The following is a 72,089-nucleotide window of genomic DNA, read 5'->3' on the forward strand; positions in this document are numbered from 1 at the left end:
CCATTGCATTTGGTGGTATGGAGGAAGAGTAAGGGGGAGGAAATAAGTTTGGAAGCAAGCGCGCACACGCTTGAGTCCAAGGACTACCACATGCTAATGGTCTGACTGCGGACACGCTGACCTCTCTGAGCCCGTTTTCCCAGCAACATGGTAACTGCCTCTTTCCCCAAATGGGGAAAGAGACATTTTTAAAAACCAACAACAAAGAGGAGAAAGTTGCTGCTCTTGGGAGTACAGCTAGAAAAGGAGGTGTGGAGCACTAATTTTTTTTCTAAAGAATGGCCAGATAAAATACAAGGTATCCAATTAAACTTGAGTTTCAGATACGCAATGGATAATTTTTAGGTAAGTATGTCATAAATGTTGCAAGGGACATACTTATACTAAAAAGTATGTGTTGTTGATCTAAAATTTAAATATTCATCATAATTTTGTTGTTTTGTTGGATTTTGCTAAATATGGCAACCTTATCTGAAGGAGAGAAGAAAAGTAGATGCCCTTGAACTGGCTTGAGCCATAACTGATATAGTAAGAAATAGCTGTAGTAAGATATAGTAAGAGGTAGACAGAGATGGGTGATGTGGATAGATGTAGTAAGAAATGAGCCATTCCCAGCTCGGGGCCTGGGGGATCACCCATCTGACACCTGCAGCAGTGAAAGTGGCCACTCTAATCAAACGGACAAGAAAGGGCTCAGCGTCAGAAGCCCACAGGTCTGGTAACAGTAATGCACAGATTTGCAGCCAGAAAGCTAGCACATCATCTTAGGGAAAATGGAAAACTGGACATTGGGTAGACTTTTCCAAAATCCCTCCACCAGCTTCAGAACATCTTCTCCATTTGACAGATGAAGAGGATGGGTGAGGAGGAAAGAGTAAAATATTTCATTTGTTATGGTCAAGCGTCTCACCTAAGTACTTCTGCTATAGGCTGAAGGGAGGAGGTGGGGAGAGAATATTTCTGGGGGCCAAATGGAGATAATAATGTTCCTCTCTTAAGGTTGTTGGGAGAATTACGGTAAGGGGAACCATGTATAGTCTTAGCGTAATGTCAGACCCACAGTAAAGACTCAGGCAGTAATGTTGGTTCTCTCCATCTCTTCTGTTTTCTGTTCTCCTCACCCTTCCTTCCTGAGGCTCACAGTGCCCTGAAGTGGTCCTGGCTTCTGATTTCAACCTCGCCTCCTAAAGTCAGACTCACAGGCAGTGGCTGAGATTCTTGCCCCTATGCACCTGAAGCAGTACTACCTCTTCCTTGCATTGGGCGGATCTTTATTGAAATCACATTGCATATTACGTGCTTTCCTGTAGATGTGATCATGCAGTGAATAAGCCAAGTAGGCCATTAAATTAGAAAAGTGTGGCCCTGCAACTGCCTAGCAAAGAATAATCTGAAGACGAGGTGAAAACGCAGATTTTTGAGTCATAGCCTCCAAATGGATTCCAAAGGACAAGGAATGACTAATCTCCATTTTACAAATTATTCACATTATTATTCGTATGTTCTTCCGAATTTGGGAATTGCTGACCTAATGTCTTCTTATGCCCGTGCTGATCATGGTATCATTATATTACTTAACCCAAATGAAGAAATTATAAATGGTGGTACTTCCGATGTCAGTGATAAGCTGATTGGGAGAGATTTCAAGAGGAGCCCACAGAGAGCCCTCAACACTGCATCACAGAACCAGATGCCCACTCTGCCGAATGTCAGAACAGGGAGCATGGGAGTCACGACCTACAGCAACGTTTCCCACTTTCTGCTCTCAAGACCTCTTTATACTCAAAAAATCTATTGTAGACCCAAAAGCTTCCATTTATGTGATATACAATATTAGATATTAAAGCTGAGACATTTTAAAAATTTACTTAAAACTAACAATAATAAGCACATTCAATGTGTTCATAAAAGTAACATATTTTTATGAGAAAGTAACTAAATTTACCAAAGCAAAATATATTTTTTTTGAGAAGGGAAACATGGTTTTACATTTTTGCAAATAATAAATGCCTTCATAGAAAGCAGCCAAATTCTCATTATCTGTTTCTGTATGCAATCTGCTACCATAACGCATTGCACACTAATGAGAAAATGAGATGGGAAAGGGGGAAATAATATCTTAGTATTTTTAGGAGTAGTTTTGAGCTTGTGAGATTCCTGAAAGGGTTCAGGATTCTTCAGGGTCCTGGGACCTCATTTTAAGAACCATTTATCTAAAAGGCAGGAAATGCCTGTGGATACCCGCCTATCTCATCCCCCACCTCCACCTAAGGGACTTACTGCTTGGGAGTAAAGAAAAAGATGGGAGAATGACTTTGACAAAAACCCCATTTCACATTTTTCCCATAGCTTATCTTGGCTGTGAGTCTCTGCCAGCTTTTAATGACCCTGGGTGTCCGCAAGCACAGTTAGCTTACAGGAGCTTCCAAGGTAAGACTGTAAGCTGGAATTAGCATCCTGTCCTACACTCTGCTCTTAAGCATATCTCAAGCTTAAGTCACAATAAAGGAGAAGCTAATCTGCCCAGTGCACTTAGAAGCTCCCTCACCCACCCAAAGTGGCCATGGACACCCTGCACAGTGGAGCCTCGCTCTCTCTACCACCCACTCTCAAAAACTCACGTGCTCTGTCTCCAACCACAGTCGTTTCTCTGCTGTTCCCTCTTCTCCTTCAGACCAATGTCTTGCTCAATCTAGTTGTTTGGTTCTAGATTTTACTGACTTATACTCTAGCACCAAATTCTTCCCACTTATGCCATTTCCTAGAAGTAGTTACCAACCCAAAGAGTTTCAAAAGCCCAGCTCAGGTCAGAGTCCTGCTCTTCTCCTCTCCACCTATCTAAGGAATATATATATATATATATATATATATATATATATATATATATATGCTTAAGCAACCATCTGACCATTTGCTGTGATGCACACTGACCACCAGGGGGCAGACGTTCAATGCACAGGCATGGAAACATGGAACAGACTGATGAATCTCAGTGGGAACAGGGAGGCGGGGGGGGGGGCAGGAAGAGATTAATCAAATATCTTATATGCATACTAGAGGCCTGGTGCATGGATTCATGCATCAGTGGGGTCCCTCAGCCTGGCCTGCGGGTTTCGGGCCGAAACTGGCAGTCCGACATGTCCCCCAAGGTGTCCCGAATTGCAAGAGGGTGCAGGCCAGGCTGAGGAACCCCACTTGTGCACGAATCCGTGCATGGGGCCTCTAGTATATATAAAAGCCTAAGTGACTGTTATGGTAGAACAACTGGAATGACCAGTCACTATGACATGCACTGACCACTAAGGGGTAGATGTTCAATGCAGGAACTGCCCTCTGGTAGTCAGTGCACTCCCACAGTGGGTGCCCCACTCAACCAGAAGCTGGGCTCATGGCTGGTGAGTGCAGCGATGGTGGCGAGAGCCTCTCCTGCCACAGCGGCAGCATTAAGGAGTGGTAAGCCAAGTGCTAAGGAGCAAGCAAGCAGGTGGTTAGGAGTGAGGGATCCCAGATTGCAAGAGGGATGTCCAACTGCCAGTTTAGGCCCGATTCCCCCAGGGAATGTCCTAAACCGGCAGTAGGACATCCCCCGATGGGTCCCGGACTGCGAGAGGGCGCAAGCCGGGCTAAGGGACCCCTCCCTCCCAGTGCATGAATTTTGTGTACCAGGCCTCTAGTTTAAATATAATGGTCATGAATATAGGGCACTCTGAGTTTCAGATAGCCTATCAGGAAACCATTTCACCCTAAAAAAAAATAAGGTGATTGAGTCCTGTTTTTAAACATTCATAACTTTTACAAAGTATTTCTCTATTTGAAAAATAGGCTTTCACATAACTACTTTATTTTAAGTGTGCTCATTTCTTCTCTTTAAGCATAAGGTAGTTTTTGATGTATTCAGAAGCCTCTTTCTAATTGGCTGAAACTCTACTTTTTTGTAATTGTATGTGAACAAGTGAGTGATGACTGACTGCTCAAGTAATCTGACTGTGACAGCATACCTTGACCTTGACAGTATAAGAAAGCTGCTTTAGAATCTCAGAGGGTCAGATGGAATGAAACGATATGAGGAAGACAAGGTGAAACAATTGCTGTGGAGGCTGATTTTAATTAGGCTGCACAAGATAGGGAAGACAGTGTTCTGATTAATGGAAAGTACTAGTATTATGGCACTGAGGCATCACTGTCATATATTTAACCAGTCATGACAGGTAGTTATTATATTTAAGTTTCAAATTTCTTCAATTCCTGTTATTGCTAAATCAGACCTTAATGAAGTCTCTCGGGGTGGGTTAGACAAGTGCGTTCCAAAGAAATATTCGTCAAAATGAAAGAAGTGAAACAGCTTTAGTCTTTGCCTTCCCCTGAAAAATAGCAAAATAAGAAAAAGAGCCATATGATAACCTTACCTTACCTGCTCTTAGATCCCACTGGGCCATGATACTTAAGGAACTTGGAAGACAAAAAGGGAGCCACTGGAGGTGGTTGCTGGGTAACTTGGAAAGATCTTAAACAGATTCCTAAGCAAAATGGTGACATAGGAACCCCAAGTAAGTGATCAGAAGAGCCACCAAAGTCCCAAGGGAAGCCATCTCACAAGGGAGCCTTTCTCATGTAACTGACATCATGGGGCACAGGTAAGTTACAGATTTGTTTACCTCAGCAAGCCGAGAGTCACTTGGAGTCCAACAGTCGATGGCAATTAGAATTTAGTTGGATTTATAAGATTAAAAAAAAAAACTCCAGAGACAGGTTACCAATCCGCCACAAACTACCAGAACATATTCAAACTTGATAATAATTGCTTCTAAGTGAGCTGTGCTATGAAGCTAATTGAAAAGATTGGTAAATTTAGAAGGGTAAAAAGATATGGAATTTTCATTCATTTTAATGACTTGGGACCTCATGGTTTAAGCCCTTTTTTCCCTGCTAAAGAGGAAATCACACAATGATGCCCCTTGTGCTAAAGCCAAGGATATCAAACCTAGAGTTAATACCTGACCTAATTTCTGCTTCAACTTTACCCAGAAGCATAATCTTAATCAACGATTCTGGAATTTTCTGGTCAAAACTAATGAAGTAACCTGTCATGTGTACCCTTACCATTCCGCATAGAAGGAAGAGGCAATCTGTATGATAAAAACGCTTGGTGTTCTCTTGCCCCCCAAAGAAAAATAGTCTCCTTGCCCAACCTTTCTTCCTATAAAACTGTCCATTTTGAAAAACTTCTCAGAATACCCTTTTAGTTGCTATGCAGGATGCTGCCTGATTCATGAATCACTTAATAAAGCCAATTAGATCTTCAAACTTACTCAGCTAAATTTTGTTCTTTAACATCCCTGTGAATTTATGTTCATAGATCAGCAGGTAAGTCCCTCTATGAATAAATAACTTAGGTGATCAAATAACGGTTGCTCTCTATTTCTCCCCACACATCTAAGCAAAGGCAAAGCCTATCAAAGGATATTGCTGGGAGGAGACAGTTGCCATACCTGCTGAATGCTAGCTATCTGGGAAGGGTATCCCTGTGAGTCACTGAATGGGAATGTGGTGACAGGGGAGGGGGACAGAGAGAGGACAGGGAGAGATAAAAGGAAGTGAAAAGGCACATTCATAGAGCCCAGGAATTCAAAAGGAATTCACATCAGGAATGGGAAAGAGAATCAATATTAGGAAAGGTACTCATATGTAGTGGTGACAGTATTGCAATAACCTGGTTATTAATTAACTGGGGAGGAGCAAGAGGAAGGCCAAATAGACACATGCTCAGTAAAGTCTGGGTAACATAGGGAAGGTACTTGTCTGTCAGTAACACCTGGGAACAGGCCACTGGTCAGAGTAAGCGTGGCCACTGCAAGCCCAGAACGATTTGAGACACTTAAGATCCTAAACAAAGGAGTTCTCTCTTTTTGCTCTCTTGGGACTCTTTCTGCAGGGGGCATACTCTTTCGGCTCACCTGCATTTGCTCACAAGGTCCACAGCCATGGGGACCCCCCGCCACACACTGGACTAATGGACTATGACTAGCCTAATCCTGTGTAGGACTCAGCTCCACCATAGAATGGAAATGTGGAATCATGGCTTTGCTTTAGGCCTGCTGAATTCCAAGCTGCACCTCTTCTAAGACTGGTTTAAGGGAAATGGGACTTTGGAAACCCAGGAATATAATTTTATGCAAATAAAACTTCCTGTCACATCTCATCCTCCTGTGGAGGCCTCCAGAAATGCTTATTCACATGGCACCCCATTCCCACTAGCAACAGACAAAGGCATTTCTCCAATCACAGTCGGACCAGACCAGAGGGGTTAAGTCAGGAGGTCACGAGAAGGTTTTGAAGTTCTGAAAGAGGTAATTTGCAAGAGAAGGAATGAGGACCCAGAGACAGGTGCCCCAGGTTGGAGATGATTAAGGCAGAATGTGTAGGATAATTACACTGAGTGGCCAAATTATTATGACCGGTCAGATTATTATGACCACCCCATCAGTACAATGAAATGAATTAGTTATGCAAATAATAATAATAATAAAACCTTGAGAGTATTTGCTTAGGAAGTTTTCAATATTCAGTATTTTTGGAAGTGTCAATGAAGTACTGATGGGGTGGTCATAATAATCTGGCCACTCAGTGTATATGATTGTAGCCACTTGTTTTCTCTCCAACCCAGACTCATTTTATAACATAGTACTGCTTCATTTCCACCTAACAAAGAATTATTTTAAAATATATAAAAAGATCTCATAAGAAATATTAATCTTAGAAAACAGGAGACAGATTTTATCCTAAAGTCTTTTATAGGAACCACTATGAGTGGCCAAATAAGAAAATGAGGACCCTCCCCATTCAGATCCACAGAGACACGTGGTGAATGTCGGGCTCAAAGAACATTGACCATGCTATTTCTTCTAAGAGAAGGTCTCACCCTCTGTGAAATGAAGGGATGGAGGGGCAAAAGGAGCTAGCTGCACAGCACAGAGGGAGGGCTGTAAAAAATTCTTGTGGATAGGGTTTCATAAACACAACTTTCTAAAATTTTAACTTTCCTCTCCTTATTCTGCTCAGATTGTTTTATTAGATTTCTTAACACTTTTATAGTGTTTTTTTTTTTAGCACTAGATCCCTTTGCTGTCTAGCATTCTCTACATTCAAAGACCCAAGGGGCCCTGCAGAGCAAGTGAGAGAGAAATTGGTTTCATTACTTTTTTCTCAGCCATCCTGTAAATCACCAGGGTAGGTAATTGCAGTAATTTCCAGCTTAGCATGTGCCTTCTTCCCATGTAACAGGATTAAAACTCAGCCTGTCATGGTGTCCTGTTATGGTTTATAGATTGAATTTATCCCTTCACTATCGGTATTTGATTAAAAGCTATTTCTATTTCAGTTTAACTAGATATGTTTTCCTTTGCTATCTCGCAAGGTTGCAGCACAACCCTTTTTTATTGTATGAGAAGTACAGGTTTATTTCTGGAATGTACTATGCAGTAGAACTCACCATATTTCCAAGTGTTATATATTTCTAACACTTTTTAAAATTAGATATCTTTCTTGTTTTTATGATGAATACAAAGAATGATTTTCAGAAAGAAAACATAAATGAGAAAAGGTTTATTTGTTCTCTTTAAATGACTTGAAAAGTTTTTAAATTATGTCACTAAATTCTCCTTTCCTTGCTGTTTGGTATCAATCAACCTAAAAAACAATGTTGTGATTCACAAACAGGAATTTTCACATTGATCCCTGAGTGCAGGTTAGTGAATTTACTTGTTAGTATGTTACATTCCATCCTTAACACTTAAACATATGTATACTAGAGACCCAGTGGATGGATTTGTGCACGGGTGGGGTCCCTTGGTCTGGCCTGCAGGGATTGGGCTGAAACCAGCTCTCCAACATCCCCCGAGGGGTCCCGGATTGTGAGAGGGCAGTTCTCTTGTAATGTACCCCGGAATCCGGCTCCCTCCTTTCTGGTTCTGGGTGCGGCACCTGAGAACCACAACTGCCAAGTCACCACAGCTTGGTATCTCCTGTGTTGAGCGTCTGCCCCCAGTGGTCATTGTGCAACATAGCTACCAGTCAGACAATCAAACAGTCAGATGGTTGCTTAGGCTTTTATATATATAGACTAGAATCCCGGTGCACAAAAATTTGTGCACTCCAGGGGGTCCCTCAGCCCTGTCTGTGCCCTCTCGCAGCCTGGGACCCTTTGGAGGATGTCCACCTGCTGGCTTAGGCCCGCTCCCTGGGGGATCGGGCCCAAGATGGCAGTCAGACATCCCTCTGGCAGCCCAGCAGCCCTCGGGGAATGTCCACTTACCAGCAGGGAGCAGGCCTAAGCTGCAGTCTGACATCCTTAGTGCTGCTGAGGAGGTGGGAGAGGCTTCCACCACCACCGCTATGCTGGCAGCCATTAGCGTGGCTTGTGGTTGAGCAGAGCTCCCCCTGTGGGAGCGCACTGACCACCAAGGGACAGCTCCTACATTGAGCATCTGCCCCCTGGTGGTCAGTGTGTGTCATAGTGACCAGTTATTCCCAGTTGTTCTGCTGTTAGGGTCAATTTGCATATTACCCTTTTATTATATAGGATAGAGGCCTGGTGCATGGGTGGGGGCTGGCTGGTTTGCCCTGAAGGGTGTCCCGGATCAGGGTGGGGGTCCCGCTGGGGTGCCTGGCCAGCCTGGGGTGGGGGCCACAACATTAGTAACAAAGAAACAGAATTTCCAAAGGATGAGGCCCAGAAATCAGGATTTTAAAGATTCCCAGGTGATTCTAATGTGCATCCAAGGTTGAAAACCACTGCTCTAGTGGGTTGATTTTTAAAACAGATGGATTAAAATTTAATATTAATTTCTATTCATTAGATTTCAATTAATTAATACAATTTTATCTATTGAAAATAGCAATTACCTTTACCTCTAGTAGCTACCTAGAGCATTTAAAACATCATGTAGCTCTAGCCAGTGGGTAAAGCATAATCCCTCAGACTAAAGGGTCCTGGTTTAAATTACAGTCAAGGGCACATACCTTGGTTGCAGGCTCAGTACCCGACCCTGGTCAGGGTGCGTGCAGGAGGCAAACAATAGATGTGTCTCTCTCACAGCGATGTTTCGCTCTGTGTGTGTCTCTCCCCCTCCCTTCACTCTCTCTTAAAATCAATGGAAAAAATATCTTCAGATGAGGATTAACAACAATAAAAAACTCCATGTATATGATGCTTGATGTCTGAAGTTATCTAAATATCAAGAAAAAGAGCCATGTGGAAAAAAATGGTAATGTCTTGTCTGTATTACATTGATTCTATCCACTATTCATTTAGCCCAGTACTCACTCTGTGTTCTTCAGCTCTTAACTCTGAAAGAAGCCTTGCTGGGAAAGGAAAAAATGTGACTACTGTCTCTGCTAACTCTAACAGCCTAAAGAGGCTCAGACACTCTGACCTAAGTCACCCCAGAGAGTCTCAACATCCAGAGAGTCTCAACTTTCCTATGTAAATATTATGCTGCGGCACAGTATCGGGCTGGCCTTTCTCAAGTCAGGATGGACTTAATAAGATAGGAAATTAGAGAACTGTACAACATAAAAGATGTGTGTCAATGTTCCAGAATGTATTCCTTCCTTCTATCTGCAGGTCCTAGTACGGAGTTGCTCAAGAAGTCACTATCTATCCATCATGAAACATTGGTCCTCCAGATGGAATGCACATTCCCTATCCAATTTAAACAAGAGCGGGGCTCAAGATGGGGGGATAGGGAGTTCCGCTGCCATTGTGTAGCTGCGGCAACCTCTGCGTATTAGGAGTCTAACATAGTCTGGCTTTTTTCTTCATTTTCTTCCCATGAAAAATGGGAGACAGTCCTTCCCATATTGGCTCTTATCCTCAACTATTGTTCAGTTGGTGTCAAGCAATTGAATATCAGTATCTACATGGATTTAAAGGTCAGGTATACTATAGGTAATTAAGTAATTCTATATTCTGTTATTGCAACTGCTTTCCTGCATGTCACTAAATAAGAGAAGACAATCTAGCTGTGCTCATGCATTCTTGCCTTGAATCAAGAAGGGATGTCATTCACCACATATAGTGTAAGATTCCACTCTGTGAGGCACTGTGCTAGTAAACAGGACAGGCATACTCCCTGCCTTCGTGGAGGACGCAGACTAGTGATCATGAAAATGAAATTTTAGGAAAAGGGGTACAAGGAGAGCCTACCCCCCTCCCCCTGAACCCAGAGGGACATGTGCCACATTTTCCTAAGCGCAGCAATAAAGTTCAGGGCTATATGTGTTCTTAATCAAAGGTAATGTGGTCTCATTTAAGATCTTTCTTGGCAAAAGAGTAACAGTGGATTTATTTTCAGGCAGAAGAAAATCTTTCCATAATTCATAAGTCAAGAAGTCAAAGGAAATGACAAGAAATTGTATTTGTGAAAGAGAATAAATAAGAATGCATTTTACTTAATCAAGAAGGCAACATATTTGGCATGAGAAGTGAAGCTACTGAGTGTCCAAAGCGTTCCTCCTGAAAGCACACATTTGTTCTTTTTTATTATCACGAACATCTCTGCATTTAGTAAAAAGATGCGGGAACCAGAAGAAAACTGGTGGAACACATCACTATGGGCAAGATGCCTGAATCTTTCAGCTCAAAGCAATTTTGGCTTCAGAGAATGCAGAGAATACCAATGACATCTTCATGTGCTCAGTCAAACAGAATTAGATAATATAAGTGACTAGATTTTTCTCTCTCCTAAAATTCTTCTCTGTAGGCACAGATAGATGCACAAAGCATTTATCTGTATTAATTATTTATCTATAATAACATATTCCTCTTCTGATCATTGTAATATTCCTTAGGCCAAAATACAGTCAGAATATATATTTTCTAATAAGTATCATTTTAAAAAAACATTATGAATAAACATATTTTATACTTTAAACTAGATTAGTATTTTCAATAAGAAGTAATAATTTATGATTTAAAAGTGCACTTATTTTTTTCCCTCTGGAAATGATTTATTACAAAAGAATGTCATAAAGCTTATATTTCTTATAGAATACAATAAAGAGCACAATGAAATGGTATTTGTTATTCCTATAATGTAGCCCAGGAAAGTGAAATTGAAAAAAAAAATCATAACACTGATTCTCAAAAATTACAGGGAAAATGAAACTGACACAATACCTCTAGAGAAATATTTGTTCCATGCTAAGTTACTTTTATTTGCTACTGTTCATTTAAGATTTTTAAAAAATAAAAAGCTTTAAATGTTGTTTCTCTCCTTTACTACTGAATTTACATACAAGTAACAAAACAGCCTTTTCAATGCTGCTCTCTCTGATACACTAGATCAGATGGATCTAACTGATCTTTACAGAACATTTTACCCCAAAGCTTCAGAACATACACTTTTCTCAAGCACACATGGAACATTCTTAAAAATAGACAATGTGTTAGGATATAAAACAAGCCTATACAAATTCAAGAAGAATGATATCATACCAAGCATCTCTTCAGATCATATGGCATGAAATTATAAATCAACTACAATAATAATTTTAAAAAACCTAAAAACACTCAAATACATGGATACTAACTAGCATATTATTAAACAACTAGGGGCCTGTTGCACAAAGTTTATGCACGGGGGGAGGGGAGGTTCCCTCAGCCCAGCCTGCACCCTCTCCAATCAGGGACCCCTTGGAAGATGTGCAACCACCGGTTTAGGCCCAATTCTGGCGATTGGACATTCCTTTTGCAATCTGGGACTGCTGGCTTCTAACCACTCACCTGCCTGCCTGCCTGATCGCCCCTAACTGCCTCTTCCTGCCTGCCTGATGACCCCTAACTGCCCTCCCCTGCCAGCCTGATCTTGCCTCTAACTGCCTCTGCTTGCCTGATCACACCTAACTGCCTTCCCGTACAGGCATGATCTCACCCCCAAGTGCCCTCCCCTGTTGGCTTGGTTTCCCTCAACTGCCCTTCCCTGCTGGCCTGATCTTGCACCCAACGACCCTTCCCTGCCAGCCTGATGTCACCCCTAACTGCCTGTGCCTACCTCATCGCCCCTAACTGCCCTCCCCTGCCAGCCTGATCTCGCCCCCAACTGCCCTCCCCTGACAGCCTGATCTTGCCCCCAACTGCCCTCCCCTGCCGGCCTGATTGCCCCTAACTGCCTCTGCCTCAGCCCCCACCACCATGGCTTTGTCTGGAAGGCAGTTGGATGTCTGGAAGATCACCGGTCGACCCAGTCTAATTAGCATATTACCCTTTTAATAGTGTAGATAGATTATATAGGATAGGATTGCTAAAATGGTGGGGGAGCCTTTTTCAGCAGGAGGAGATGCTCTTGGCAGACAAAAACACATCATCCCTATATCTGGACTGATAGCCAGCCATATGCACTATACTACCAAACTGGTCACGAAAAAATTGAACCACTTTTTTATACCTTATACCAAATAGCTGTTGCCCTTAAAACCCCTCCTCAGCCCCCACCTTAGGTTCTGCCCTCGCAGTTCACCCAGATTAGGTTCTGATTTGTTGGTTTCTATGCCAGTCAGCATCTCTGGGCCTATCTCTGGGCCTGATCAAAGAGGCGGGGCTGATTAGTAGACCCCAAGGAGGCCGGGAGAGAAACAGAGGCTTGGCTGCTGGTGAAGGTGGGAGAGGAAAAGAGAGGCAACAGTTGATCAACAGCTGCCACAGAGGCTGGGGATTAGACCCTGCCTCTCTCTTTCTGCAGGCCTCTCTCTAGGCCTGATCCACAGCCCCCTCGCAGTCAGTGCTGGGTCACTGCACCGGCACCCACTGCAGTCAGTGCTGGGTAGCCACAGCAACCCAGCACTGAATTCCGGTGTTCTGGTCAAGCCTTGGTCATTAGGGACTCTGGCTTTATATATTTATAGATGAATGGGTTACCAATAAGACCAAGGAAGACATAAAGAACTTCCTGGAAACAAAAGAAACTAAACACACAACAACCCAAAATTTAGGACACAGTGAAAGCAGTCCTGAAAGGAAAGTTCATAGCACTACAGGCCTAACTCAAGAAATAAGAAAAAGCCCTAATAAACTACCTATCCTATAACTAAAAGAATTAGAAAGAGAACAGCAAGAAGAGCCCAGAGGAAGTAGAAGTAAGAAAATAAAAAAGATCAGAGCAGAAATAAATGATACAGAGACTAAAAAAAACAATACAAAAAATAATAAATAAACAATTAATCCAAGAGCCAGTTCTTTGAAAAGATAAATGAGATTGATGAACCCTTAACCAGACTCATCTAGAAACAAGGAGAGAGGATCCAAATAAGTAAAATCAGAAGTGAAAGATGCAATATAACAACAAACATTGCAGAAATACAAAGAATTGTCAGCAAATATTATGAACAACTATATGCCAACAAACTAGACAATCTGAGAGAAATGGAAAACTTCCTAAAAACATATAATCATCCAAAACTCAACCAGAAAGAATAAAAAACTTGAATAGGCCAAAAACAATTAATGAAATTGAAGCAATAATTTAAAAACACCAAGCAAATAAAAGTCCTGTGCCAGATGGATTTACAGGACAATTTTGCCAAATATTCAAAGAAGAATAAACACTTATCCTCCTCAAACTATTCTAAAAATTTCAAGAGGAAGGAGCACTCCCATGCTCTTTTTAAATGGCCAGCATTATCCTAATTCCAAAACCAGATTACAACACTAGAAGGAAAAAGATTATAGGTCAATATCCCTAATGAACACAGATGCTAAAATCCTCAACAAAATATTAGCAAATCAGATCCAGAAATATATTAAAGAGATCATACACAATGATAAAATGGGATTTATTCTGGAGATGCAAGGCTGGTACAATATTTGCAAATAAATAGATGTGATCCATCACATAAACAAGGTGAAAGATGAAAATCACATATCAATAGATGCAGAAAAAGCATTCAACAAAATCCAGCACCTTATTTTGACAGAAGTTCTCAGCAAAGGAGAAATATAGGAATCATACAGCAACATAATAAAGGCCATATGTGAGAAACCTTACATCCAACATCATACTCAACAGGCAAAAACTAAAAGTGTTTCCCTTAAGAACAGGAACAAGATAAGGATGGCCACTTTCACCATTCTTATTACACGTAGTACTGGAGGTCCTAGCAACAGTGATGAGACAGGAAGCAAAGATAAAAGGCATCCAAATAGGAAAGGAGGAACTAAAATAATCATTATTCACAGATGACATAAAGACTCCACCAGAAAACTACTAGATTTAATAAATTAATTCGGCAAGTAGCAGAATACAAAAATTAACACCCAGAAAGCAGGGCCATTTTTATTTTCTTACATATGTTTTTATTAATTTTGGTAGAGAGGAGAAGGGAGAGGGAGAGACAGAAACATCAATGAGAGAGAAATATCTTCAATCATCTGCCTTTTGCATATTCCCCCACTGGGAATCAAGCCTGAAACCTGGGAATGTACCCTGACTGGGAATTGAACCAGTGTCCTCCTGATTCATCGGTCGACACTGAACCACTGAGCCATACTGGCCAGGAAGCAGTGGTATTTTTATATATTAACTAGAGGCCCAGTGCACGAATTCGTGCATGGGTGAGATCCCTCGGCCTGACCAGCAACTGGGGCTTATTGGGGCCTGCCAGCTGGAGGAGGGACCGCGGGAGGTTGGCCGGCTGTGGAAGGTTGGCTGTGACAGCTCACTGACCACCAGGGGGCAGCTCCTATGTTGAGTGTCTGCCCCCTGGTGGTCAGTGCATCATCATAGCTACTGGTCAACTGGTCATAACAGTCGCTTAGGCTTTTATACATATAGATAATAAACTCTCAGAAAGAGAAACTAAAGAAAAAACACACAAAACAATCCCATTTACCTTTGCAACAATAAAAAAAAAAGATATGTAAAAATAAACTCAACAAAGGAGGTAAAAAACATCTACTCAGAAAACTATAACCATTGAAAAAAAGGAATAGAGGAACATACAAATAGCCATGTTCAAGAATTGGAAGAATTAACATCATTAAAATGTCCATACTACCCAAAGCAATCTATCGATTCAATGCAATCCCTATTAAAATAATAATGGCATATTTCACAGAGCTAGAACAAATACTCCAACAATTTATATGGAACCCAAAAGATCCCAAATAGCTGAAATAATCTTGAGAAATAAGAACAAAATTGGAGGGATTGCAATACTTGATATCAAACTATACTACAAAGCCATTGTAATCAAAACAGTCTGGTACTGGCACAAGAACAAGCATATAGACCAATGAAATAGAACAGCAACCCAGAAATTGACCCAAGCCATTGGCTGGGGGGGAGGGAAGGGTTAATTGGGGAAAAAGGAGACATATGTAAAACTTAAGACAATTAAAAAAAGTATTTGACAAAGGAGGCAAGAGCATACAATGTAGTCAAGACAGTCCCTTTGAGAAATTGTGTTGGGAAAACTGCACAGACACATGCAAAAAGATGAAACTAGACCACCAACTTACACCATACACAAAAATAAACTCAAAATGGATAAAAGAATTAAGCGTAAGTTGTGAAACCATAAAAAAACCTAGAAGAAAACTTAAGCAGCAAAATCTCAGATATTTCATGTAGCAGAATTTTTTCCAATACATCTCCTAAGGCAAAAGAAACAAAAGAAAACATAAACAAATGTGACTACATCAAAATAAAAAAAGCTCTGAACAGCAAGAGAACCCACCATCAAAATGAAAAGGGAGCCCACTGTATGGGAGAACATCTTTGCCAATGATTCAGCTGATAAAGGTTTAATCTCCAAAACATATAAAGAACTCACACAACTCAACAAAAGGAAGACAAACAACCCAATTAAAAAATGGGCAAAGGACCTAAATAGATACTTCTCCAAAGAGGACAAACAGATGGCCAAGTGACATATGAAAAAATGCTCAAAGTCACTGATCATCAGAAAAATGCAAAATAAAATCACAATGAGATAACACCTCATACCTGTCAGAATGGCTATCATCAATAAATCAATAAACAAGTGCTGGCGATGATGTGGAGAAAAAGGAACCCCTGTGCAGTGCTGGTGGGCATGAAGACTGGTGCAGGCACATTGGAAAACAGTATGGAGTTTTCTCAAAAAATTAAAAATGGAACTGCCTTTTGATTCAGTGATCCCACTTCTGAGAATATGTCCTAATAATCCCAAAACACCAATCAGAAAGAATATATGCACCCCTATGTTCACAGCAGCACTATTTACAATAGCTAAGACTTGGACACAGCCCAAGTGCCCATCAGTAGATTAATAGGATTGTTTTTTTTAGTGGTACATTTACACAATGGAATATTATGCAGCAGTGAAAAAAGGATCTTTTACCCTTTGAGACAGCCACTTTCTCACTGGGTCTTGCATGGAAAAATGGGCTATCTGCGGTCTCTTTTATACGACAGGAATCCCATTCATGAAGTCTCCATCCTCAGGACCGAATCATCTGCCGAAGCCTCACTTTCAAATAGCATGGCACTGGGGGTGGGGTTTCATCCTAGGAGTGTGGGAGGAGAGGACACAAACGATCCATAGCAAGAACTCATTAAGGAGATTTCACAGGTCACCTTCGGTCAGCCTGTGTTGCACACTTTGACAGTTAACCACAAGAAAAAATAAAATTGTATGAGTGTTTTCAATGTAGTGAAGGCATCATTCCCTGTTCCCTTTCCTTTGACATTTTTGGTAATACCAGCCCTTGTTTAGCACAGTTAAATTACTTCCTATGAAAAGATTGGCTCACTAGGCATCTAATTTCATCACAGTACTATGATCCAAACTTAAAGTTCTCCAGAAACTCCTGTCCAGTTGAGATTAACTTTCCAGAGGCACAGATGAAGTTAGAGTTGATTTTTCAGGTATTCACACCACCCACTTCATTTGCTGATGTGAAGTCTCCATTCTCTCCTTGTAGGATTCAGGGAGGAGGGTAGGAATGAATGGTTGGCAAAGCAGGGTGTGTGTGTAGAATAATTTAACTTATTACTTTAGACTTTAAACTTTTAACATTTTGGGTACATTGTCTTATTTTGTTCAACAGGACAATACCGGCATTTCAATTTTGCAAATGAAGAAACTGAGGCATGGAGTAGATAAGAGACTTTCCCAAGGTACCAACATTTATTCATGCTGTACTGGAGAGTAGATATCAGGCATTCTAACTCTTACTCTAGCATCTATATTTTTGCTATTGAGTCCTTTGCATACATTCTCTTTAATTCCTCCAGAAACACCATGTTTTTCATGGATAACATATATTCTAAAATATCTTATTTTAATAGAGAATTGGGGGAAGGGAAGCCCTTTTTTTGAAAAAGAATAAAACCTTCCAACCCTTTCCCCCTCATTATCCTTGTGGCATGGTGGTCAACAGTACAAATTTATTCACATCTTGTCTCTGTCGCTTACCAGCTGAATGAACTAGAGCTGATTGCTGGAGCTCCTGCAGCCCAGGGCTGCTGAGAAGACCAACTTTGGTAATGTATGTGAAGTGTGTAGTGCAGTGCATGGCACGTCATGAGTACTCAGTGAGAGGGGCTGCTGCTGCCCCTCAATCTGCATCCTAGATGCTCAGATCTGCAACCGGCCCCAGACACACAAGTGCGGACATCAAGTACCACCCACAGAGGAGATGTGCTTTCCCAAGGGTACACGGGACTTTAATCTCTTTGCCTGCAGGAGAACCTGTCAGGACGCCTAGTCCAGTGTTTGTTTCTTTGTGTTCAATAAACCAGGACCCTCTTTAAAACAACAAGATAAATAGTCATAGAGAAACAACGTTTGTGAAAGTTAATGCAACGTAAAATCATTCTACTAACAAGCTTCCTCTTCTTTCCTTCCAGTAGCCTGAGAGTTTTCTATGTAAACAGTATCTACTTTAAAATAATTTTACTCTTGCTGTTGGCCTTTCTAATGTCATGTCGTGCTTGAAGTATCGTCTTTGAAGAAGCATCATAAAGAATGTCATTTGATTCAGTTTGGGGTTTCCTTTACTGAATACGCATTAGCTTCATAAGAAGTATTTCTTTTCATGGGAAGAAATGTCAGATGAGTAAAACAATATGATATAAAATTATCTACTACATCAATGTGCTTTTCTTTAAAGTCCACTGGTTCCTGGCAGTAAGCGTTATACAGTGTGTTAAGTTCAGAATATCAGACTTTTGAGTCTCTGAGTTATGTATACATAGTATTCAATGCTTCTTAAAACTGCAACATTAGGTTTAATAGTACCTTTCAAAATGCTGAATTCCAGATAAGACAGTGGTGTAGGTAAAAACATCCTCCCACAACCACATCCAAATTACAACAACTAAAGGACAGAACAACCACCCTTCAGAACTGCCTGAAATCTAGCTGAATGAAAGTCCTCAAGTAGGGACTTAAAGAAGAAGCTACATCAAGCCTGGAAGGAGCTGCAGGGAGGCTGAGCAGGCTGGTGGATAAAAAGCAGAAGGGATGTCATAGCTGCAGAGGTCTCCCCTGAGGATTGAGGGGGTCCACGTCCCACATCACCCCCCTCCAGCCCAGGGTCCCAGTGCCAGGAAGAGAAGTCCCCACAACTTTAGGCTGTAAAAACCATCAGGAATTGTGGCTGAGTGACCAGGAGGCTGCTGGAGTCCCAGGGAGTTCCTCTTAAAGAGGCAGCCCACAGACTTCCTAGGACTCAGTCTGTGGGAACCACGCCAGGGTCCCCGGATAGTCCATCAAGGCCAATGGGAGCACAGGGGCCTTGTTATCAATACACCAGAATGGCCAAGGCTGCTCTGAGAATCATTATCAGACTCTGAGCCTGGGAACCATGAACAGCTTCTGAGCCTGGGAATCCTAACTGAATTGCACAGGCATGCCTTTCTGTAGCAAAGGCTGATGGCAAAGTGCCTCTTTTGTTAGAGCTTGTTTGAGCTGTCACTGACCAGAAGTCTGAGAGAGAGAGAGAGAGAGAGAGAGAGAGAGAGAGAGCAGCTGGGCAGAGCAGAGGCCAGAGAGAGCTCAGAGAAGCAGAGGCAGGAGACACAGAGAATGTAGCTCCTGTGTGTGCAGGACAGAGGAGAGCTCAGAGGGAGCTGAGAGCTGGTACTGCCACACGTAAGCCTAAGAGGTCCTAGAGAGCTCAGATATAGCTACCATGTTACCCAGCCAGTGTGCTGGGCAGGGGAGCCGGAGAAGCCGCTGGGCCAGAGAGGCTACTGAGGCTGTAGCTCCGAGAGAGAGCTCAGGTGCTGCTATAATGTGAGGCGGTGAGTCTGGGGCAGCGTGTGGCTGCTCGGATCATAGCTGTGGGTACGGAGACTGATGCTGCTTTTGTGGGAAAGAGGTATCTGTTCACCAGCAGGTGCACAGCTGCCTGCCTGTATGGACTTTGCTGTGAAGAGCCGTTTTGCCTGTACAGGACTGTTGTGCCACTGACTTCTGCAATAAAGACGCTTCCTTATACACCCACAACCTCTCATGGCTTCTCCATCTAAGACCCCGCATCCTAGGAGGTCCAGCCCCAGGCAGAGGGGCTCAGACCTGACACCTGTTACTAGTGAGCAGAGGATAAAGGAGGAACTTGGACTAAGTTCCCAACAGTTAGCACAGTGGGCAGGGCAGAGGAAGAACCAGCCCTGGTGTAGTCGGGAAGAATTTAGAAGAATATATGCTGTCAGAGCCACTCAGAGCAGCAGAGCTTGTGCAGAGCACTTGCTGGCTCTGGCACACCCCCTCTGGGCTCCAGCACTGGGGCAGCGGATGGAAAGAAGCCAGGGACGGCCCTAACCGGTTTGGCTCAGTGGATAGAGCGTCAGCCTGCGGACTCAAGGGTTCCAGGTTCGATTCTGATCAAGGGCATGTACCTTGGTTGTGGGCACATCCCCAGTGGGGAGTGTGCAGGAGGCAGCTGATCAATGTTTCTTTCTCATCGATGTTTCTAACTCTCTATCCTTCTCCCTTCTTGTCTGTAAAAAATCAATAAAATATATTTATTTAAAAAAAATAAGAAGAAGAAGCCAGGGACATGCAGGGAGAAACTGAATTGTCTGGCATCAGGGCAAGGGCTGGGGGCAGTTTTCTGCCAGACAAAAGTGCTGGCAGAGGATATTGCTCCTTTTCTGCGCCTTTCACCCACAGAACCAGCAGCGGGCACCGTATCTGAGCCTCCATCAACCTGGCTATCATGTTGGCTCCACCTTTGTGGTTCCCTGAGAACCTGCCCCTCCTGCTTGCAAGCCACCCAGTAGCTTTTCCATATAAATGGCCTATCTTGCCGCATGTTTTGGATTTTCCTGAAATCTCTCAAACAAGCAGCATCAGGCTGCTACATACCCTGTACTTGGTGCTGACTGGCCCCAGGTCTGGCACTAGAGGCAGCAAGCCTTGGAGGCCCCAGAACTGGTGCACCCGGTGGACAGCTTCAGACCAACCCTGATTACCACCCTACCACCTCCATAAGCAACACACTCAAGAGGCAGATTTTGCAGGCACCAAAGCCACACTGAAGGAAGTCCTGCTCCATAGGGTCGGCTCCTGTACAGCAGCTCCTCCACTGTAGTCGCAGCAGGTCTTCACAGCCTAAAAGTGTTGATAAGTTATTCTTCAAGAATATTTGGTTTTCAACCAAAAGATGAAGCTGACACACAATAAGTGGGGGGATGTGAAAGAATTGTATGAGATGGTCCAAAATCAAGAGTAGCTGTTTAAAAAAATATTCGGTCTCCCACTAAGCACACTCTCAGTTCATTAAATGCACTGAAGGCTGATCCTTTGTAAGGCCTGTGTGTTGTCCAACAATTTGACATAAGCACAGAGTTTCCCAAGAATCTATACTAATAATAGAGGAATATGCAAATTGTCCAGGATGCCAACAAGTAATGACCAATCAGGACAGAGGCAAGGCCACGGCGGAGAGCTCTCAGCATGCCTGTGCCAGGAGTCTGAAGGGCGCGGAGAGGAAGGAAGAGCAGATAGGCAGTTAGAGGGATCAGGCCAGGAGGGTAGAGCAGTTAGGGGGATCAGGCTGGCAGGGGAGCAGTTAGGAGCCAGTGATTACGGATCACGAGAGGGATCCTGGATTGGAGAGGGTGCAGGTTGGGCTGAGGGATGCCCCGCCCCCCCCACCAGTGCACGAATTTCATGCACAAGCCTCTAGTATTTAATAAACACAATGTATGCCTATTGTCTCAAATAGTAACATACTTTACTATTAAGAGAGCCCTGCTTAATAAATTTTATTGTGATATTTGGAAACAAGAAGATTAGGTGTTCAGAAGGGTTTGTTTGGGGGGAATATTTATATTGGAAAAAAATATTTATATTGGAAAAAAAGTTTACTCTTAGTAGAGAGGAGGAATAATCAGAATTAAATAATTAGAGCTATGATCTTTTTTAAAATATATATATTTTTATTGATTTCAGAGAGGAAGGGAGAGGGAGAGAGAGGTGTAAACATCAATGATGAGAGAGAATCATTGATCAGCTGCCTCCTGCACATCCCCCACCAGTAATCTAGCCTGCAACCCAGACATATGCCCTTGACCGGAATTGAACCCAGGACCCTTCAGTCCACAGGCTGACGCTCTATACACTAACCCAAACCAGCTTGGGTGAGCTGTGATCCTTTTTAACTGATGATGCTTTCATTTGAAATAGGCACTAATTCATTTAAATGATATTTATTGAGATTCTGCTATGTTCAAGGCTCTGAGTTAAATGCTATATTAGTTAAATCATGTCCTTGCATTCAGTGAGCCTACAGTGTGCAAGAGTGCACAAGACATGCAGGGAACGTAAAATGGAAACAATGTTGATAAGAACCAGAGGAGGTGTCAGTTTTTAAGTTGTGGGTAATGAAGCAGAGAACTATTTAGCTAGAGAGGTATTAGAAGAAGAAAACACTAAGGTATAAAAAGCTAGACAAATATTAAAAATGCTATTGAGTTAGCTAAGTAGTGTATATAAAAGAGATCAGGAGGAAATGTGTTAAAAGGGGGTTGAGACCGATCAGGGAGGACCTTAACATTAATTTCTATTTTATTTTTAAGACAGTGATGAGGCATTGAAGTTATTTAAGCAAGGGAGTAATGCAATAAGAGCTGTAATGCAGCATAATTTTCCAAGAATGTGTACTAAGTGTGAGAGACGCACAGAAGTGAAACCATTAGCCCAATGAAGGGGGCAATAAAAAGCAAAGAATGAGCTGACATGTACTATGGCTCATAAGGGCTGGAAAACCAACTGCATCTGTGGAATGGGAGTGGATCACAGGGGTGAAAGAAGACGAAGGAATCAAGATCAACCCTTCCACTTTAACTCAGAGTAACTGGAAGGAGGCTGAAACCACAAACAGAAATTAGCAACTCAGGTGCAATTTTAACAGTAAAGTGATGCATTCCATATATTGAATATGATGCCCCAGCGAGAAATCTACTAGTAGGTGAAGATGTTAAGAAGAGAGTTAGAGATGTGGATAAATCATGATTCAGAAGTTATGAATCATAATGGAGATACAAGAAGAATTCGTAAGACAGGATTAGACTGCCAAGGAAGGGAAGTGAGGAGGAGAAGAGCTGTTCAAGGCAGGTTACTGGCATAAGAGTCTCCTAGGACTACCACAAACTGCATGAGTTAGGCTAGAAATCTGAAATCAAGGAGTGGGGAAGAATCCATCCTTGCCTCTTCTAGATTCTGGTGGTTGCTGATAATACTTAACATAGTAGGCATGGAGCAACATAATTCCAAGCCCACTCCAATCCTCATCTTAACTTGATTGTCTCTGCAAAGACCCTACTTGCAAAAAAAGCCATTCACAGACAGTTGTGGTTCCCGCCACTGCAATATAACACAGTGATGTCTTATCACCAGTAAGTACCTCATGGAAATGGCTGATTTTAATGTTGCTTGCATCATTTTGATTTTCTATTTGTACTGTCCTCACTAAACAAAGTTGAAAGCATCATATGAAACTTCCTAAGAAAAAAATACACCTAATTTAGTAGTATCAATATTTTTATAAGTAAAGCATATAAAGTAATACAGGAAGTGCCTCCAAACCATCCTTATGTTGTAAATAATCCTCATAGAAGTGGGCTTATGAATTTTTAAAAGTTTTTTAAAGAAGGTAGGGCAAATGTCATTATTTTCGTTTTTGACATAAGCTTCATCAGCTTTAAAAAACTTTCAGTATAATTTGGAAGAAGATCCCTTAGGCATTGAAATTGGATGGCACAATTCAATACTTTCTTATCAGGATGGTATTTCATACAGGTTTCCCTTAAAAAGTCAATTATAATTGTTCTTAATGTAAAACTACCCAGACACGGAAATGCAAATTTAAAATAACCTTTCCGACCACATCTAAAATGTAAAACACATGGAAGGAAATGGAATTTATATTAGACTTTTTATAATTGCTAAGACTCGTGAGGAATTATCACGATTCTCAATTATTCTACATATTCTGTCCCAGCAAAATGAAAAAGATACCAAAGCTGTGATTTTCTATCTTCAAAACACATTATCCCCTGAGACAGACACACTCACTAATAAGGCTTATAATTTTGGGTAGGTAGGTAATGGGAAAGAAAAGTAAGACCTAGATTCCAACTCTATTGCAAAAATAATAGTACGACAACACACCACAATTTCTCAGCCACACAAAACCAAGTAAACTCAGGAAATTAGCATGACAAAAGAGGTGAAACAGATAAAATAGCTGTCACTACACCTATTTGCTAAAGGTGATACACTTTTATCTAAGAAGAGGTTTTTTTTGCTCTTTCTTTAAACCTCTCTATTTCTGTTTGACAGATTATCCAAATATATTTTCTCCCATATGCTGCCTTAGCTCTTGACATGCACTTCTAAAATCACTTAATACGGCATCTTAATTTTCTATTATGAGTAGAAAATACTCACTAGACTGCCTCTAGAATCAATGAACACACCATACGTTAAATCAGCATTACAAGTCTGCTCCCCCAAGTCTCTGGGTGCCAGGAGAAAGCAATGTTCCCTGGTGCTTCACTGCACCATCAGCCCCGGGCACAGCCCGTGCCCGCAGCAGGCACTCAACAATATGCTGAAGAAGGAAAAAAGTGAGGAAGGGGAGGAAAGAAACAAGCAGTAAATTAGGAAAGGAACGGCATCAGGACAAGAAGCAAATGGCTTAGTAGAAGCAAAACGTGATAATTTACAGCCTTATATTAAAAGAGCAGTCAGAAAAAAATAGTGAAAGCGAAAGTAATAATTCTAAAATCAGCATAGCATTGGGATTGTTTGGGATTTGGGTTTGCTTGATTGTTTTAGCGTAGGGGAAAACGACCGAGCATAGCACAACTGTCCCTATCAGAAATCATGCTTAGAATGTGGGGGAAGGATTTTTGACCCAGGGGATATGAAAACTCCACATGCATTCGGGTTTACTATGGTTTTCCTCCATAAACTGGCCTCCAAAATGCTTCACTTCAGACACATAAAAAATATTATTTATAATGCAGCATATTTTCTGACGTCTCCAGGGAACTAGAGTAGCACTCTACTAATAAAGTAGGAAGAATGTCTTTTCAGATTAAAAAGCCTCCAGTAAGAATTGAAGCATTAATGAGACACTGCAGAGAGACAGAAGAGTAGGTCTTATCTCCACAAACGTATACAAGCCGCTTCCTTTGTCTTAAATGCCCTTAGTTCTTAGAAATAAATAAACCTGTGGAATAGGTAGAACCTTATCCTTGTCCTAACAACTGTGTAAAATGACAAGTGAGTTCATGTGAATGACATTCTACTCAACAACACCCGGACATGAATAAATAATGGCACTTATGACTAAGGGGACTGTGCAGAGCCACAGGACGGCCCTGTCCTGCGTGCGTGGTGCTAAATCACCAGACTCCGGCCTGTAAATGCGTGAGCTGCAAAGATAGCTGGTAGCTCCCTGCTCCTAAGGAGCTTCATAAAAGATGACTGAACTAAATCCAAATAGCCAGCAGATGACACCAGACCGTCAGTGGCTTGCACCTTCTAGTCATTATCTTAGTTTTTGAAATGTTGAGCTTGGGAACAACATTTGTAGCATAAAGTACATGATTTCACTGTCACTTGAAAAGGATTGTGTGGAATATGGATTGCTAGACCTGCGGAGAAACATTATCGTATTTCAAAGGTGCCAGGTGGCAACTATGAGGAAGAACACCCTGCATTGCACAGCACCTCTTCCACAAGCGCTAGCCCTCAGCGGCTGCGAGCTCCTCATGGGCTGGGTGCTGTGCACAGGCTAGTGGCATGCCCACCACGGTGTAGTTTGTAGGATCTGATCCAAGTCTGTTGGATAATAAATGGACATCATTTCATATGAACCCAATTTTAATTTCAGATTTTCCTTATTACAGCTCTGGAATGAAACAGAGCAATCACAGTTGCATTTATACATACATACATACATTTATACATATTCATTTAAGAAATGTTTACTGAGTGGCTACTTCGTGTCTGACATACTTCAGTGGATAAAAAGATGGAGTTCCAGAGAAGTTAGTCTTCAGAATCACCCCTTCTTCTTCTGTCGGTCCTCCCTTCCCGTTTCCCTTTCCCTGGGTAACAGCTCTATAACCACCTCCTTCCTGCCTCAGATGATCCAAGTTCACCTACTTGAAGGGCACAGACCAGAAATCACAGAATCAGTCTGTTGGTTCAGTGCACATGTGCCTTTGTCGTTCACGAAGGAGTTCCTTACATTTGAGTCAACATTACAAATTAGGAGATTTTACGTTTAGAATTCATTATCATTGCCTTCCATTAATAAGCCAGAAGATCTCACAAGTTGGGCTCACATTTAGATTGGGGCACATACTCTCCAGTTTTCCAAAGTCCTCACCACCCCTGTTGTTTTACACTCAGCTCTCTTTGCTCACTTATGACACCTGGTTGGCCACTACAGTCATTAGATTTTTTCAAGCCCTGGCCTGGACCTTACCGGGAAAGACTGTATGGCAAAGTTGTCTTTAGTATCTTGCAACACCTGGCAATTGTCAACTGTGAAAGAAAAAGATGCTTAATGTTTCTCTGGGGTAAGAGCACTCAGAAATTCAGAACACGGGCCCTCGGTGCCCCATCCCCTGGGTGAGGAAGCGGGAAATTATCTTTTCATTATGTGGCTGCTGAGTTCAAAGTACCATACTTTGCACACCAAATTACTCAATATGACTTTCCCCCATCTGCATTTCTCTTGCACTTCTCTAATAGGCACGGTTAGGTCCTCCCCTGATACCAATATACTGTCCACTAACAGGCATCACTTTGCATGTGAACCAACTCATGCCAAACACAGGCCTGCCCCCCTTGCCTTCCAAAACCTCAACCTGTGCCTTCATCAGCCTGATCCCAGCAGTGGGTGCTTGGCTCCAGCAGTAATAATAACAATGCCCACTTCTCAGAGATACTGTGAGAATTAGATGAAATCTTATCCCTGGAGGGCCCTGCAGGTTCTGCCTAAACTCCCCATTGCTTACTCCCATTTCAGTTGCTACAGCCCATCTGTTCAGATTTTTCAGGGCATAATTGTCTAAAAACCAGATGGATCATTAAGGCTGAAGAAGAGGATAGGTGCTTTTAAGCATCCCCTGGACACATTTCCCTAACTCTGTCCTTGGAAAACTGAAGACGAAAGGGTATACATTTGCTGGCTGAGTCAGTCCCTTGGAAATCTGAAAAGTAAATGCAAGTTACAAGCCTGAGTTTGGAGGGCATTGCCTAGCAGAGCTCAAAAAGATTTGCAACAAACTTCAATCTTTGCTGACTGACACCAACAAAGATACAACCCACCTCTTCAGATTGTATAACTGAGGAGAAAACAGTAGGAGTTGTCAAAGAAATAGCATTATGGAAGAAATTAATCACCTCAATTGCATTTTTGAAAAAGAAAGGTGAAAAGGTGAGCCTATCTCTAGCCACCTTCAAATTTTCCCCAACAGATAGCAAATGGAATACAGCACGTTTCACCTTGCCAAAAATCAAATGATGTTTAACAATTGCAAATTTATTCATATAGGCTCTATACCTACTCTTCCTCTGTGATTTTATATGAAGAAATGTCCCTTCCCCTTTTCAAAGCTCATCTTCTAACCTGTATCCATTTCAATATTTCTTTCTCTTTTCTCCCATATTCTCTCCCTCCCTCTCAGGTTCTCCACATAAACAGCTAAAACACTCTCCGAAATTATGAATAAATAAGCACACACAGAAACATATTTTGTTGGCTCTGAGGCAGGTACTTCCCTATCTATTTCCATCATTTCATCACTCTTCTTCCCACAAAGGCCAGGCCACTTGGGAAACCAGTTTCCTTATGACCCCCACCTCATCAGGTATCCTGGAGTAGAAAGGCGTGCTCCAGGCAAAGGCAACTGCGTGAGGGCAGGCCTCCAGAAAAGACGTCATAGCCTTTCTGAGGACCTAAAACTTTAGCATGGCTGAAATGTATACTTCAGGGCAGAAACAGTGAGAAAAAACTAGAAATGTGTGGTGTTCTTTGTCTAACTAGCACCCAACCCCCCACTCTTGCCTTCCAAAAAGTACAGAGATTTTACTTTTAAAAATGATCCTCCCCCATTTGGTCCTTAACCCCTTAGGCAAAAATGAGAAAATATGCTATCACTTTGTTTTCACTGCCTTGTTGAAACCATCAACGGAATCAGCCTGAGGATGAGGTGGGTACCCAGTGCTATCACAGAGAATCAGTACTGGAATCCCATCAAATCTCTGGATTTTACAGTAATACAAGTCGCTGGATCCCATATTAGTGGGTAAGTCTGTGTAAGCTGAAGTTTCTGTTACATGTAATTAAAATCATCCAAAAGGAGAGAACACATAATCAAGAACTGAATCATGAAGGGCCCTTTCAACATGTGAAGGGATTTGGACATAGTCATAAAGGGACCGAGATGCTACTGGAAAATCTTATACGGAAAGGTAGCATGATTGATGATTTACTAAACTTTGACTTTCATCAGAAGAAATATGAAAACAAAATGAATTTTGTAGTTTGGTTTAGTATTTGCTACTAGTAGCCCTGAGCATGAATCCGTGCACCAGTAGCTCACCAGTAGCTTGCTGCTGCCCTTCTGTAGCTCTCCACCCACTGCCCTGCCCTCCTGTAGCTCCCTCCTGCCCCCCCCTGCCCCCCCTCGTAGCTTTCTGCCCTGCCCCCTCCTGTAGCTCTCCACTGCACACTTGTAGCTTTCTTCCCCACCCTCCTGCTGATCCGTGATCCGGTTGTTACACAGTCCGTCATGACCATTTGCATATCACATCTTTATTGTACAGGATAAGGGAACCTGAAAGGAATTCTATAGGTGAATACATAAGAAGTGTGCTCCTGTATCAATAATAAGTTTTTGCTAACAACTGTACTCCCTAAACAATATTTATAAACATTAGCACAAAGTTTTTTGCCAAATCTTTCTCCATGTACATCAAAAGCGTTTCTCCTTACATGCCACCAATTCAGACTCTAAATAGCAATTTCCAGGAGTCCTTACGGGAAATTCTCTTTGTAAGCTGTGCCCACATTTTAGTATCGAGAGAGTGAAAGAAACTAAAATCTGCTTTGACCATATTGTCTAAATGATTAGATTATGAACAAGGCTATTGATGTCATCCTTGACACCTGTCTTCCCCCTATTTCCCAACAGTCCTATTTACTCTGAACTTCCCAAATGTTTTTTTATTTATCCACTTAACTTGGTTTCCACTGTCACCTCCTTAAGGAAAATTACTATCCATACTACATGGACTCTTGGAAAAACATCCTACCTGCTCTTATATCTACTCCTCCCCCTTATCAGCAGTCAGTGCGAGCACTTTGGAACCATAAATCTGGTCATAGTTTTCTCCCACTTAAAATTCTCCAATGATTTCCCATAGAGCTCAAGGTCAACATCAAAATCCTTAATGGGAACCAGAGATTGCTGTTCCCTCCTCTGCTTCAGCTTCATATCCACTCACGTTATTTCCAGCAATCTCCCCAGTGCTCGTCGCACATGCTCTCCAGGACTCTGTCCCACAGGGACCCACTGTCTCTGCTAAAGATCATACGTTAGGTTGCTCTTCCTGGATGCTGTCCTGTCCTCTCAACACTTAGATAATATGTTTTCTGGACTCAGGTCAAATGTAACTTTTCCAAGCAGACTTTTTCTACCAGCCTTGTGCTATATTATGTCCACATATTACTTGCTTTCATAGTGCTAAATACTTCACCTTCTTATTCTTTTCTCAGTAGCTAAATTTTTCCATTGATTTTTAGAGAAAGTGGAAGGGAGGGAGGAAAGGGAGGAGAGAGAGAGAGGAGGAGGAGGAGGAGGAAGAAGAAGAAGAAGAAGAAGAAGAAGAAGAAGAAGAAGAAGAAGAAGAAGAAGAAGAAGAAAGGGAGAGAGAGAGAGAGAGAGAGAGAGAAACATCAATGTGTCTCACATTGATTGGTTGCCTCCCACATGACCCTTGACTGGGCCAGGATGGAACCTGCAACCCAGGTATGTGCCCTTGAACAGGAATTGAATATGTGACCTTTTGGTGCACAGGTCATGCTCCAACCACAGAGCAACACAGGCCAGGGCTATATATTTATTTGAGTAATTATAAGTTAACTAGAGGCCCAGTGCACAAAAATTTGTGCACTCGGGGGGGAGGGGGGTCCCTCAGCCCAGCCTGCGCCCTCTCGCAGTCTGGGACCCCTTGGGAGATAATGACCTGCTGGCTTAGGCCCGCTTCCGGGTGGCAGAGGGCAGGCCCAATCCCTAGGTGCAGCCCCTGGTCGGGCTCAGAGCAGGGCCCATCAGGGGGGTTGGGGCGCTGTCCCCGTCACACACAGAGCAGGGCCCATCAGCGGGGTTGGGGCTCTGTACCCTGTCACGCACAGAGCAGGGCCAATCAGGGTGTGGGCCACCGCCCTCTATCACCCACAGAGCAGGGCCGATCAGGGGGTTGGGGCACCGCCACTCTTACACTCAGGGCAGGGCCAATGGGGAGGTTATGGCTCTACCCTGTCACACACAGAGCAGGGCCCGTGGGGGGTGAGGGGGTTGGGGAGCTGCACCCTGTCACACACAGAGCCGCAGGGCTTTCAGGAGGATGGGGAGCTCCCCCCTATCAGGCACAGAGCAGGGCTGATCAGGGGGTTGGGGCACCTTCCCCTGTCACGAACAGAGCAGGGTGGATAGGGAGGTTGTGGCCCCGCCCCCTGTCACACACAGAGCCGCAGGGCGATCAGGGGGTTTGGGCGCTGCCCCCTGTCATGCTGATCCCAGTGCTGGGAGGCATATTACCCTTTTACTATATAGGATAGAGGCCTGGTGCACGGGTGGGGGCTGGCTGGTTTGCCCTGAAGGGTGTCCTGGATCAGGGTGGGGGTCCTCACTGGGGTGCCTGGCCAGCCTGGGTGAGGGGATGATGGCTGTTTGCAGCTGGTCACACACCCTTCAGGGTGGGGGTCCCCACTGGGGTGCCTGGCCAGTCTGGGTGAGGGGCTGAGGGCTGTTTTCAGGCTGGGGGTGACTGAAGCTCCCAGCCGCTCCTTTTTTTCTTTTTTTCTTTTTTATTCTGGGCCAGCTTTAGCTTGAGGCTTGGCTCCAGCTCTTAGGCCTCTGTGCGGATGAAAGTAGGTTTCTGGCCTTTGCTTACAATGTTGCGAATCTGCTGGCTGAAGCCCGGTGGTATTTGTTACAGAGATTCTTAAACTGCCCGCTCAGAGGCCTGCAGCCGCAGGCAGGGAACGTTGGCTTTCTCCGTCACTGAAGCAAGCAAGCCTCATGTTAGTTTCAAGCTGCCTGGCTGCCATCTTGGCTGACAGTTAATTTGCATATCTCGCTGATTAGCCAATGGGAAGGGTAGCGGTCGTACGCCAATTACCATGTTTCTCTTTTATTAGTGTAGAAATCTCCCTTGACTGTAAACTCTGTGAAGACAGGGACAGGAATTGCTTGGTTCCTCATGTAATCCCTAAACCTAGCATAGGGCCGGGCACATTCAATGTAAATGAATCCATATGCAAACAAATCAGCATGACCCAACCCTTTATAATCTTCATGCAGCCAAGCCTCCTCTAGTGTGGATTCCTTGCCATCCAGGAGATCACAAGCCGAAGAAAAAATGCTCAGCTGAGCTCTACGGCTCACTAGTGTGACTATAATGCAAGCCACATTAATCTTCATTTATTCATCTGAATAAATGTATTCATTTATTCATCTTAATTTATTCATCTCTACTCAGTTTTCTCATCTATAATCCTAGGTACCAGATTTTCTTTGTACTGCCGTGAAATTTAGAAGTCCTTTGAAATGAATACGTTTTTGTCCTTCTTTTAATTACCTAAAGAAGAAATTACTCACTTTTATGTGGTACCAAGTTAATGGTAGAACATCATAAAACCTATTCAGCAGAACCCATTTGCTTCTTTTTCTTCCTTTTCATTTTCCTTGGTATTTTTCTTAAGTAAAAGATTAGCTCAAAATGCATATATGTGGAAATAAGTCTCTGTTACCATGGCAATAACCCAAAATAAAAGCAGTGTGGAAATGTGGTCCAGTCTTTCCATTAGACTAAGGAATGAGACCTAAGGAGAATTATCTTCTAAATTAAAAACCTCCCCGAAGTAAAATAAAATTTCTAGCACACTATTTTTGCCCATAGTTTACCTTTTTAACCCTTATTTTTCACAATCCAGAATTTCAGCCAAGAAAGAATCAGAAATCATCCCAAATAATTTTATGTAAGAATTATAAACCAACTATGCTCTGTGGGTGCTCTTTTCCTGCTCAAATTGGGTTGAGTCTCCTGCCCAGGAAGAGACACTTCCCTGAACCCCTTACGCAGCCTCTCTCTTGCAGGGAAAGGAGTCTCAGTGCCACCTGCACCTCATGCTCGAAGTGAGACTGAGTTCACATTGCCTCAGTCTCTTTCTCTCCTCAGTAAGTGTGGGGCTCACGTAAGTTCATGAAGCAAAATCCTAGGCTCCACTGAGGATTGATGACATATCAAATGCCATGCCAAGCACAGCGTGTACCATGGTGATGAAGACACAGCTCTGTCCTCAAGGAGCACTCACGTGGGAGAGACTTCCGTGACGGAGAAAGACAGAAAACGGCAGAGGGAGGCACAGAGTGCTAGTGCAGCAAAGAAGGAGTATGAAAAAAGGGCATGGAAAGCTTCATGAGGATCTTTTTTGGGGTTTTTTTGTTGTTGTTTTTTTTACATATTGTACAATTGTGTTTATATCCAGAATAGGAAATTCAAAGACAGAATGTACATTGGAAGCGATGACTTTAGTGGAATCTTGACGCACAAGTAGGGTTCACCTAGGAAGGAAGGGGTGAGAGCAGTGCACCTCAGTTGATTAGTGTGCCTCCCAATGCACCAAGGTTTTGGGTTCAAACTCAGATCAGGGCACATAGAAGAAGCAATCAATGGATACATAAATAAATGGAACAATAAATCGATGTTTCTCTCTCTCATTCTCTTTTGCTCTCTCTCTGTATGGTAATCAATAAATTTAAATATATATATTAAAAAAGTTTAGCTGCCATATAGCCCAGGCATTGACCAATTAGACCTTAGCTCCAGAGCAGGATCTAGGAACCCCTGCCCCCACTCCTGGTGTGCCAGGTGTTTGATTTGTTAGACTAGTGGTTCTCAAGCTGTGGGTCGCGACCCCTTTGGCAGTCAAGTGGCCCTTTCACAGGGGTCGCCTAAGACCATCCTGCATATCAGATATTTACATTATGATTCATAACAGTAGCAACATTACAGTTATGAAGTAGCAATGAAAATAATTTTATGGGGTCACAACATGAGGAACTGTATTTAAAGGGCCAGGAGGTTGAGAACCACTGTGACTAAGGGTGGGGCAAGGGCAGCCACAAATCTTGTGCAAGAAGACAGGGTAGTGATAATGCACACACCTGTATGAGGGTAGTGATAATGCACACACCTGTATGAGGGTAGTGATAATGCACACACCTGTATGAGGGTAGTGATAATGCACTCATCTGTATGAGGGTAGTGATAATGCACACATCTGTATGAGGGTAGTGATAATGCACTCATCTGTATGAGGGTAGTGATAATGCACACATCTGTATGAGGGTAATGATAATGCACTCATCTGTATGAGGGTAGTGATAATGCACACACCTGTATGAGGGTAGTGATAATGCACTCATCTGTATGAGGGTAGTGATAATGCACACACCTGTATGAGGGCATTTTGTTTTAACCACCAACATCATGCTGAGTATATTCACTAAATATCCGTCCTGAGTAGGGGAGACCTCATAAGCAGAGAAAACCATCTGCACACGCAGAGTGCTAAGAGGCCACAGAGAGTCCCAAGGGGTGCCAAGTTTACGTGTCACTGCACTGAGCCCAAAGGAGATGGTGCTGGTGAAACAGGCAGACTGGCCAGGTCCTGACGAATCCCTTTCCCCAGATGCGATGGTTGAACTTTTTCGGTGTCATGGCAAGGCATAGAAGACTTTATACAGAGTAGTGACATAATTAGATTCACATTTTAGATCACTTTGGCCTCAGAATGAAAATTACTAAGGAGATGTGACTGAAAGCGAGGAGATGCAGTAAAGAAATGATTGAAGACATCTGTTTCCAGCATTATGGCAGACAAGATTCTCTAAAAGCCCTTCTTGTTCCAATACAAGTAGAAACGGAATAAATTATAGCATGTATGTGTTTAATGCATTACTAGATCATGATTTGGTCCTATCCAAAATGTCTACAGAGATGTTTGTCTATGCCAAAAGGCTATTTGGCTTGTCAAAAAATGTCGATAAGCAAATAAACCTTGATAGCTGATCCTGTGAAAAATGTCCATGTTCAGAAAATGTTCCTGGTTCAAATAGCCCACAACATTTATTTATACTTTTGGTTTATAGGATTAAGAGATTAAAAAATACTATCATGTTTTATTGGTCTAATAAGCGTGTGGTGGCTATATTGCCAATAGTAACCCTGTTGTCTTGGTAGCCTAAATGGTGCATGGGTCAGGGTTCGAATCTTGCAGAAGAGCAGGACTTAAATATCAAAGAGCTTTTGTTGTGGACCAAGTGCCTCAGTGAACATTTTAGACAGAACCAAATGTTCTAAATATAAGTGCAAAAAAAGTGTGTGTGTGTTTTTTTCCTAAATTCTTGTAAATGAGTGCTCTTGGGATTTACTCTCTTACCAAATTTCAAATATACCATACCACAGTGTTAGTCACCGTGTTATACATTGCATCCCTAGTACTTATTTATCTTAAAACTGAAAGTTTGTACCTTTTGACCACCTTCATCCAATTTCCCATTTCTTAAATGCAAGATAGCTACTTATTTTTGAAATCAATCTGAGAATCTCTCTATTTAAAGCAGTGAGCTTCATATCTTCACATTTACTATATTCAATGACATATTTAGTGGTTTTTACTATCTTAGTGTTTGTGTTTCTCTCCCCTCTTTTCTTGGCTTATTGGGTTTCATAAACATGCTTTTATAGGATTTCACATTTTATGCATTTCCTTTGCTGATTTTGGAAGTTATATAGTCTATTTCTATTAGTTTAGTGGTTATCCTTCAAATGTTGTCATGCGTAATTAATGAAGTCTGAAGGTAATTAATATCTAACCATCCCAAACAATATGAGCACATTGAAGCATAAAATTCTAATCACCCTCCTTATGACTTTCACTAGAGGCCTGGTGCATGAAATTCATGCTCCTCAGCCCAGCCTGCACCCTCTCCAAACTGGGACCCCTCAGGGGATGTCTGACCCCTTGAGGGATATCCAACTGCAGGGATCAGGCCTAAACTGGCAGTCCGACATCCCTCTCACAATCCAGGACTGCTGGCTCCTAACCATTCGCCTGCCTGGCTGCCTGATTGCCCCTAACCGCTCCCTTGCTGACCTGACTGACACTTACCTGCCCTCCCTTGCCAGCCCAATCACCCCAAACTGCCCTCTCCTGCTGGCCTGGTCCCCCCCCAACAGCCCTCCCCTGCAGGCCTGGTCGCCCCCAATTGCCCTCCCCTGCCAGCCATCTTGGGACGTGAGGGTGTGAGGGTCAATTTGCATATTACCTCTTTATTATATAAGATTATTATATAGGCTGGTACTGTTGCCCAGTATTTTGTTTCTAATTTTTAATCTCTCAAATTACATTTATTATTACCATTATTGTTTTTCACACAATGTTTGTTAGGATTTACCTGCAAACTTACTAATATCATTGCTCACCATTCCTTTTTATATTTCAGACTCCTTCTGAGGTCATTTTCCTTATTCCTAAACCACCATTTGTTTAGCATTTTCTTAGGTAGGGTTTCTGGTAGTAAATGTTCTCGGTTTTTGTTTGGTTACTCTTTTAATTGGGTTTAAGGGCGGCAGCAATCCAGTTATCAACAGATAATATGCCACAAGCAATCTAAGCCCTAAAACGGCAAAACAGTTTTTTCAATTCTCACCTGTAGTCCCATAAATTAAATGTGAGCTTAAACATGACATTTAATAGACAATTATCACATGATACATAACTGCTGTGGAGTGAGATTACTTCTTCACACTGCACTGAGAGATAAGAAAATAGCAAACATTTACAATTCTTGCTTCAAGACATGGTCAGAAGTACAAGGAGAGTTTACATCCACCTTAAAAAGCCTCTGATTCTTTATAGTTACGGGATTGACATGACTTGAAAATTAGATGAGGACTTGGATCTAAAGTTGCTTTGTACAATGTAAGTGGAGCTCTCTGCCGTGTCAGCTGGGACAGTTGTCCAAGAGTGGACACCTGTGATCTGGGTCACTCTAGATGAGTCTTAATATCCTGAACCTTCCAAACCAATGGCCCCCTACCCTGTCAGCAGAAACAACCCTTTGTCCCTGTGTGCACAGTATGGTCTTGTCCTGCTTGAAAACTCTTTAATGACCTCACCTGAAATAATTAGTTTACCCAACAATGTTGATTGCCCTTATGCATAAAAACTGAGATCCTTTCTTTCCTTTGTCCTATATCCAGAGTTGGAGTAAGTCCAGAGAGAGTCCCTGCTATAAGGAGAAGACATAAACAATTGTAAAATTTTGCTAGTTTATATCAGTAGAATCTATAAAAAATGTGTGTGGATGGATCCGGAGGCTATCAGACAAAGGAGGAAGAACCGTAATCTTACATTGGGCAGAGTTTATTAGTATGAACATACTTATAGATCCTTGGTTCACATGCTTGCTGACCCAACTGGGAACAATGTCACAATACTTAGGAGCTTTCTAATTTTATTTTAATTTATAGGCAACATATACAACATTCAGTAGTACTGTTTTAATCCATTTACCAAATAACCCATGAGCTCTCAATGGTCAAAGAAAAATTGTGCTGGATGGAGTTAAATAGGCAAGGAAGATTTTACTCAAGGCTACGGCAATAGGGGAGAAAAACTGAACTCAACTCTACTGAAACAAAAGGGGGAAGGAAAAAGTACCAGAAGGCATAAGGGGTAGGTTGGTCAATATGATCAGGCCAACTGTGTCTGTCAATTGTTGTATATGGAAGTTCGGCTCCCACTCTTCACAGAGACTGGGAGACAGGGGTCTTATCGCCTTCAATGACTGCATTTCAAAATGATGGCTCACAGGTCCTTAACAAAGACATTTATAGAGTGTAAAGCTGGTAGTTAGTCTGGGAGAAGATTTATATCCCAAAGGGGCCGAGAACAAATTTATAATTGCAATTTTTCTCAAGTAAGTGCTCTAGGAAAAGGGATGTCAAGGGCCTAAAGGCAGGAAGAAATCAGTCTAAAATTCAGTCAAGCTGGCCCTAGCTGGTTTGGCTCAGTGGGTGGAGCATTGGATTTTGGACTAAAGGGTCCCAGGTTCGATTCTGGTCAAGGGCACATGCCCAGGTTGTGGGCTCAGTCCCCAATAGGGGGCGTGCAGGAGGATGATTCTCTCTCATCCTTGATGTTTGGAACTCTCTCTCCCTCTCCCTTCCTCTCTGAAATCAATAAAAATATATTTTTTAAAAAAATTCAGTCAAGCTGAAGAGAATGCCTGGTCAGAGGACCGTGAGCAATAGGAAATTTCTTGCTATTTCAGACTGCAGCAAGCAACCTTGTCACTGGGAACTCAGGGGCTGATTGGGCTTGAAGTGCCTGCAGCAGAGTCAACCACTATAGGGAACAAGTATCACTAAAAAATCTCAGTACATTTTCCTAAGGTTTTTGTGGCAACTATGCCCTCATTGGCAAATAACTCTTCTTTTGAGAACAGCTTCTGACTTGCTTTCAGGTTTTGGTGGAGTCAGAATGCTTAGTCAGAAGCTCAAACGTGGACATTCATCTTGAGCTCTTTCTCTTAAATTGGATGTCTGCAGGTCACAAAACCATAAAATTGAGCTTGCAGAGCAACACATTATGGGACAAAGATTGGAAAGGACTGTTGGCTTTGTTTAATTAGAGGTTTTGGTGATACTTAACTTTAGTGGCAACTGATTTATTAGTGTTGGACAATAATGGAATTCTAACTACAGTGAGTGATGTTCCTGTTAATAAATTAAATTGTTATGATCAATGAATTGTGAAGAACAAATTTATTACTGGTATAATAAAATGTACTTAATGTATTAGCAGAATTTTCAAAGTCTGACAAATTAAAGAAAACAATTTTTAAATCTTTTTTTTTTTTTTTAGTTTTGTAATTTCATAACCAGTTCAAGTCTCCAAGACCTACGAAAGCAGTGGTTCTCAACCTTCCTAATGCCACGACCCTTTAATACAGTTCCTCATGTTGTGGTGACCCCCAACCATAAAATTATTTTCGTTGCTAATTCATAACTGTAATTTTGCTACTGTTATGAATCATAATGTAAATATCTGATATGCAGGATGTATTTTCATTGTTACAAATTGAACATAATTAAAGCATAGTGATTAATCACAAAAACAATATGTAATTATATGTGTTTTCCGATGGTCTTAGGCGACCCCGTGAAAGGGTCATTCAACCCCCAAACGGGTCGCGACCCACAGGTTGAGAACCACTGTACTAAAGTTTCATGAATGACTTTCTTCAGAGATTCTGCCCTTGCTGTATTATCATCTATATATATAAAAGCCAAGTGACCGGAACAACTAGAACAACTGGAACAACCAGAGACTATGACACACACTGCGGCTGGCCAATCGGCCTGATTGTGGCTGGGGCCAGCCAGTCAACCTCCTGCAGACCCTCCCCCTGGCCGGCCCAGCCCCCAATTGGCCCTGATTGGGGAGGGCTGGCCAGACCCCACCTGTGCACGAATTCATGCACTGGGCCTCTAGTTAGCAATAAGTTTCTGAGAGTTCAGGAGCTGTTCTTTCTGAAGTTTATATGCTTTCAGACAATGATAGATTCAGCATAAACCTTTATACTACTTGCTATTCATTAATCCATTAATTGACTACTTGCTTATAAATAAACATTTTTAAATGCCACTAATAAGCATGGTTCTTGGCAATATGGAATCACAGACAAACAAATCAATCTTCCTTATTTCTCATAGAAGATGTCAGATTAGTGGTTCTCAACCCAGCATTGACTAAACAAGAAACATATCCAAGAAACAATATTAAAGAAGTACATACAGCATATCACTGGTTTACATCTCACAGTGTATCCACCCATTCTCACAATGACACTTGTTGATCATCTATGCTGGGCCAGTTGTAAGGAGTATGGACCAAAAAAAAGGGTGCTGTAATAAATCTAACAGAAATTAACCTCATAGAGTGATCTGATCATAGATTTCTTACTGGTCAGGTCATGGTGGGTAGTCAACCCTCTGGCATATAACTTCTTTAGAAAAAGTTTAATCTTTGCCTTAAGCAAGCCCTGCCCATTATTTCTGTAGATTAACATATCTTTGAAATGCTTCTTTGTCAGACCCCTCAAAAGAATAACCACTGCTCTTAAACTGTGGGACACTGTTCCTCAGCCCTGACCACCTCAAGGCTGGGCATTGGACGACTAGAGGCAACCTCTCTACCACTCCCCCACCCCCACCTCTAAAATTATATTCAAACTAGCCAATCCTATACCTGCTTAGCCTGCCTGCTGAGTGAAGCCCATTCCTTCTCTGGAGAACCAGAATGAAGGCAGCTCCAAAGTGCCCTTTGCTCCTCTGCCTGTGGCCGAGGTCAGTGCTCTCTAGCGTGTCCCTGTGTGCTGTGGCCTGTCCCCCTCCTCTTGGGAGCTGTGAGCGATGAAGTATGTTCTCAATGGCATTCACTTCCTGATCGGTGGGCCTCATCTGATCTGAATAAAAACAAAATTCCTGATACACTTTAACAATAATAATTTACTCCTCTTACGCTTAAAAACTAAACTTTGTGCTCAGACATACAATGATAAATGTCTAAAGAAAGTGAAACCCTGTCTCCTAATATTGGATCGGCTATAGATAAGTGATCACAGACTATATTAACTATTAATCAGTGCTTCGAGCTGACATAATTCCGAAGCCTGACAATACCCCTTTGAGTTTGACTCACAAGAAAGCTAGAATATTTTATGCATGAATCTGCTCCACGGTTATGCCAGCATCTCTCACAGTGAGCTCTCTGTCACCTCTTTCTTTGGAGTCCCTGCTTCTGTCACTGGCAGATTCATCTCCATTTAAGCTCTACCTTCCCTCATCTCAGGGCCTCTCCTTACCACCCTAACCCAGCACCAGGGTGCCCTCTATGGGTCCATCTGTGATTATTTTCATGAGGCAGGAGCGGGTCTGGTGGTGCATTTGTTGAGGCAAAACTGACCCGTAAGGGCACAATAGGCTTGCTATGTAAACTGGGCAGAGTCAGAAATGACCCAAAATTATTCCAGAAATCTCTAAGCTAACAAACTACACATCTTCTGTACTGAGTCTTCCCAGCAGATCTCTCAGGAGTCAGTGAAACTGAAAAATCATTTCACACTCTAAATTGATATTTTAGTATGTAAATAGAGCATGGGTGGGTGGTTTACAGAGCTAGAGCTGCGTGTCAGATGAATCTCAATTTGAGAAACATGGATGGTTGCCTCCCATATGCGCCCCACCTGGGGTTATCAGAATTTAGAGATAGAAAAATAACTATCTCTAAATTGCACTCTTTCTCTCTTCCTCTCTCTTCCTCTCTCTCTCTCTCTCTCTCTCTCTCTCTCTCTCTCTCTCTTTCTCTCTCTCTTTCTCAACAAAAACTTAGTATTTGAAATCTTGCTTCTGTGGCATGTCTATATGTCTGTTTGACTCAAACTAAAAACAAAACAAAACCCTAGGCACATGTCTTTACAATGTAGAGTGCCGAATTTCAGCATTAATTATTTTGTAAGATATGTTTATCTTAAAAGGTTAATCTCACTAGTGATTTCCTCTTAAGATGATACAAAATGCCAAGATCCTTTTAAATCATCCCTATAACATGACAATTGCCCTTTTCAATGTAGGGTTGCCAAGTGTCAGGAAGCCCGTCACCTGTCAGGTTATGCTTATGAAAGGCTATTTCAGATGCCTCCTGGAGCCTCATCCTGCAGTTGCTCTAGTTTTGACTGATCGTTGGCAATCTGCTTAGAGAGATGCCAAACTCCTAGAAGAAAAGAAGTTGACAGGATAGCTTGGCAGGCAGGGTAACTTCTCCAATGTCTCGTCATCATCGGAATCATCCTTGGCCTCTAGGAAAAAGATATGAGCATGTCTACTTTCCATTTTGATTAGATGGTTTTGATTGAGCTGATTTGATTAAAATTTGACATAACTGACCAGCCTGTTTGGACTAAGTTAACAGATGCTTTGGAAATTACAAAGTAAAGTCATAAAAAGCCTGGAGTTTAGTAAGTACTCAATTAGCATCACCTATAAACATGCATGCTGGCTACTATGGATTGCAGTGCTGTTACTGGATTTCTCAAGACCCTTTCCAAACATAACTGAGATGTCTACCTTATTTTAAATATACTGGATTCTGAGACATCTGAAATGACCTAATCAGTCAACCACTATTTCCTGAGTGGCCTCTATATACAAAGGAGGATAATTTGACATAGCAGAAAATATATCAAAGAAAAACATACATTCTATCATCAAAGCACACACAAGTCAATTGCCACATAAAACTCTAGTACCCCCAAGTCTTAGGTCTAAAATCTTCCCAGTGAAAGGAGAATGTGGAACTTGAAATGCGATTGTTTGCCTGCGGAAAGTTCTAGTCTCTCTGCTGGTATTTAGTCACACACATACACACACTCACACACATACAATATGCTTTTCCTCACTAACAAGCTGGTATACTTATTTTCATCATAAGATTTAAAAGATCACAGCCTTTTGAAATTACAGTGACCTGAATTCAAATTCTATTTCTGTTCTTTCTTCCGTTTTGTACAAAATATAGATCATCGCTTCCTCAAATGAGTGTGTTATGGAAATTCAGTGAAATTTAAAAACCTAGCATAAGATGATGCACAGACTAGGTGCCTAATAATTATCATATTCCTCTTACTTCTTCCTCTTTATTTTTATTTTTTTATTTCAAGAAAAACTATTTTAAATATAATAATTTTATGTGCAATAAGCATTAATATTTCAAGAAAAACTATTTTAAATATAATAATTTACATACAATACAATTAATATTTCAAAAAATAAGATTTTAAATATAATAATATTACCAAAACTGTACTAACATAGTATAATATCACAAAAGTTGTAGGAAATATTAAAAATCTGCAAATAACAGGATTACTTCTATTATATTCTAAAATATTTATGTTGTTCATTATATTCCACAAATGAGTGAGATCATATGATATTTATTTTTCTCCAACTGGCTTGTTTCACTAGCATAATGCTCTCCAGGTCCTTCCATTCTGTTGCAAATGGTAAGAGTTCCTTCTTTTTTACAGCAGTGTAGTATTCCATTGTATAGATGTACCACAGCTTTTTAATCCACTCATCTGCTGATGGGCACTTAGGCTGTTTCCAAATCTTAGCTGGTGTAAATTGTGCTGCTATGAACATAGGAGTGCATATATCCTTTCTGATTGGTGGTTCTGATTTGTTGGGATATAGTCCTAGAAGTGGGATTACTGAGTCAAATGGGAGTTCCATTTTTAATTTTTGAGGAAACTCCATACTGTCTTCCACAGTGGCTGCACCAGTCTGCATTCCCACCAGCAGTGCAAAAGGGTTCCCTTTTCTCCACATCCTCGCCAGCACTTGTTGTTTGTTGATCTGTTAATGACAGCTATTCTGACAGGTATGAGGTGGTACCTCATTGTCGTTTTCTTCCTCTTTTCTTAAGGAATTTGTTGCCTTTGCTGTTTAATATTTTAAATTTTTAAATATTTGTCAGTAGGCTTTAGGTAAAATTCAATGATAAATCATAATAATTATGTTAACTTTGCTGTGGGTTATACTTCTCCATGCTTCTTTACCAGAAATTTTTTTAACTGGGACCCATGAATGGACTTGTAGAACTTCATAAAACCCCTAGAATGTTTTTTTATATGTGTTTATGTGCATAATTCTAGAGAGAGGGTCTACTGCCGTCATCATCAAAAGTATTAATGTCCCAAAAAAGTGTAAGAGTAAGATGTTCAGAATAATTGTTGTTTCCCATTTCCAATATTATTTCCATGTAGTTTTATCAAGCTTTATTCATAATAGTTTAAGAATTTAGTCAGTGCATATACTAATAATTAAATCATTAATTAATTAAACATATAAATGTTAACTCCATTCTTGTTCTATTAGCTTCCCCTCTCTACTTACAATCATCAGGCCAATGAGAAAGACATCCAGAATGGTTTTCCATGACCTCTGCTTCTGCCACATTAACTTATAACCATCTATTACTTGGACATTGCTCCTACTAACAGATTTATTAGACTTTTTCCAAGCCATGAAGTTGTAAATAGAAGTAGAATAAATTAATCCTTGTGTCCCCTAACACAAGGCCTAGCTCAGAGAAATATATACTTATTTACTTGAATCTAATTGTCTTATTATTAAAATCATAACCTATCCCAAACATAGATAACAAAATAAAATTATTTTAAAAGAATAGTGATATCTAAATTGTTCTATAATGTGTACTTTTTAAAAAATATATATTTTATTGATTTTTTACAGAGAGGAAGGGAGAGGGATAGAGAGTTAGAAACATCGATGAGAGAGAAACATCGATCAGCTGCCTCCTGCACACTCCCCACTGGGGATGTGCGCTCAACCAAGGTACATGCCCTTGACCGGAATCGAACCTGGGACCTTTGAGTTTGCAGGCCGACGCTCTATCCACTGAGCCAAACCGGTCAGGGCTATAATGTGTGCTTTTTAAGTATGTTTTTATTGATTTCATAGAGGAAGGGAGAGGGAGAGAGAGATAGAAACATCAATGATAAGAGTGAATCATTGATTGGCTGCCTCCTAAATGCCCCTGCTGGGGATCAAGCCCGTGACCTGGGCATGTGCCCTGACTGGGAATTGAACCACAACCTCTTGGTTCATAAGTTGATGCTCAGCCACTGAGCCACGCTGGCCTGGCACTCCATAATGGTTTTTAATAAATATTAAAATTTAATGCTGGCAATGGCTAGACACTGTTGGAGACACTGTTGGAGAAGCCACAGTGAAAAAAACAAACAAGATCTTTTCCTCACTGAACTTACATGCTGGTGAAAGAGTCCACCAGTGAGCAAAAAGATAAATAAAATACTAAATCATGCCCAATGATGATAAGGGCCAACGTGAAAAGAAAAGCAGGAGAGGGTGTTGGACAGTGTGTGCCTGATGTAGGGAGTGGTACCAGGGTTGTGATTTTAAGGAGGGTGGCAACAGTTGAGCCAAGATCTGAAGAAAGGGAGGGAGGAAACTGTACGAGACACCTGCAGGGAGAATTTTCTAGATAAAAGGAACAAGTGCAAAGCCTTCCTGGGTGAGTTCCAGGAAAAGTGAGGTGGTCGATGAAGCCAAAGCCACGTGTGGGAGGAGTAGGAGAGCTGACATCAGAGAAGGAACGTGGTAAAAGGAGCATATGGCTCACCTGTCAACACTGTTGGCTCTCCGTCGAAATGAGATGGGACGTCCCCAAAGGATGTGAGCATAAGAGTGACTGGATCTGACTTGGGTTTTGAAGTTCATAAAATGCCGAATATTATTAGTATAGAATATTCATGAAACATGTGAGATAATGTGTAATGAATGATAAAAAGGAGTTCTCCCATGTTTTAGGGAATAGACTGTAGAACTGACTGGAGATGGAAGGGTGATTTGTTGTTCAATATTTCTTCTTGATTTTTGATTTTTTAAAATTCTGTCTGAAAAATAATTGACAGTTAGTACATACTCATATGTTTACTATGCTGTTAGAAGTGTGGATTTTTAAAAAACAAATATTAGTTGACTTTTTAATTTAGTGGTTTTTTTCCTTCAATATCTTATACTTGAAAATCTCTCAGACATTTGCTCCTCAGCTGAATTCAGGAGACCATGCCATTTCATTTCCCAATGTGGATTGTTCCGACCACTGTTCCAGAGCAAAGATTTTGTAATAAACCACAAATTAAGTTGTATAACAGAGGTAGTTCAAACCAAGGTGTATACTGCAGAGAAATTAAATTCAGGGATAATGGAAAGAAAAACAATAAAAAACTAAGTCAAGCATTTGCACCCATTTGTTTTTAAAGACCTTCCCTGCAAGGCCAGACTGCTGGTTCCCTTTGATCCAAGTCCTCCCAGCCCCGGAAGCTGTGCAGGGTGCCCTGAAGGGCTGCTGAGGCACAGCAAGCTGTGTCTGCCACAGTGAAATGGGAACCAGTGACCAGTGACACTAGTGACAATTTAGCTGCAAATAATAACCTTGGATCCCTCTGAAAACTAGTACATTCAGTTGAATGTGATTTGTTTTGAAGCCCATTGTTTTTAGCTATTGAAGCAGAGCATTTAGATTCGCTTGTTTACAGTCGTGGCTGTCTCTCTAGCCTCTGCGCAGATAGGAAGCCAGCAAAAGATGATTATTTAAGACTTTAAAAAACTCCTTTATGGGCAAGTGCTTTAGGTCACTCAGTCAGTGAGAAAAATCAAAGCAAAAAAAAGGGGCCCATTTGATTTGGAATCTGCAGGATGGCACTTAGAGCCTCAGGGGCTTGTAGAGCAACATGAGACAAAACTGTGGACACATTTGTGAGATTTATGTCATCATGTTTATGAACGTCTGTCTCAGAAAGAGACCACAACAAAAGAAACCTCTGTGTCATATTTAATGGGACCTATTGCCAAAGATGTACTGACCAATGGCACTGACTGTCCGTCTTTTGAAAGGTCAAAATATGTTAAGGCTTTAATACAGGTGCCTTAAAGTCACTTAGAAGACTGATGGGCATATGGCCACGCCCCTTCTCCCTGGTCAGATAGGAAAGCATTGTTCTAGTGTATGCTCCTGGATTTTTAGGATTGAACCTAAAAAGTGGAAACAAGACAACGTGCTGCGGAAGACATTTCCCAGAGTACTTTGGGACTAGTTTTTCTGCGAGCTTACAGCAATAAACCAGTGAGTAGTTTTACTGTGTCTTTTAACTATTCCTGGCTGACTGCATTTAGCATTAAAGGCTTCATCCACAACTAGCCTTGGGGACCTATTTTGGGTGCTAGAAGACCCCAGTCCGAGGTATCAGAAAAAAGCAGGCATCCTTGATCTTTTCTATAAGCATATACCATTCTCATGACTGTACCTTTTGCTTAACCAATATCTATAGTTTATTTAAAACTAGAGGCCCGGTGCATGAAATTTGTGCACTCAGGGTGGGGGTGAGGGTCCCTCAGCCCAGCCTGCGCCCTCTCGCAATCCAGGAACCCTTGGTGGATGTCTGACTGATGGATTAGGCCCGCTCCTGCCATTTCCACTGTGCTCACCCAGCTTCTGGCTGAGCAGCACTCCCACTGTGGTCAGTGAACATCATAGCTTCAGGCCGAAACTGGCTCTCTGACATCCCCCAAGGGGTCACACATTGTAAGAGGGTGCAGGCCAGGCCAAGGGACCCCACCCATGGACCATCAGGGCCAGGGAGGGATGTGGGAGGTTGGCCAGCTGGGGACTACAGGAAGGCTCCAGAGTGTGTCTGGCCCGTCTCACTCAGACCCGATTGGCTGGACCCCAGCAGCAAGCTAACCTATGGGTTGGAGCATCAGAGCGTCTGCCTCCCGGTGGTCAGTGCACATCATAGCGAGTAGTTGAGCAGCCTTAGCATATCATTAGCATATTACGCTTTGATTGGTTGAATGGCCAGCCAGACGACTGGACACTTAGCATATTAGGCTTTTATTATATAGGATAGAAATCAGTTTTCAAAATCCACCCTAAAACTGAAAACAAACAGCTACTGAAAATATAATTAAAATATCAACTGAAAACCCCCTCAAAGAACTCTGAAAGTTCTTCAGTTTTAAAACCAAATAAACCAAAACTAAAAGCCTATAAAATATGTTGCATATCAGATAATGAGCTTGAAGGGTTTCGTAACATGCTTTAGGGCAAGCATATCAAACTCACAGCCCACGGGCCACATGTGGCCTACAAGGAATATTTTTGCAGCCCAGCCAATATAACGGTACATGAGAAATGTTTTCATAAAAATTTCATAACCTAATTTTTACAATACCCTGTTATACATAATCTACACTAATAAAAGAGAAACATGGTAATTGGCATACGACCGCTACCCTTTTCATTGGCTAATCAGGGAAATATGCAAATTAACTGCCAACTAAGATTGGCAGTTAACCGCCAACAAAGATGGCGGTTAATTTGCATATGTAGGCACAATGCAGGGAGGCGAAAGGGAAAGCAGGAAGAAGCCCCCTGCCACTGACAGTGATCGGAAACCCAGGGGGGAGCTAAGAGCTGGGGGGCAGGGCAAAGGCGCCCTGCCCCCCAGCCATGATCGGAGAATCGGGCGCTTTTGCCGCCCTGGCCAGTGATAGCAGGAAGTAGGGGTGGAGCCAGCGATGGGAGCTGGGCATGGTTGAAGCTGGCAGTCCCGGGAGCTAGGGGTCCCTTGCCTGGGCCTAAAGTGAAGCCCATGATCGCGGGGCCGCTGCAGCTGCGGGTCCCCACTGCCCGGGCTGGACGCCTCAGCCAGAGGCGTTAGGCCTGGGCAGGGTCGGGGCCTGCAACTGCGTCGAGCTGGGCAGGGGCAGAGCGGGAGATCGTGGGGAGCTGGTGGTCCCCGCTGCCCAGGCCTAACACAGGGCAGGGGCAGAGCTTGCAACCGCGGGGAGCTGGCGGTCCCCTGCCCAGGGCTAACGCCTCTGCCAGAGGCGTTAGGCCTGGGCAGGGGCGGAGCCTGCAACCGGGGGGAACTGGGGGTCCCCTGCCCAGGCCTGACACCTCTGCAGGAGGCCTCAGGCCTGGTCAAGGGGCCGATCCGGTGATTGGTGATCGGAGGGTGATGAGGGTCAACTCCTCTGGCTGAGGCATCAGGCCTGGGCGGGGCGCTGAGCCGGGAATTGGGGGGATATGATGGTCCCCTTGCCCAGGCCTGAAGCCTGGGTCAGAGGTGTCAGGCTTGGGTGGGGGGTGGAGCAAGCGATCAGAGGGAAATGGGGGTCCCCTGCCCAGGCATGATTCCTGGGCCAGAGGCCTCAGGCCTGGGCGGGGGCCAGAGCCAGTGATCGGGGGGAGATGGGGGTCCCCTGTCCAAGCCTGACACCTGTGGCGGAGGCATCAGGCCTGGGCAAGGGGCCAATCAGGTGATCGGAGGGTGATGGGGGTCTACGCCTCTGGCTGAGGCATCAGGCCTGGGCAAGGGGCAGAGCCAGCAATCGGAGGCGGTCTGGGGGTCCCCTGCCCAGGCCTGACGCCTGGGCCAGAGACATCAGGCCTGGGCTGGGGGCAGAACCAGTGATGGGGGGAAATGAGGGTCCCCTGCCCAGGCCTGACATCTCTGTCAGAAGCGTCAGGCCTGGGCAAGGGGCCGATCCTGCGATTGGAGGGTAATGGGGGTCAACGCCTGAGGGCTCCCAGTATGTGAGAGGGGGCAGGCTGGGCTGAGGGACACTCCCCCCACACACACACCCAGTGCCCGAATTTCGTGCACCGGGCCCCTAGTTTAAATAAATAAAAAATAAGAAATGTGGTGACAGAGTAAAAAAAAATTGCAACACATGCTTAGTTCAAGAGTCTCTACTGTAGAAAGAGGTTTTACAAATTTGTGAGCAAAACCTAAATACTCCATTAGAAAAAGGTGTAAAGAACATTCATTTATTCATTCAGCAATTATTTGTTAATGTCTAGCATCTACTATATGCCATCTGTTACCCAAATATGACAGCACAGAAGAAAATACAAGTATACATTTAACATAAACCCATAATATGTCAGGGAAGTTTTGTGGGAAATGAACACATAGCCTGGTATTGGCATGAAGTGAAAACTATTTGGGACAGGATATTCAGAGAAAGCCTCTCATGCCCTGGTAATTAACAAAGAATGAAATCAAATCATTTATAAACACATCACTGGCATTTACAGAAATGCCAAAGAAAACATTACAATACCATTTCTTTCCCAGTCAAATTAGTAATGATTGAAAAGAATTATACAATCCAATATTGGTCTGGGTGTAAGAAAGTGAGCACTTATATATGGAAGGTAAAATTAACTTTCACACTTTCAAAAATTTCCTTAAGAAAAAAAGTGGCAAGTATGATGTAAATGTGTTTTTCTTAAATTCTGAACAATAAAATAGATAATATAAAAAGTTTGGTCAGAAAGGAAAAAAGCAAAATATTTATAATCCTAAAACCATTTTAAAATTTTTCTATATTCCATTTCTGTCTTCTAAAATAGTTATGATTATTAACATAGTTACATGAACTTTTATAGATTATTTTTCTGACCTAGCATTTATGTTGCACATTTTTCTATGTAGCATTACACTCATGATTTTATTGACTCAATAGATGCCAGTAAATGAATATGCATTTCCTCCCTGTTGAATTTCTAGATTCGTGGTAAACTGAGGATGGCAAAGCTGACAGTTCTACTCTTAATATGAGCTCTTCATCAGCCACATTTCATACATAAAAATCAACACTGACCTAATAAGTGTTAACAATAATTGGCTGAAAAATATATATTGTTTCCCACCATTGTTTATAGTCTTGTAAAATTCAGTTCAGTATTTATAAAATTACACTAAATTTAAAATGTCTTGATGTGGGGTTGGGGGAACAAGAAGAGATAAGCCAAAGACCTTATCTACTTCTATAAATAGCCCATGGACATGGGCGATAGGGTAGTGAAGACCTGGGGAGAGGGGTAGGGGATGGGAAGAGAGGGAAAATGGGAGATATCTGTAATACTAGCAACAATAAAAAACACATTTAAAATAAATAAATAAATAAATAAATAAATAAATAAATAAATAAATAAAAAGTTTAGACAAAATTTACATACCGCTGGAGAAGGAAATCTTTTCCTGTCATATAATGATTTCAAAAAAATGACTGAAATAAGCAGAATATAACATAGTGAAACATTTTTTGTTTTTTAAAATATATTTTTATTGATTTCAGAGAGGAAGAGAGAGGGAGAGAGAGATAGAAACATCAATGATGAGAGAATCACTGATTGGCTGCCTCTTGCACGCCCCCTACTGGGGATCGAACCTGCAACTTGGGCATGTGCCCTTGACCAGAATCGAACTTGGGCCCTTCAGTCCACAGGCCGACGCTCTATCCACTGAGCAAAACCAGCTAGGGTACATTTTCTGTTGTTAATTACTGTTGGAAGACTCATAGGAAACATTGCTAAAGATGTGAACACATGAGAATTAGAACATATACACAGTGTTGGAGGTTTGCTGTATCGTAGGCTTAAAGTTAAAGCAATGTCTCAGCTTATGATGTTTGCTAAATTCAGTTTTCAGAATGCAGTAGCTTTTGCTGAGCAATAAAAGAAAATATATACTGAAAAGAAGACCTATTATTAAAGTACAAAATGCATTCTAAAAAAACTATGTAATTACTGGTGATACAACCAATTTAAGTAAATTTTATTTAAAAGTGGTTGTGGCTCAGCGGGTGTGGCTCAGTGGTTTAGTGTCGACCTATGAACCAGGAGGTTCACAGTTCGATTCCTGGTCAAGGCACATGCCCAGATTGCAGGTTTGATCCCCAGTGTGGGACGTGCAGGAAGCAGCCAATCCATGATTCTCTCTCATCATTGATGTTTTTATCTCTTTCTTCCTCTCCCTTCCTCTTTGAAATCAATTTTTAAAAAAGTTGTGGATAAAATTGTAAGTGTAAAAGAATATTTGAAATTAATTTATTGTATCATTAATCTGTCTTTTCAGCACACAAGTTGAAATCATACATTCATAAACTATAGGAGTTACTAATGTTACTGTGGTTACTTTTATGTTTTTCAAAAGGTCTTCAAATTATAGAGTATATACAGTGATAAATAAATAAGAAATTACCTTTAAAATGTTTTATAACATAAATAAACTTCATGGACATTTTGTGTCAAGTACTTAAGAGATTTGTCAAGTGACAGAGCATATCAGCTCCCGTTTGCTGTCCCAGTTGTTTGCTAATGGAGCACTCACCGTGGGCCACCTTCTCCATGACTTTATGGACGTCAGTGAGGAAGATCAAGATGCTGAGCTTTGAGCTTATCAGAAATCTAAAAGAGCTGGTATTCTTTTTCAAAAATATATTTTTATTGATTTTTAGAGCGAGAGCTGGAATTTCAGAAGAGAAATTACAGGTGGCCTTCCTGTAGATTTAGCTCAGATTATTGAAGCCTGTGATGTATGTCTGAAGGAAGATGATAACGATGAGAGTGTGATGAGCAGCGTGGTATTCCTCCTATTGATCCTGGAATTAGATAAGCAATAAGCCCTGATTGACAGCCTCTGTGAAAAGCTGGTCAAATTTCAGGAAGATGAATGCCCATCTCTGAGACTGCTAAGCAACCTTTTCCATGGTATGGATAAGAATACTCCTGTAAGATACACAGCAGATAGCAGCCTCATTAAAGTGACAGCCTCTTGTGGGGCCATCCAATATAGTCCAACTGAACTGGGTCAAGTTAGAAAATGGATTTCTTACTGGAACATCATCACTGGGAAGAAGCACATTCTTTTTAGGCTACTTTATGAGCTGCTTGTGGATTATAAGAAAAATGACATTGCTTCAAAAGTCACGGTCAAATTGCTAGGAAGTTACATGGAGAACAATCCTTCCCAGTGCCCACGGGTATTGTACAAGTATTGAAAGATTCAAATGCCTTTCTTTTTTAACATCTTCTTACTTTAAAACCCATCAATTTTTTTGGAAGGTGAACTTATTCATGATCTTTTAACCATTTTTGTGAGTGCTAAATTGTCAGAATAATAAAGACTTCATAGATTCACTTGGATAACATGAACAGAATATGGCAAATAAAGAAATTTCTCTTGATATAATCCAGTAGGAACTTCAGATTGGAGTTGATGATTCAATGAAAACAAAAATGGCCTACTGCAAAATTGATCAGACCCAGAGAAAAGTGATGACCAGTCACAGCACACATCAGACATTTGGAAAACAGCAATGGCAACAACTGTATGATGCTTAATGTCTGGAAACAAAAGTTGAACAAAGTGAAAAACAGACTTTTGAGTCTTCTGATAGCTGAATCGTTATGGATAAATTTTGTTCTTTGGTGAAAAAATATCTAAATCATAGTAAAACATTATACTGAAATTTGAAGGGAAAAAAGATAACTGTCAAGCAAATATAAAGGTGCATTGTTTATTTTTCTTTTATAAAAAGTTTAATTTTTTTAATTTCTGGAATTAAAATTAAAGTATACAAAATGCTACATAACAAATATTTTTAGAAAAACAAACACTAAATATTTACTTCAAGATGCCACTTTAACAATAAAAAAGTAGCTGCTATTCAAAAGAAATTTTCACAAAGAGAACATTTTTAAATGGATGTTTAGAAATGTTTCCATCATTACTCGATTTTACTGCCATAAACAATGTGTTACCTATAAAACCTCTCTTATTTATATTCTTGAAACACTTAGAAACAGAATTTTCTAATCTGCTTAAAAATAACTGAGAACTATTTCTTTTTAATAAATGGTTTCAGTGGATTTAACATGCTTATTACAAAAGTAATTATTTAATGATTTCTAATTTTTTTGTAATGTCAACAGACTGTCATGAGGGAAAATTGAAATTTCAACAAAACCAATTATCTATTGGTGGACAGTTTGGAAAATAGTAGAGTGATTCAGCCAATGGAGTAAATATTACATTTCGTTTCAGTCAAGTTATCTTGGTAAGATAACTTTTTCATGTATAACAAGCATTAAACCAAATGTCAATCAACACATGAATGGAGTAACAATTTATAGTAATGAATGGAATAAAAGTAATTAATTATTAATACATGCAGCAACATGGATAAATCTCAAAATCACAGATCTGAGTAAAAGGAGCCATGAAAAAAAAAGGGGAGGGGGCGTATATACTGTGTGATTTTTAAAAAGTAGGATATTCAAACTAATTTATAGTGACAGAAAGCAAGCCATTGGTTATCTGGAGATGGGATGGAGGGAGGAAAGGTGTGCAAAGAGGCAAAAAGACATGTTTATTATCTTGGCTGTGGAGATGATTTCAAGGGTGTATATATATATATATATATATATATATATATATGTCACAAATTATCAAATGTGCACGTTGAATATGCACAGTGTATCTTCTTCAATAAAGTTGTAAAAAAAACAGTAAAATAACATAATAAGGGTTCCAGAAGGAGAGGAAGCAGAGAAAGGAACAAAAAACCTGTTAGAAGAAATAATGACAGAAAACTTCCCTTATTTAGAAAAGAAAATGTCGCACAAGTCCAAGAAGCACACAGAGTCCCAATCAAGATGAAATCTTAAAGACCAACACCAAGACAAATCATAGTTAAATTGGCAAACATCAATGACAAAGTAAGAATCTTAAAGGCTACCAGAGAGAGACAAAAAGTTACCTACAAGGGATCTCCCATTAGACTATCAACTGATTTCTCAACAGAAATGCATCAGGCCAGAAGGAAATGTAATAAAATATACAAAGTGATGCAAAGCAAGGGACTGAATCCAAGAATACTCTACCCAGCAAGGTTATCATTCAAAATTGAAAGTGAAATCAGGAGCTTCACAGACAAAAAAAGGGCTAAGGGAGTTTATTACCACCAAGCCTATAATGCATGAAATGCTAAAGGGACTTCTGTAAAAAGAAGAAAAAGAAAGGAAAAAGGGAACACAGGCATAAAAAATAAAAATGGTGATAAACAAGTACCTATCAATAATAACCTTAACTGTAAATGGATTAAATGCTCCAATCAAAAGACATAGGGTAGCTGAATGGATAAGAAACATGACCTATATATTTGTTGTCTACAAGACACCCCTACCTCAAAACAAAGGATGCACACAGACTGATAGTGAAGGGATGGAAAAAATATTTTTCAGGAAAATGGAAATGAAAAAAAGCTGGGGTAGCAAGACATATATCTGACAAAATAGACCTCAAAGAGAAGGCCATAACAAGAGAAAAGGAGGGCCACTTCATAATACTAAAGGGAGCAATTCAACAAGAGGCTATAACTCTGGTAAACATATATGCACCCAATACAAGAGCACTCCCGTACATAAAAAAACTTCTGGAAGATATCAAGGGAGAGATCAACAGCAATACAATAATAGTAGGGGACTTTAATACCCCATTGACACCACTGGATAAATCCTATAGACAAAAACAGCAAAGAAACAGCAATCCTAAATGACTCACTAGATCAGATGGACTTAATTAACATCTTCAGAACTGTTCACCCCAAAGCCACAGACTATACATTCTTCTCAATTGTACATGGGGCATTTTCAAAGATAGACCACATATTGGGTCATAGGCAAAGTCTCTTCAAATTCAAGAAGATTGAAATCATATCAAGCATCTTCTCAGATCACAATGGCATATTAGAAATAAACTACAATAAAAACAATCAAAAAATCAAACACTTGGAGGCTAAATAGCATGCTATTAAACAATGATTTGGTTAACAAAGAGATCAAGAAAGAAACAAAAAGCATCCTGTAAACAAATGACAATGAAAACACAACAAACTAAAATCTATGGGACACAGTGAAAGCAGTGCTGAGAGGGAAGTTCATAGCTTTACAGGCCTACCTCAAAAAACAAGAAAAAATGTTAATAAATTAGCTAACTCTACAACTTAAAGAATTGAAAATAGAGCAACAAGAAAAACTCAGAGTAAGCAGAATGAAGGAATTAAGATCAGAGTGGAAATAAAAGACATAGAGACAAAAAAAAAAATCAACAAAACCAAGAGCTAGTTCTTTGAAAGGATAAACAAGATTGATGAACCACTAGCAAGGCTCAGCAAGAAACAAAGAGAGAGGACCCAAATAAAATCAGAAATGAAAGAGGTGAAGTAACAACCTACCCTGCAGACATACAAAGGATTGTAAAAAAAAAAAAAAAAAATACGATGAACAACTCTACTCCAACAAACTGGACAACCTAGACTAAATGGACATATTCCTAGAAAAATACAAGCTTCCAAAACTCAATCAGGAAGGATCAAAAACCTGAATAGGCCAATAACTACTGATGAAATTGAAGCAGTAATCAAAACACTTCCAGCAAACAAAAGCCCTGGGCCAGACAGCTTCACAGGGGAGTTCTACCAAACATTCAAAGAAGAACTAAAATCTATCCTTCTCAGACTATTCCAAAAAAAAATCAGGAAAAAAGCTCTTTTTATGAAGCCAGCTTTACCCTAATTCTAAAACCAGATAAAGACACTACAAAGAAAAAGAATTACAGGCCAATATCCCTGATGAACCTAGATGCTAAAATCCTCTTTCTGTGACTTCATTATTGGTGTGTAAAAAAGCCATAGATTTCTGGGTGTTAATTTTGTATCCTGCTACATTGCTGAATTCTAGCAAATGAGATCCAGCATTACATTAGAAAGGTCATACACCATGACCAAGTGGGGATGCAAGGCTGGTACAATATCTGCAAATCAATAAACATAACTCACATAAGCAAATTGAGACAAAAATCACAGAATCATATCAATTGATGCAGAAAAAGCATTTGACAAAATCCAATACCCTTTCTTGATAAAAACTCTCAGCAAAGTGAGAATAGAGGGATCATACCTCAACACAATAAAAGCCTTATATGACAAACCTACAGCCAACATTATACTCAATGGGCAAAAACTAAAACCATTTCCCCTATGAACAAGAACAGAACAGACAGGGATGCCCACTTTCACCAATCCTGTTTGACATAGTACTGGAACTTTCTGAGAGTAGCCCACCCACGTAACTCCATGCACAGAACCCTGTCTACTGGTGTGTCATAATCTAAGAACTCTATTCAAACATATCCTTTTACAATATAAAAACCCATTCACTTTAGTTTCATGATAAAGTGAGTATGCAAATGCACTGATTGAAAGGCATTCTCATTCAATCAGTTGTTCCTGGCGCCTTCACCAATGAAGTTATAATGATATTTATATCCCCTGAGAAAGCATGAGATTCAAAGCTGTCCATCAGCTCCATGCGGAGCCCACCTGGTTGCATTAGCCCAAACAGTGGCACTAACCATGCCATTATTAGCATGTCAAAGGGTTTCTGAAGATTCCCTCTTTATAAGAGGCCTGAACAGAATATATCTGGAGGCAGAGGTAGCAGTGTTCTTTTAACGGCCTTTGTCTATATTGTAAATCATGATGAAAATAACTTTAAAATGTGTCTGGAGAAGACAGGCTCCGCAAGAGAGATGCCATTGTAATTTACTTAGTGCTCTGGATTGGGCGTGGGGGGGGGGGGAGATTATATGACTCAATTTGTGTTTTTCTATTTGAAAATCTTTTTGTATGCTACTCTCAGAAAGGTCTTTTTTTATTGGACACAAGCTTAAGAATAAACAAACCTGTACTGTCAAAAAATAAATAAAATTGCAATAATATACCTTTACATGGTGTATTAGGGCTAATAACAAAGTACCACAGAATAGGTGGTTTTGGGAAGGAAGAAATTTTTGTCTGCCCTTCTAAGTTCTTTTGCCTGGCCTAAGAATTAAATTGACAGGAGAATGAATAGGAGAAAAATAACCAAATTTAATTGCTTACATATGTGCAGGGATCCCATAACAATACAGGAAGTTCAGGTGCATATGCCAGCTTGAGGAAAGTAGAAGGAGTTAGTGGTTTGGAACTTCAAAGGGGAGAAAGCCATTTACACAGAAAAGTAAATGTTTGGTAAACAAATATTTGATGATAAATATCTCTGGGCAGAGACAATAGGACTCTGATCTCTAGGTCCTGCCAACTTTCCCCCATCACACTTAGCCCATATTCTTTGTACATATCTCTGGTGATAGCTCTATTCCCTGGAATAGGCTCTCAATCTAACTTCTTTTTTTAAAATATATTTTTATTGATTTCAGAGAGGAAGGGAAAGGAAGAGATAGAAAAATCACTGATGAAAGAGTATCATTGATTGGCTGCCTCCTGCACTCCCCCTACTGGGGATCAAGCCTGCAACCCATGCATGTGCCCTTGACCAGAATTGAACCTGGGACCCTTCAGTCTGCAGACCAACACTCTACCCACTGAGCCAAACCATGTAGGGCAATCTAATTTCTTTTAGGCAGTTAAGGGGAAAGCCAAGGTTCTTTGCGATTACTTTGTTTCTTAAAAATAAAATAATCCTCTGCCGAAACCGGTTTGGCTCAGTGGATAGAGCGTCGGCCTGTGGACTGAAAGGTCACAGGTTCGATTCCAGTCAAGGGCATGTACCTGGGTTTCGGGCACATCCCCAATAGGAGATGTGCAGGAGGCGGCTGATCAATGTTTCTCTCTCATCGATGTTTCTAACTCTCTCTATCTCTCTCCCTTCCTCTCTGTAAAAAATCAATAAAATATATTTAAAAAAATAAAAATAAAAATAAATTAAAATAAAATAATCCTCATGTCAGAGACACAAATTTGGGGATGGCATTATTATAGTGATACTAGTGGCCCGGTACATGAAATCGAAATTCATGCACATTAAAAGGGAATTAATTAGAGGAAATATTTTAATATTGCTATTTGCCCTTTCTCTATAATAGAAGTGTGAGAGATGAAAGGAAATTAGTAAAATGTATATGAAAATAATATATAAATTTATTAATAAATAAACAGTAACAAAAGGATATAACAACAGAGGCATGATATAAAAACAACAAAAACATGATATAAAAACAACAGTGATGCAAACAATGACTGATAAAGTGATTAAACTTATTCTAATATCTCCCTGTACACCACATTAAGAGTGAAAACACTTTCAGAGTGCTTGACTAATTTCCCTTGTGCTGAAGTATTTAGAACTTTAACGTCACATGCTCTTCGAAATCGAGAGAAAGCAACATATAACTGACCATGTGCGAAAACGGGTTCAGATGGAATATGCCTACTCTGTCTAGAGCTTGTCCTTGTGATTTATTAATAGTCATCACAAATGCTGGCATCAAGGGAAACTGTCGTTGAATCAATTTAAATGGGAGACCAGTGTCAGATGGGGACAAATTAATTCTTGGAATCAGAACAGCCTCTCCCTCTGCAGATCCTGTTAATACTTCAGCTTCCATAATGTTAGGTCGTAATCTTTTGATAATAAATCTGGTACCATTACAAAGACCCCATTTACTATTGAGATTTCTCAATAGCATGATGATTGCAACCACTTTCAATTTTAATTTATGACACAGCATTCCTGTAGGAGTAACACTATTAAGAAATTTGATAGGAAAATTTTCCTCTTCAGCATCATCTGTTGAATCAATGGAATCATCACTCAAATATGTGTGAAAATCTCCATCGAGTATATCCAAAATTTCTTCATTTACTTTTTGAACGTGCTCATTTTTTGGACCAAGAACTGCACATTTAGATATATTTTTAATATTATCTACAAATATAGTATTTCCAAAGGTAGCTTCAATAATAGATCCATTACAAATCATTTCACAGGGCATTTCAATAATATCCATTCCTAAATGAAAGCTGCTATCAAGTTTGCCATCTCCAAGTTTTGCTAACCATCCACTATAAGCAGAATCCTCTGATCTCATATTTGTTGTAAGAGACATCTTTCTGAAACATCCCAAAACATTGCAGTATTTTAAACTCGTTTGTACTATGGCCGATTGCATAACATGCAGTACAATACTGAGACATTGTCGAAAATCCCCTCCAAGAAGAACTTTCCCACCAAATACAACATTCAAATTCATAATTTCTCTTAGTAATCTGTCTATGGTGTTTATAGCATGACTGGATGCCATGGTGCATTCATCAATAATGAAAAGTTGGGCCTTTTTAATAGTTGTAGCAACTTCACTATTTATATTGAGTCTAGAAATTGAAGTTTCATTTAATGGAATTTATATTGAGAATGAAAGATGCTTCCACCGAGAAGTAAATTTGCAGCAATTCCTGTAGACACTGTGGGTAAAACAGTACCACCACGACCTCTAATATAATGTATTAAAACTTTATAAAGATATGCCTCCACGCTCCGAGGGCCGGTTCCTGCTTCAAACCTCAGCCTTACAAGAAACAGCTTAGGGAGGGCGCAGCTGTTACTAAGAGGACCCAGGACTCAGTGTGTCCACACTCTGAGAGTAAGTTCCTGCCTGAAACCTCGCCCTCGTGGGAAACAGCTTGGGGAGGGAGGAGCCATTTCAAAGACGACCCCTGCAGGACGACTTCCTTCCAGTTGGTCAAGCCTCAGTCATGATGCGTTACACCTAGGGTTTTTATATAAATAGATAACAATAGGAATTGAGTTTCTCATGATTCTGGAGGATAGAAGTCTGAGATCTGGAGATTCTCTCCTGGGCTTATTGATAGCTATCTTCACCCTCTGTCTTCACATGACCTTCTCTGTCTGCATGCCCATGACTTTTATAAGAACAAGAATCATATTGGATTAGGGTGCATCCATATAACCTCTTTAAAAACCTTGTCTCCAAATACAGTCACATTCTAAGGTACTAGGGGTCAAGATTTCAACATATGACTGGAGGGGCCACATAATTCAACACATAACACATACCTATCAGAACGCCAAAAAAAAATTTTTAAAGAAAAATTGTGACATTTGAAGTGCTAGTGAGGATGTGGAAGATTATGATTCGCATTCATTGCCGATGGGAACACAACATGGCATGTCCATCTTGGAAATCATGTGCTTATTGTATGGGCCAGCAATTTCATTCCTAGGTATGTACCCAGGAGAAATTAAAACATGTTCACACAGAGATTGCATATAAATGCTTACAACAGTTTTATTCATAGTAGCCCAGAATTAAAAGAACCAAAATATTCATCAACTGGTGTATAAATAATTTGTTATATATCCATATAAGAAATACTACTCATGAATCAAAAGGAACAAATCACTGATACATTCAACAATGTGAATAATCTCAAAGGCATTGTGCTTTTTAAAAAAAAAAAAAATAGCCAGGTACAGAAAGCTAAGTAAAAGAAGGCAGATACAAAAATGGTACAATTTATCTGACTCTGGAAAAGGAAAAACTAAAGTCAAAAGACTGGATCAGTGACTGCCAGGGGTTAGGGGTGAGATCTATTGAAAGAAGGTTCGGGGTTAGAGGGGTAGTTTGTGAGTTAGGGAAATGGTCTATACCTTAATTGTGGTAGTGGTCACTGAACTGTATACATTTTTCAAAACTCAAACTGTCCTCCTAAAGAATGTAAACTTTACTATATGTAAATTTTGCCTCAACAAGCTTAACTTTTTTTAGAAAGTACCAAAAATAATAATCTTAAGAGCAAACCATGGAATTGTTGAAAAATAGGATGTTAAATAAATATTTTCAAGATTATATGGTATATTCAACTACAATGCTCTTACTAAAATAATCTAGTATTGATAATAGCATTTTTAATTCATCTGATTTCAATTTATTTTTGTGTATGACTACATGTTATATATAAATATTACTGCAAGTACATGTGTAGACTTTATACATAAATAGTTAGATATGTAAATTAGATGCATGCTCAAATTTTATTTTTCCCTAAGTCATGAACACTCAAATGTTTTGGATATCACTGATTTAGATTTCTTCCAATTTTTTATTATTACAATAAATAATTCCCATACTTAAAACTTTGTGCTTAAAGCTTTTATTTTTATTTTGGCTTTTTTTTTAAGAAGAATGACATAATTTAGATTAAGGAATCAATGTAAAAAAATGATACCTCATGAAATTTATATGTTCAATTGTTTTTCAAAGTTGTTGACCCCATTTACCTTCCCACAAACAATGAATGAAAGTATATGTTTCACTATTCCTTTGTCAGCACTGATTGATATAATCATTTTAAATGCTCTTTATTATATGATGGAAGACTTGTTCTCTTATTATTTTAGACTTAATTAGTAAATTACTTTCAGCAGCTACTAAAGTCTTACAAACATGGTCCCACTTATTGATATAGTGTATTATATGCATTGAGTGTTCCATATATTAAGCCATATTTACGTTCTTGAGCAGAAGGTACAATTTTGAGTACTTGCTGGCAAAGCTGGCCCGGTGGTTTGTAGTTGGTAATGGCTCCTCATAGCCTTGGCAGCTGACTCCGGAGTCCCCATTCCTCCCAGAACCTAGTCCTTCAATAGATGTTTGTTTTCTTATTCCTACTGCTGCACACTTTCCCTCAGTCTCTCAGGTACTTGCTTATATTTCCCTGTGAAGTGACTGTTTTCATCGTATGCCACTGCCTTCAGCTCCTTAAAATGGTTGTCTGTCTCTCATTCTCCAGACACTGAGCAGGCCATTATCACATCTATGTCCAATACAGTCTCCAGAACAGAAATGGCTTTCCCTTCGGGGACCTGGGGGCACTGTACTTAGGCTTTGAGCTTTTGCAGAGACCTGGAAGTGCAGGCATCCACCACCCACTGAGTAATGCAGTCTAGATTACAGTTTATATGAGGGAGTCCAGAGCTGCTATCTAAATAGGCTTTATCCGCCACCCTATCACCTGAGGGGAGCTTTCGTGCATATGACAGAAGCAAGAGGCAAAAATATTACAACATGACTTAATTCTCAGCATCTGAGAGAGTGAAAGCAAATACCAGCACCAGAAGGAGAAAACAAACCAATAAGGAAATAGTCTTTGGCACTTAAAACTGGCTAAATGGTGTTAAGACCTCCTGGCTAACTTTTATTGAATCCATTCTTTGAAGCCAACAATACAAAGCAGCCAATACTACTTCAATAATGCTTATGCTTTCCCACGAGAAAGAAATCCACAACTCTCAATTCTGACTATACATCAGAACAATCTCTAGCACTTTATACATACGTGGACCCAACACTCAGATATTCTCTTTAGAGGGTCTGGGATGAGGACTGAGCTTCTGTACTTTTCAAAGGCTGCTTGTATGATTTTGATGCTGAGCCAACATTTAAAACCACTGGTTTTGAATTCTGGGGATCAGATGGACTTGGGAAAATATTCCTTTCCAGAAAGTTTAACAACAAAAATCCTAAGATATGAAAGTACCAAATCTTTACTTTTAGCTCGTTAATCAATGTGTACATTGATTAAGACCAATGGACCATATTGTCAAGGATTGACATTCCCAATACAGAGTTACTCTGTATGGGATAAAATGACCTATCAGGTAAAAGGGGAATTAGAGATCTTTTGCAGGTTTTATCTGTCCTGCTTGTCCATGTCTAGTAGCATAAAGCTGCCCAATGATAGGATGTGTGCTCAGTTTGACAAGGCAGCCTTCCTCCTAGAATAGAGGTCTTGGGTTACTTATGCAGGCATAAGAGTATTTGGAAAGCCCAAGACTAATAATATAAAATGATTTGGAGATTATGGAAAGTAAAATAATTGCAAGTTTTATTAAACCCATCTGTTCATCTGTATACTTCTTCCAATCCCAGGGAGAAGCAAAAAAACAGTCTTATGTAATATACTCACAAAAGCGGGCCGGAACAGGCAGAGGCTGGGCCCAGAGAGGCAGCGGCTGACACTGTTGCTGGAAAATGAAGAGAAGAGGGAGGCATTGGCAGTGCAGCAGTTTAGGGAAGAGGGTTATCTGTCTGTTGGTAACCAGAAAAGAGAGGGGATCTTTTTCTAAGGGCACTGCAATCAGAAGGTACCCTTTCCAAAAGAATGGTCAAACTTCCATGGGGCACAGTAGCATTTAAGAAGAAAAAGACCAGTGTCTCTGCAGAAAGAGCTGTTTTACCTGGGGAGCAAATCAGTGTGACTTCAATAATTAATATTGGGGGTACTCATAGCACAGATAACAGGACTCAATAAATGTGGAGACAATTCATCAACTGAATATGAATAAATAAATAGATAGATAAATGAATAAATAGATTTGTGATTTATTGCTGGTCTGTTTCAAGGCACAATAATTGTACAGAATTTTACATATTGTTTTTCAGCTCTGAATTCAACCTTTGTCCTCTACTCTATATTTCACAGATGTCAAAATTAGCTGCTTTCTTATTGGTCTCTGCTCATAGGAAATATTAGAGTGGAACCGGAAGAAGAAAGTAGAGAGGAGGAACTAGATTTCCTTGTTCCGGTCACCTGGTTCCAGCCTTCAGCTTCCCTGGGCACTGGGCTCACCGTCACAGGTGTCAGCAAGAGCCAGCGATGCCCCTTGCTCAGAGATCTGAGCATCTAGATTCTAGTAACTCCAGTTCATCCCTTTGCCTGCAGTTACTTTATCTGCCATACCTCGGTGTGCCTCCTTTCCCTTTCAGCCTTCTAAATGGAGCCTGTGTAACTAACTCCCTGTATCCAGTCCTTCCCTCTGTTGGAAATGCTTAGTGTATTTTTTGCCTTCCTGACTAGACCCTGCCCAGTACAGAAGGCAACAGTTGGTCTGGCTAATGGATTCAAAAGGGAAGATCAAAATGCAAACACACTAACTGTGCTTTTTATTCTGCCCATAATTTGGTCAAATAAGCATTTCCTGAGCATCTCTGTCTAGAGATAATTGTCTCTGATTTAAAATAAATGATGCAATTCAAATGTGCAAGTAAAACCCAATAATAAAATGTACTGAAGAGTATAAAATATTATATAAAGTGTTACACTTTCTTAATATGATTTAATTCACAACACCTTTTTCTGTAAGCTAACTGCTTCTACTTTCAACTATTCTCTCAGCCTCTGAGTCATCATCCCAGGCCTAGCCCTGTTTCTGAAACATCAGCCCCTCAAGACCACACTGCCTGACTCTCTCATCCTACCTGTCTCTCCCTCAGGCACCGTCTCCTTGAATCCTTGGACTCTCAAGGAGTGGGCAAGTGGCAATTGTCTTTGGTTCCCAATGTGGGCCAGCCATCAATGCCCTGGGCTGATTTACAGTGGTCCTTTGTAAATGCTCATGTTTGAACTCCAGAAATTGCAATAGGGCCCCAGTATGAATTGACTGGATTACTTTCTTGGATTCCATGGAGTGCTCAGTGTGAAATATATCCCATCATTTTGAGCTCATGCCAAGTAATGAAACTCTGCTGAGTGGACAGATTTAATATTGAGTGATGAGCAGTCATCATTTCCTACATAAAATCCACACTCTCAACTCAGAGAAATATCATTCAGACAGCTCAATTCTCCAGAGGAGGGGAGGCGGGTGTTTGTTTTCGTATGTGTCCATTCACACACCTACAGTTCCCTTCAATGCTCGGAGCCCTTGGGTCTTACAACACAATATGTAAGACTAGTGTACACTCTATTGTGCCTCTTTTCTTAAACTTTATTTTAAAATGTTAAACAATTGAGCACTATTGTACTCAGCCCCTACAACAAGAAATCAACATTAAAAAGAAAAAAGAAAAAGCTCTGCAGTTTTTAAAACTAAGTTCTTTTTGATGCTGATAAGGGCATATTTGAACTTCAGGAACAACGTAATGTTGAAAAATTTTAGAGTATAGTTTCACTTGAGGTGAAAATATATTTTTGCTTTCTGATCATTTATTTGAGACAGTGCCCAAAGACTGAATGTTAGCTATAGGTTTGCAATTATGTTTTCTGGGGTTTTTTTTTAGAAAATTAAAATATATTCACTCAATTGTCACTCAAAGTGTGTGAGCATGGAGTGGGGATCTAGCTAAATAGATAAAACAAAAACAAAATCTATTCAAATCTTTAAAAGCTACTGAGAAGGGGATAAATTATCAGAATTGTCTTTCAGAAATAAAGGGTAAATTTTAAAGCTCGGTGTCACTTAACCAGCATATTCATGTGAAAGAAAGGAGTGTTTTCTTTATATATATCCAAAGACCTTCTTGCTTCTGTGCTGATTGAGGTTCTCTTACTCTCTTTGCTAAGTAACCTTTCCCCCCTGACCCTTTAACCCAATCTATTCTTTACACAATAACTTACTTATTGTTCAAAATCCAAATAAGTCATCCCTTGTTTCAAATTTCCTTTGGTTCCCCATTAATTCAAAGACTTAAAAAAGGCTGTAGTTTACTATTTATTTGAAAATATGCTACAGCATATATACAACAGTCTACCTCTTTCTGCATTTCTGTACTATTATTGTCCTGTCATTTGAGAAGCATAGAGAAGGTAGCCAAATCTATATTTATAAAGTAATTTAAATCCGATAGCCCAGCACAAAAAGGAATACATGAGAAAAATAAGTTATAACCTTTGTCCTCTGCCTTTTACTTTAGAAGAAAGTAAGAGACAAATTTAAGAGACATATGGGAAATATCTTTAACAAGACTTTGTGATGGGGTGAAGAAAAAAGAGACAAGAAGATGCTCAGATTTCTAAGTAGAACAACTATTTTGATCATGGTGCCATTCTCTGAAACGGTGACCGAAGGAGGAAAACACAAGGAGGGGGACGATGAGTTGCCCTTGTATGTTTTACATTTGAAGTACTTGTGGGAAATTGAAATAGAGAGGTCAAGAAAGAACATGAATATATGTTTCTGTATTTAGGAAAAAAATCTGTGCCTGAGATATAGGTTAAGTGGCCTCCAGTTTATAGGTGATGTTTGAACTCACTTTTTATCCATGGAGAATGTGTGAAACGGGAAAAGAGTTCTGAGAAACAGCACATATTAAGAAGAGAAACCCTACAAGGAAGGCTGGGGAAGAGAAACAGAGAGGTAGGGTTACATGGAAGCAGAGAGAGGAGGGTGTGTTTTAGGGAGAAAGATTGTAATACAGAGATATGAAGTAAGGCAAGGACCAAAAAGTTTCCATGAGATTCAGCAACAATTAATTCCCGCATTGTGTTGGGAGCTGAAGCTGAATGATAGTAGATTGAGCAAATGAAGAAGGTGGTAAGGAGATAGAGACCACAGTATAATCTATGGGTCGGGGAAGTTTGACTTTTTATTTTTTTAACAGAAAATGGAGTTGAATAGAAATAAGTTCTGACAGAAAGTTGCCAGAAGGTAGGAAAAAAATAAAGGTTGGCGATAGATGAGAGAGAAAAAGCTCAGGAGCAGAAAAAATCTGTATGATCAATTTCTCCATCTCTCCATTTCTTAGTACACAACCTGTTCTAAGATCTGTCGAATGTTAAAAGAAAGTATACCCTTTGACACCCTCCCCCCACCCCATGTATCTACAGTTACCATTTTATTTGTCTGCTCCCTTACACAACAAGATTTCTCAAAGGTGGAATCCATAATCATTATTTCTACTTCCCCTCCTCATACTGGGTCCTTAACGCCTCTTCTGCTGCCATTACTCCTCTGAGATTATTTTAATTGTGACACCAAGGAGCTCCACTTCATCAAAGTCAATGAAAAATCACTTCCTTCTTCTCATCTTAAACACTTAGCAATTGCTCAGCCTCTTTGAATACTCTTTTCTTGAATTCTGTGATACCACCACTCTTGGTTTTCCCACTGCCTCACTGTTTGGTCCTTAGTCCCAACATAATTCTTCCTCTGCTAGAGTTCTCAATGACAGAGTGCCCCACAAATAGGCTTAGACCTTTTTCTATTTTGCATCCACATACATCCAATAGATCATTGCTTAAAAACCCAGATATACAAATAACACCTAGCTGTTGTTTTTTTCCCCCTCGTGTAGTTATTCTACTTGAATTTTCACTGAATTGTATAATTGAAAGTTCAAATGTAACTTATCCAAAACAGCTTTTGATTGCCCTGTGACTTTTCAACCTATTCGTCCCTCAAATTTATTCATCTGAACATTTTGTTCATCACTGAAAATTTCCCAAAGCCAACCTTATAGCATCCTTGATTTCTCTTCCCCTTCCCTCTCCCTTACTATTAATATCTTATCCATCTGAAAATTTTATAAATTTGACATCTAAGACATAGTTCTCCATCTTCTCTCCATTTCCACTACAACTACCCTGTCCAAGCCACCATTATCTTACTTGGAGTAGTGCAGTAGTCTCTCATAGGATTGTCCTGATTCTTTTCATGACTCCTACAATCCATTCTTCTCCCAAAGCCAGAGTGATATTTTTCACAAAAATTAGATAGTGTCCCTCCTTTGCTTAAAACTTTTCATGGCTTTCCATTGCATTTAAAATAAAAGTAAACTCTCTACCATGTTCTAAAAAATCCCACATGATCCAGTCCTCCCCGCCTGCATCTACAACCTCATTGCTCACCACTCTCCCCTTGCATTGTAAGCTCCAGCCACACTGGCCTTCGTTCTGCCCTTGAACATGCCAGGCTCATACCTGCCTCACCTAGGTCTCTTCCCCCTCTACTAGCAGAGCTCTGTCCAAAGACGTCAGGGCCGGCACATTTGCATCATACAGGTTTCACCTCAAAGATCCGCTTCCTAAGAAAGGGCTTCCCCTATTTTCCAATCATTACTCTGTTTTACTTTATAGCACTTACCTCTCTGTGAAATCACCTTTCTCGTGTGTTTGTTTATTTGTTTACTTGTCCCCTGAAGCTTCTCTGTCCCACTCAGTGTTATCATCATCCTGAAAATATTGAATGTTTCCTAATACTAGTGAAAGTGGATGGAATACAAAGCATAGGTAGAAAGATTAAGAGGGGCAGCTTTTTCACTGTGGAGAGAGGGAAGAAAGAAAAAAAGAGGATGGATACAATTATAAATAACCTGGTAGGTTTGTTGGCAGACAGTAAAGGAAGCCTCCACTTTAAGGCTCCTACTTTCTCTGAAACAGGAAGATAGTAAAAATCTCTTGAATTGTAGCTGGATGTTTTGAATTTATAGTGGCCGTTAAGAAGTATAAGCAAGAGAGTGATGTGATTATATTCATTTCAGAAAGAAGAATCTTCCAGAATAGTAGGCACTGAACTAAAAAGCAAGGAAACCTAACTAGGTTCATGAAAAAATAGTGACCACAGAGAGAGAATATGAGAGTACACAATCGAACATCCTGCCACTTATTGTTTCACTGACGTTCAGTGTCCCCCGGACTCCCCTTCCTCTTTTCAGGGGTGAGTCCTCCATTTAGTGCTTTACTACCTGCTCATTGTTAAACTTAGGCCAACTGCTTCCTGGTGACATCACTGATAATGCAGAGAAGAGGAATAATAGTGAGGGATGGACAGATCTGAGTAAACAACACTGGAAAATAATTATTGTACATTCTTCGGAGGTCAACTCTGTTATCTGAATGCTTGCATGTGAGTGAAACTCAGTAAGAAGAACTAACTGTCCCTCTGCATCTGAAGGGAGCAGGCATTTCTCATCACTTTAACTGGGATAGGCTGTCAAGACCATTCTGCTGAGTAGTATGTGTGCTTCTTGCTGTGTAGATGCTAATAGACATAAACAAACTATAAGAACAACTCATTTCTGTCACCCTCCAAAGAATAGTGCTCTCAAAATAATGGGAAACAAAGAACGGGTAGCGTGTGCCTCAGCATCTCATCTGAGAAAAATGTGTTTATCAGAACTGGAGTAAATTGCTCATTAAATTCACACAGCACACACAGGTGAGAGAGAAGCTATGAACGTCAAGAAAGGGCGGGTGGGAAGGAGACATATGCAATACTCTTTGTAATACTTTAAGCAATGAAACAAAATTTAAAAAAAAAAAAGAAAGTCAAGAAAGAATAAATAACCAAAGAAGATGGGTATCTCCAATGGAAACTGGTTTAAAATGTATCAAGAAAAACAGGTTAGGTCTGAAGCAAAACTTAACCACAAATTGTAATAAAAATGGATCTTTTCACTTACAGGATTGTTTTTCATAACATCACAAAGAAAGCCTGACTGGAATAGGGGGATGGTTACATGGAAATATAGACAAATGATGATGAATATCAAGAATCAGTTTAGGATCTCAGTTTTTAAAAAAATTATGTTTAGCCCAGCCAGCATGGCTCAGTGGTTGAGCATTGGCCTATGAACCAAGGGGTCATGGTTCAGAGCTCATGCCCAGATTGAAGACTTGATTCCCAGTGTGGGGGCATGAAGGAGGCAGCTGATCAATGATTCCCTCTCATCACTGACGTTTCCTCTCTCTCTCCCTCTTCCTTCCTCTCTGAAATCAGTAAAATATATGTATTTTTAAAAAGTATGTTTAGCCCAGCTAAAACACTTAGGTCCTTTCAAAATGGGATTAATGATCTTGTCTATGCCACTCTAAGAAAATCAAAGTGGTTTAAGGTATAATTCTGTTTCTCAAGAAGTTGTTTTAAAGACTTGTGATTAATTTACTACTAGATAAGGAGTTGCAATTTCTTATCTCATCAGAATCGGACACCTGACCATCTCCGGTATTCTACCTAGCTTTTCTTTTATAAAAAAAAAAAAAAATCACTTGGTTAATACACTCACTTATTTTAGCAAGAAATTCCAAGTTGCTCATCTAGGGGATACTTTTCAGTTCATGTCTTCCTCCTTTTTTATTTAGTATCTGACACAGCAATCTATTCATTACTGGGCGAGTTCTCCTTTCTCATCTTAAAGCACAAAATATAGTTTTCCAGCTATTCCAGACATCACTTTCTTTAAGAGCTTGAAACCCCCAAGATTCCATTCCAAGCCCTCGTCTCTTTTCATTGTAGAAATTAATACTTGTAAAGAGCCTGGAATATAACAGAGAGCAGATACATATATTTTGAATCAGTAAATCCAAACCATCATCAAGTTCAATAGATTCTTCCCTTTCAAATCCAAAATATATGCATATTAAAGAATGGCAGAGAAAAACAATTCTAGGATGCAATAGCTAATTTTACATTAATTTGGCTGGGAGTAGTCAATTAATCCCCCCAAAATACAATTTGTAATAAATAGTTATCATAGTTGCAAAAGCACATTTATTGAAATCTATTCCACTAATGTTTATGACCCCAGTAAGACTGTAAGCTTCATAAGGGAAAAGAAAAGTGTCTAGTTTTATTTCCCATTCTATCTCCAACAACTAGAATAAGACTCAGTATATGCTCAACAAATATTTGTAAAATTTGTGAGATGAGTGAAAAAGTAACAGTCTTGCATCTGTTTTGGCTTAAAAGGCTGAAAGCTGTGTGAAGTGACAGAGAAGTAACAAATACCAAGGTCTTGTTGGGTCCAGAGCAGTGATCCCAGCCAAGGGATGATCATGTTGGAAAGGGTGGGTAAAAGTGAGGCTCGGGGCTGCCCACTGGATAAATGTCAGAGGAGAGCTGTGACCCCACTGAAGAAATTTCTTACCCGGGAGTGAAGGACGATGTATAAAACCATTGCAACCTGTGTGATTGAGAATGGCATACCACAGCATGGTGAGTCGGAATAAGGAATTACAGAATGCCTAATTGTGGGGAAGAGGGATACGTAATAACATAGCTTCATTCCAGAAGAAAGGTTCCTAGTCTGACACTGATCTCCCTGACATTGGAGCTGAGCTCTGCAAGTGCTGCGACCAGCTAGAGGTCTAGGACAAGCCAGCTCCCACCACACTAACGTATTCACTGCACCTAGAATGTCTTTCCTTTCCCTGACTTTGCTACTTCCTGAATTCTTTTGCTCATTCAACAAAAATATTTAAGCAAGTGTCAGCAAGTTGTGTGGGACCACAAGTACAACAGAGCACAAGACACCTTTTGAGTGTTTATTTTGTACCAGAATACTGCACTAAGTACTTTGCATAGATTTATAATCACAGTAGTAGTACAGAGTTAATCAGACTGTTATCTTCACTATACATGAGGAATCAGAGCAATGGAGAGCTGGACAAATTTTCCAAGATCACAGAGTTGGGAAGGAATATGTGTATGAGGCATGTATTCATTCAACAAACACATCATGAGTCTTTGCCATGCGCCTCCTGTGTAAGCTTATGTCCTACAGCTCCCATGACTGGACCAATCCTGAGATTCGGTCAAATCCATCTACCATCCGTATTATAACATTCTTATTTCTGATCCTGTATCCTCCTGCCTGAAAAGTTCTCCTATTTCTTTGTCCTCATCTTTCCTTCAAGACTTCTCTGGAATTGCCCTCCAGGAGGCCAGTTTCTTCTGTTTCAGAAGGTGGCTACTTCTCCAGTCTCTGGCTTATGACTGCAAATCAGTTCTCTGAAATTTAATCAAATTCTGCTGGGTATTAATTTTTAAATTACTTCAGTGTGTATATCAACAGACCATAAACTGCTTAATGGCAGGAATTATATATAGCACATGTCCCGTAATGCCACCTATAGAGCTTAGCAGTACCGACTTCTGGCAGATCCTACAAAGTTGGAGAATAGAACTTACCTCTATAAAATGGACCTTGATGAAGAATGTTTTATAAATTGATTTCCCACTGCTTAAAGTGAGTTTTCTCACTTTGTCTACATTTATTGATATTTAAAGATGTTAGTAATTTTTTTGAACTTTTAAATAATCAATTTCAAAACTGGGTCATTAAAGACACAAAACAGCCACTTGGAAGGGATGTTTAGAATGATAGCGAGAATTAAAATTTGAGCATCCTTTTCCTTTTCGTAATACATGAAATTGTTCTGAGTAAAAAAGGGAATAAAAAAAAAATTATTTTGGTTTTTGTGCCTACACTACTTTAATGACATCCTCAAAAGAAATATAATTCAAATGCCTTTGAAGCAGAAAATATATTTTACTGTTATTATTGAATTCAAAGACACAGCCAATCTTTCAAAATGGGCCTAATTCTTATTAAATTTATTTCAAGTTATCTTTGTTTCTTTTCATTAAACATGTCCATCTACTTCCCAAGTCCTTTTATTTGACTTAAAACATTCCTATTTTTTGACCTGTCTCATCTCTTGTAAGCTCCTCCACAGGAATTTAGTGACACTCTCTCTGTCACAGAATGTCACATGTCCACACCCCAACTCCCTGCCGAACATGGGAAGCTGTTGATTCCCTGGTTGGTGGCAGACCCTGGCACCTACACTTCCTTTCCGACTGCTGACAGCCAGCCTCACTGAGCGCTTTGCCGCTGACTTTTCTCTCTACATTCGGGTCAACTGAGGTTCAGCAGCTGACAGGATTCCTCCTTCCTCCTTCCTCCTTCCTCCTTCCTCCTTCCTCCTTCCTCCTTCCTCCTTCCTCCTTCCTCCTCCCTCCTCCCTCCTCCCTCCTCCCTCCTCCCTCCTCCCTCCTCCCTCCTCCCTCCTCCCTCCTCCCTCCTCCCTCCTCCCTCCTCCCTCCTCCCTCCTCCCTCCTCCCTCCTCCCTCCTCCCTCCTCCCTCCTTGCCAAAGCCACATCCTATAGGACTGACAGCCAAGGCAAAGAGCATATGGGAAGTCTCTCTCCGTCCTATGCGAATGCATAGTGAACAACCGCAATAAACAGCTGTGGTTCAGAGCGAGCTATAGACTCGCAGTGGTGGGGCTGTCTCCTTTCTGCATCTTAGCGTGTGTGTAACCACCGGAAGGCTAGCACACCTCTCAGAGCTTCTGTCTGATTTCTTGAGAAATAAACATCATCGTAACTACT

The 72,089-nt window shown here is 40.7% G+C and overlaps 1 pseudogene across 1 annotated transcript; it reads left to right on the forward strand.

Annotated features, from left to right (window-relative positions):
* Nucleotides 1-3,407: 3,407 nt before the first annotated feature.
* Nucleotides 3,408-51,767, forward strand: LOC308525567 (eukaryotic translation initiation factor 3 subunit M-like; annotated as a pseudogene). Its single transcript has 3 exons — nt 3,408-3,453; nt 5,357-5,364; nt 50,791-51,767. The product of its transcript is annotated as a eukaryotic translation initiation factor 3 subunit M-like (transcript).
* The last annotated feature ends 20,322 nt before the right edge of the window (nt 51,768-72,089 follow it).

This window comes from Myotis nattereri, assembly GCF_964212035.1.
Source record: "Myotis nattereri genome assembly, chromosome: 9".
Taxonomy (NCBI): Eukaryota; Metazoa; Chordata; class Mammalia; order Chiroptera; family Vespertilionidae; genus Myotis; species Myotis nattereri.